This window comes from Centrocercus urophasianus, unplaced genomic scaffold (genome assembly GCF_019232065.1).
Source record: "Centrocercus urophasianus isolate 14NV4802_14NV808 unplaced genomic scaffold, USGS_Curo_1.0 seq_11, whole genome shotgun sequence".
In the NCBI taxonomy this organism is placed as follows: domain Eukaryota; kingdom Metazoa; phylum Chordata; class Aves; order Galliformes; family Phasianidae; genus Centrocercus; species Centrocercus urophasianus.
The window spans coordinates 81,862,970-81,935,058 of record NW_024884253.1 but is presented as its reverse complement, the minus strand read 5'-3'; positions in this window follow the sequence as shown (position 1 = coordinate 81,935,058).

Genomic DNA, 72,089 nt, shown 5'->3' with positions numbered 1-72,089 from the left:
AGACATCTGAGCAGGGTCAGTTAATACTACTACTAAGGGGATACCACTGTTAAACTATTTGGCCTGAATAAAAGCCAAATCATTCCAGAGATAAGCATGGATTAAGACTCTGTACTTTGTATTACACTGAAAGATGCAGTATTGTCCCATCTTTCTCCTCTCTCATGCTGGCACCAGCGCAGGTGGCCTGGATCACAACGGGTCTAGCTGAGAGCTAACCCACTTATAAAAAATGAAAAGGAAAGAGGCCAAATAGTGATCATTTCCTTCTCTGATCAGTTCCCTCCATATGCTTTACTGTGCGGATGTCCAAATTTTTGCGCTGAAAATGTATGGTGTACAACACAGGGAAAAATGAGCAGCTAGAATGTGAGATGTCCATCTCACAGCCCATGGGCTGCATGTGGCCTGGCACAGCTCTCACTGTGGCTGCCTCCTGCCCCACGACATCATAGCAGCAGGTTTGCCTCACCAAGCAGCCCAGCCTGACCCTGGGTGCACATCATTACAACAACCATACACTGAATTGCAGTTGACACTGACTGGGCTGAAACGAGGGCACATGGAGAGTGCAGTGCAGTGCTGACTCAAGTGATGGCAAATAACTGTAGGTGTTGTGATACAGTGGCTGAACACGGTCCTGTGAACTGTGAAAAACATGCAGCCGTGCATTCTGTTTTGATACAGGAAATTGAGGATAGGCTTCAACACTGCAAAAGAAAAAAACAAACAAAAAAAACCCAAAAAACATCAGTTCATGATTGTTACTCCATTTTCAGATGATATAAATACATTATTTGCAAATGCTCAAAAGGAATGTATAGAATTGTAATCAGATATTCAATTCAGAAGTTTGAAGCAGGGTGAAATTGGCACTTTGCTACTGCACCCAACCAATTATTAACCATACTATTCTTTTTTTTTTTTTTTTCATTTCAAGTTCAACTGGAATAACCCTCCTGAAGAACACTATCAAGAAAAATCAAGTGCTATGAACGACACAAACCTAGAAGAAGGTAAAGCATCTTCAGAGAGCAATTTTTACTTGGAGGAGTTAGAGAAATATACCTTTTCTGTGTGGTAAGTAATCTCAGCACTAAATCGCTTCACAATCCAAAGTATCTTTTGTTGTTATTGTTACATAGAGGTATCTAAATTCAGATGAATATTATAAAGCTGCAAATCCAACCTGCAAAGTTTGCCTTTGTGAATGCAAGTTATGACAGACATCATAGGCTATTTCCACCAAACTTGTTTTTCTATACGTATGCTATTTTTTTCAGGTAAATAGTATTTCATTTTCTTCTCTTTGTTCACTATTGCCTATGGCATTATTTACAACATGCACGCCCTGTGTGGAGTACAGAAATACTGATTTTCTTGTACATTCTGTCTCAATGGAACTTTATAAAGAAGAATTAATTTTTATATCTCAAATCATTTTAAAGTAAGGAAGATGTGTTATTTTCCTTTCCCAGATAAGGGCAAGAGGCAAGATATTTCTAGCATTTATAAGCAACAAATGATTTGGTTTTTCTTCTACTCTATACTATTGTATATTGTACATCTCTGGCACCTTTTGTTTTCTGAAAATCATCTCATGGTCTCAAGCAGAGAATCCAGAGAATGAACATCAGAGTAGGATAGACATCTTGAAAATTTGGTTTCAAATGATATCTCTATCAAAACAATATAGGATTATTTAATTAGGGAAGTCAAGAATCCTCCAGCATTGCTGGTCTTGGGAGCAGCCCGTTGTTCTCTACTTTGCCACTTTTTGCATTGGAAGTTTGGCAGGAAGCAAGATAAAGACCCTGCAGAAACCAGGTGCATTTCACTACAGAAACCTGAACCAATTCATAGAGGTGGTCAGCTCTTACTATTATATTCTACTTGTCTCAATGTTCTAATTAGATTAACCATATTATCATCAGTGCTTTCCATCTCAAGATGCTTGATTTCTGTGTTAATGAACTTCAGTATCTCTTCTGTTTCTTGCAGAAGTTATGGTGATCCAAATAATATTTTAAGTCAGCAGCTGGGCAGCACTGATCTTGCTTTCCAAAGCCATTCAGCTTGAAAGTGTTGTTAAAGGCACCCAAATCCACTCTTCCTTAGCAAGGAAGAATTCCTGAAACACACATTGGTTTCTGGTCACTACTCAGGGTGTTGAACTGGTGGCCTTTGCAATGGCACATGGTGCCCCAGAGGGAGCAGCCATGTGCCTCAGTTGGCATGCACCTTGCAGTTTGACGTGGGAATCAAGAGAGAAACATAGTTTTTCCCCTTTTCTGTTGTACCTTTTCCTCTCTTTGACCCTTTTGAGGAGGATATAGACACGAAGCTTGGTGCTGATACAGACAGTGGCTTTTTGATAAATATAGTGGAAATGCCACATCATGGCTTGAACCAGTGATTGAGCACTTGGTGGGAAGTCAGGGCTAGCCCAGGTGCAAGCAATGCACCTGAGTGATCTGAAGGGGTGGAGACAGGATTCCCCTGTTCCCAGACCTCATTTAAGGGTTGGCAGTGGAGATAAGAGTATTTTGCTGGAAATCCCTGCATACCTGAGTCTTTCTTAAAGTAAGTAGTTTCTTTCCTTTATTTGTGTGCCTGCGGTTGTTGCATTTGAGCATGACCTTACTTGCTGCAGCCTAGGACCTCACTACTCTGCTGTTGTTGTGCTTTCCATTGTGTTTCAATAGGACAAGAGGTAACAGCCTTAAGTTGTGCCAGGGAAGGTTCAGGTTGGATGTTACAAAAAGGTTATTGTCTGAAAGAGTGTTGAGGCGCTGGAATGGGCTGCCTAAGGGGGTGGTGGGGACACAGTCTCTGGAAGTGTTCACGAAGTGCGTAGAAGCGGTACTTAGGGACATGGGTTAGTGGGCAACGTTGGTGGTAGGTGGATGGTTGGACTAGATGATCTTAGATGTCTTTAGCAACTATATTCATTCTGTAATTCTGTGGTTTGCTGAGGTTTCTTGAGGGGTCAGATTCCTGTCTGAGTTACTGGGTGCAGGCTGTGTATTTCTGGTACAAAACGAAAGCTGCCAGGTACTTTTCACATGGTCTGTGCTGTCTGGCCTCAGTGGAGACAACTGAGGCTAGTATTTTATTATTACAATATGCTATTCTATTTATTGCCTCTGCCATCCTCTTTGAAATAAACACCAGTGCTTGCTTTATTTACTTATTTATTATGTGAAGGTCCCGTGAGGTTGGAACAAAACAGAATTTAGAGAGAGTGTCTTTGTTTCCTGCTTCACTAGTGGTAAAATGCCATCTTTATTGGAAAGGAAAAGAATGGGAAAATGAATCACTCAATTTTCGATAAAGTAATGTAGATATTATAATTAGCATGCTACTTAATAGACGTGTTTTTAATCATGACTTTTTAAACTGAGGGTTAACTCAGTTTAAATGTATTTTTGTAATCGAAGGACTATCAAATACTGTGTGAGTTGTTAGCTGCATTTGCTAACACATCAGTACGAGGTTCCAGTTGTTGCTTTTGTCTTTATTTTCTCCTTTCTTCTCTCCCGCTTTCTTCATGAAAGAACATCAACTCCTCTCTGTCTGTTTCCAGACCTTCCTCTCCTCTAGGACTGCTACCTTTTAAAAAATGCAATGCAAGATAATTAGCTACTACAAAATTTTTTAAGAGGACTGTAGATCTGGGGGCAGCTTAGATCTCCATAAACTTCAGAGTTTTAGATGTTCCAAGATACAATCTGAGCAATTTCCTTGATCTTTTATTGCAGCTGGTAAATCATTTATTGGAGCAGGTTATTTTACGAAATCCTCTTTAAAAACAAAATCCCATAAAATGTTTTTATCATAAAATACTGCACGACCAACAGTCTTCAAAGCTGTATATACACTGTATTAATTAAAAGCTAGTGTTGTACTGTGGCAAGTTAAAAGTATGCAGTCCATCTCAATCTTTTTTTCCTCTGCCTCTCCTGATTATTTTTTTTTCCTCTCATCTTCTCTTTTCTTGTAGGGCTTTCCAAGGGGGAGATTGGAGAGCATCAGCAAAATTTTCTTTAGCAATCAAAAATATTTTTGTGATAATTGTGATTTCCACCCCCCCCCTACTGTTGCAGCATGCTTGTCCTCTTCTGTTCAGATTAATCTGACAGTGGTGCCTCACATCCGTAGGCCATAGCCAACCCTCCTTATACTGGGCATTATATGCACATGTAACAAAAAGATTATTCTGGCTCCAGAAGCCCATAGCCTTCAACCTTGATCTCGCAGCCTGCCTGAGCAGCTCCTCCCCTGTGCCCAGATGCATCCTTGCTGAAAGCAACAGGCTTTGCTTACAACCACCAAATGGACAGGGATGAGCACAACCTGTATAAAGAGAGAGAGCAGGTTAAGACAACTCATGCATGTGGTCAGGTATTAAAAGGAGGTGGGCACAGCTGGTGTGATCAGCCCCAGGGAAGTTTTGCAGGTGTTGCTACAAAGCTGCCTGCAGGACCTGGCCTCCCACCACAGCTTTTCTGAGCTCCTTTTGCTCAGCAATTGGTCTTTCTATAACCAAGAGCCTACACAGCCCACAGCAGAACGTGAATATTTCTAGTTTTAGTGGCTATTGTCTAAATTAGGTGAAATCTATAAGCTTGAGAGAGAAAACGTTTGGACAAGCTTCAGCCCTTGCAGCCTCAAACCTTCTGTCAGGAGCTTTCCGGCTGCTTATTCTTCAGTTCCCCAAGGAAAAAAGTTCTTCATGGCTATTTGTCACTATAAAGGCAGATTTTCTTGAAGTAATACCTGCAGATGGGAGAAATAATTTTGGCACTTGAGCATTTTAACACTACTTTTGATGTGCAGTTGTATTTGAGTTATAACTGCACAGATTGCAAGAACTTTCATCTGTTTCGATACCCTCAAATAAAGGCATAGTATCTGGGACTCTAGAAATCTTCAACTTGACCTCAAATAATGAATTAGCAGCTTCAGATACAACTGATGTATCATCAAATACAGCTTTTAAGGATTAATTTTGTGCACTAATATAAAATAATGATCATCCTTTGTCTCCGTGCAATTAGCTTTGAACCTATGTGCCTGTAGCTCAGACAGGCTAAATGATGTTTGAAATTCTTTCTCCCCTCTGCTCCAAATGTGTCAAGCTGACTCTGTCCAGCTTCTGGAAAAGCAATTTACTGCAGCCATTCAGGGATGCAGCCATGTTTTGCTCCAGGTAGCTCAGGAGCAGGCTAGATGATGTGTTTCAAAAGGATCAGATAGCATATTGAGCGTTAGTAGAGAATAAATCTACCTAGATTTACATACTCACACCTCTAAAATACCTGGGCTTGGATCAGGCATTGCTTCTGACTTGTAGCCATTCAGGAGCAGCCTTGGTGTGAGATGGGCAGGATGGGGAGAACAGCATGCACTTGGCAGCACACATCAGCCTAGACAAGGCAGATGAAGATGATGAGCCATTTGTAACACTGCACTTGTACCCCTTATGGTATTTTCTGGTCAAACTCATGAGTGCATCGAGGGAAAGGAAGGGTTAACTGTAACCAGCACAATATAGTAAAGTAGGTCTTTAATAAAAACAATAAACTTCCAATTTATAACACTCATGCGATTTGACATTGAAATAAATGCAGATGCTTCTTTGCTTGGTGTATTCCCTGTTGTGCTTTCTAAAGCACCTTCACATATGGTTTGCCTTGTTCCTGTGAAACTGCTTGTTGTTTATGTCACACAAACAGAACAGATTGAATTTACACTGAGTAAAGAGATGATGAATTGAATGTTGGAGGAGAATCCTTGTCTGAGCGTTTAAAATTTGTTCAAAATTAGTGTTGCATGTTTAAATAGTTTCTGTAGAATCTCCCTTGAGCTCCTCTAAAGATTTCATTAAAATAAAAAAAAGAATGGTGTGGCTGCCTATAAATGCAACCTTTTACTCAAATATGTAACATTTACCTAAGAACAAAGGTCAAATTTTACCAGTTTTTTTATAGCTGTTCTAATACAACCTGCTTCATGCACTATATATAAAATACTGTCATTAAGTGTGGGTGTTCAACTTTCTTTTTGGAAAGGAGACTGGCTTTTTATCCCTTGCTTTATGAAGGTCTAGTTTTTTGAAAATTACTTTAAGGAAGTAATTTCAGTGATTTCTGAGATGCCTACATCTATGTTTCTACTTCTGTTTCAAACTGGAAACCAGTTCACATATTCCAAGATGCAAATTTAAGGGTAAGCCCTGTTTAAATGTTTACTATTTTCTTTGAATACTTGCAAATATTTGATATGTCCTTCCTAAAAATGCTGTGCTTTGGCCAAGTGAGCATGGAGTACCACCATGTTCAGTCCTGATTCTGGACTATCCACAGGAGTTTTGTTCTGCAGACGAGTCACAGCAGGTTGCAGGTCATTTTTTTTTCCCCATGTGTTCAGATGTCAGATCATTGTTGGCATTGGTGCATGTCCTTGCAATTTTGCAGATTGAGTTTTTGTGTTAGACTGGTATATATTTCTGTGAGTTTTTAGCTTTATTTTTAGCTGTGTGGGGCCCTGTGTGGGTTAGTTTAGCTTGTTGTGGTGAGTGTTTACTTTCTAGATAACTTTACTCAATAGACAAAGCATTAAATACAGCTACGTTGTCTTTCCTTATCTCACAAGACATCTGCTGCTTCTTTTCACTTGCTGTCATTCATAAATGGGCAATGTCGAATGAAATGCGTACACGTAGAGACTGTGTTCCTTTGCAGTCTGGTGTCAGTGAAGAACAGTACGTCTGTATGGATGTGCTGTGATGCATAAGCTGGTGCAACTTAAGGGTGAACGATGAATAAGGTGTAGATCCTGCTGATACACAGGTGGAAATGGAGAGGGCCAAGCTGCATGAAGACAAATTGGAAGGCACAAGCATGTGCAATCTGCTACCTCTACTGAAACTTAAGTAATAGAACATAGATTGGGATAATCAAATGTAATGAGTTTGTAAATTCCTGAATGTGGATTCACAGAGTAGACAATGAGAAAAATGGTTGCCCTCAAGTCCAGCAGTGCCAGAGGGAGGGCTGGTTGTCTGTCATTATTTGCTATAAATTCCATCTTTGGTTCCTACTATGTAACTTGCTTAAATATTTGTAGCCATAACCTTCACCAGTTTAATATCATTTGAGTTCCCTTCTAGCTACAACGCACTCATTTTCATGTTTTACACAACATTTGGTATTACCAGAAATAAATGCTAAGGAAATACAAATCTATTCAGAGCTATCTTTTATAGAACACTTTTGCAAAGCCCTCCAACGTCTATGCACACAGTGGATTTTGCCCAAATTTGTATCACTGCAGTGACAGGAACATTTAATATTGCAAGTATCTATTTACTTCATCACAGTTATGCTTGAAATTAATTTTATTCATGTGTTCAGGATGGTGAGATGAGTTGGCAGCTGCTGCCCTGCCTCCTGCAGTTTCCTGATCTGTGGAGCTTCTCTAGCTTAGAGGTGGCCTTCTAGCAGTGGGGAGGAGGAACTGGTGAAATAAATCCTTCAGCAGGCACTGAAGGTTGAGTGATCAGTGGGTGACCGCTTTCTGATGGTGTCAGTGAGGTTTTTTTTTCCACTGGGGACTAACATTCTCAGGCAGAAAGGAGCAGTGGGCTCAGTCCTTGAGCAACTCCATTAATAAAATCAAGTTTTCATAGAGATGTTGGCAAGGAACTTGTGTAGTTGCTGTGTGTTTATATATAAATGGAGGAGGAGGAGCAGGCAAATGCTCCCCCGTACTGTAACAGACAAGCCACTGTTTGCCCTTGCCCTCTTTGGGAGAACAGCTGTACAATTCTCTGCTATAATGCTTGTTTCCCTCTCTTCCTCCCACTTAGAGAATTCCTGTTTGGTGAAAGTGAAAGAAGATAGCAGTAGTTGAGGGAAAGCTGTTTATGGTGGTAGAGTATGGCTTTCATGCACGAAATCGTTGATTTCTCTTCTTAAATACTGGGAATGTTGAGTGTCCAGTCTCTGAGCCTGGTCAGAGTCAAGTAGCCTCTCAGAATATTACCTGCTTTTCTCTCTCATAAATATTTCAGACCATTTAGCATTATTTCCTGCTCAGCACAAAAGCACTTTTTTGACATAGCTGAATTGCTTTTCACTTTCTTTCAGCTCAAAAGAAGGCATAAGACTTTGTAAGCTAGCTGTGCTGCATTGGGTAAAGAGAGATGTGGTGGTTGCTTGTCATTTAATACACATTTTGTTTTCATGACATAGAGAAAATGACATTACTGATGACTAGCAGAGAAAAGAAAAGCTGTGAGTGCGCCCTACATGGTCATTTCTAATGAACAGATTGAATAAAAATAATAGGTGCATTACATAGCTAACTGTCACATCTTCAGGGCACTACAGTAAATAAGTGTTACTTATACATGTGCATTAGTAACAAAGTGGGTACCACGCTTTGGATCCTATTGAGTACAGTGTGGAGGGGAAAAAAAAAAAGATAGATTGCTGCTTTTTATCTGTCACTGCTGAGGCACAGAAACATAGACCATATGTATGTAAAACAACTTTGTTATTTCAGTAAATTCTCTAACTCTTTCTCTTGTAGCCTGTAGCAAAATGTATAAGTAGCTGAAGATCCTGGTGGGATAGTTCTGAATCTATCAGAATAAAATACCTCTGCAGAGGCATAATTATTATTAAATACACAGTGATGTGTGACAAAACAACCAGATAACTAGAAGGTTCTCTGCCCTTGCAAACTTACAGTATAAAATGAGACACTTTGCAAGGGGTAAGAATATGAGACTGTGATGGCAATATGAAATGATGAAGAGAAGGAAAGTTTGGGCACATATGGGTCTTCTAATTGGTGACTCCTGGAGGTGATTTTAAAAGTGTGAGTGTTCACTGAAATAATAAGGTGAGAGGCTGAAGTTCAGAAGTGAAGATGCTGGAATGGGGCAGCCCTCATATGTAGTTATATTAATGGCTAAGAGTTCACTTTGTCTTATGACAATCTTCTGGCTTAACTTGTGAGCTTATTAGTACTGAGATCTAATCATACATTTGCATTAGGTCTTTGCTGAGTGATAATGACTAGCATTCCAGGGTTTGTTTTATAGGATTCAAAATGATGAAACTCCAGTTTCAGCCATTCTTTCTTGCAGATCTCTTGAATGCTACGTCTTTATCACAGATATGCAGAAATGCCCTGACTTTTAGTCCTCCAGTCTTAACAGTTGCAGGAGTTGAGAGCTGGGGACAGAACAGAAAAATTCCTATTTGTTGATCAGCCCCATTACTCAGAATTAGGGAGAAGCTATTTCACAGAGCTTTTAACTAACTACTCATGTGACATGTTCTGTATTGTTTGGCCATTAATCCAAAAATCACTGTTCCCTTTGAAGCTTGCTGTATATAGAAGAAGCAGTGCTACCCTTAACCAGTGTATCATTTTATACAGGGTAACTCTGTGTTTGCATTTGCATGGAATTTCAGATAAATGTAGTGTAAGGGCCTTATAACATCTTTAGTTTTTTTTTTTGATAAGTTATGATATTTCAAATTTGGAATAATTTCCATTTCAAAACATTGCATCATGATCTTCAGCTTCCGAAAGACACTCATGTATTTTTGTGCCACAAGTATTCAATTTAGCCTTATATTTGACAGGAGTTTTGAGGAAATAAAAGATTCTTTTGTCTCTATGTATCTGTCTTCCTGTCTCTGACTTTAACATATGTGCGTTAGGTACTGGGTTTGACCTACAAAATGGCAGAGATCAAAGGGTGAAAGAAGCGTATTCAGTCCAGTTCATCATGTGATAAAGCACAGTGCATGTGGAGGAGTGCTTCCCTGTCGGCTCATGGATCATATATTTAAGTATACGATCCATTTGAAAACATCTCCGACAAAACTGGGCACTACCTGTAAGAATGAGAATACTGTCAGTGTGGTAGCCTCACTCATTCCTCAGCTTTCAGGAAAAAATATGACAAATGGAAGCTTTAGCAACGATAACCATGCCTGTATTTTTAGCTCAGGGCTGGAAACAAATAAATACTCATTTTCTGGATTTGAGATGCTGAAGGGAGGTCAATATCTGATACTGGAAACTAAACAATTTTATTGTGACTTTAGGTGGAAATATGCTTCCCTGATATCTTTATTCAGTTCCTGAAACACAAGAAATCCAAATGCTGAGTTCATATCAGGACTGTCCAGATATTGGCCCACAGAATGGCTCCAACCAGCATCTGAGCAGCTTTCAGCAATGCCTTGTCATTGTACATGCCCAGAAGATTAATATCAGCTCTGCTGTGGTCACAGGGATGTGACTGTTGTGCACTGCCACCAATCTGCAGACGTGTGGGAGATTAAAAATTCTACCAAATAAGCTTTTACTTTTGGTTGGTTTCCCAGGTAAATTCATCATGCTATGTTAATAATCCAATTCTGGGAGAGTTACTTCAGGGTTTTACAATCATTATTAATTTTAGACACATTGCCAGGCTTCAAAAGTGGGTCTACATTCCACATGCACTAGGAGTAGCCTTTTCCTACCTCAAGTAATGTTACAGGAACAATAAAAAATTCTTGCTACTAGGAATGTGAAGCTCTGTGGGACTTAGATGGGACCTGACATTTATACAGTTCATCACTACTGTAGATCAAGGAATGCTACTTTTAGCAAAGAATGCATATTCATTCTTTTTTTGTTAACCTTTGCTTCAGTGCTTTCATGACAAGATTGTATGGGTATGTAGCTGTGTTTTAACAGTTTTTTAATTTCAGTTGTTGCTTGAAGCACTATGCTGGAAATTAGACACTTTTAGTAGTTCAATTATTGTTGATTTATTCATCCCTCTTGTAGATACAGTGAATGTAGTTACTATAGTAAGGTTATCTAGTTCTGAATGCCAAATGCCAAGTTTCAGAGCTTACATCTTGGCAACTGCAAGACTTATTGGCTTGGAATTTGTCATGCCAGCAGTGCTGCCTTATAGCATTTATTTCACAGATTTTCATTAAATGGAGGAAGATGAGAGAACAGTGTTACTAGTGACGCTGTGCATCAAACTGTTTACTAATGGCCCAAGAAAATCAGTTCAAAATAAAGTATTCAAGGCTTCGTTCTGCCATTTTCCTAGACTTCAATGAAAGAACGATGGCATTACACAGTGTATAAAGATATAAAAATGCTAATATGGGAAGATGATTTATATAACATCACCCATTTTGAAAAAAAAATGGGAAGCTTAGAACAGCATAATGAACTAAAAACTGTTGCACAGAGCTTAACGTTCATTAACTTTGTTGTAATTCCTCTTTTGGGGCAATTAGTCAGCAGAAACTTGCTTAAATTCCACCAGCTTTAGCATCTGCTTTCAGTATTTTTCTAAAGACAGCAAATGCTTCTGTAACACACGGGCAAGTCCTCAGCTGAAGTGAGTTGTTAAAGCACCATTTCCAGTGGAGTGATGACAATTTACTCTGACTGAAGTGTAAACTTTCATGTTAACCTGCTGTAATGCTTTCCATCACACTCTAGACTGTCTACGTTTGAAATATAATGCACCTACTGGCATTTAAATTAGCTATCGTTGGAGTCATCTGTCACACTATAATCTTTCCTAGTCACTTGTAAGGTCCTCCACCATTTAGCCTCCCTCTACTCTTTGATAGTGTGCCTTGTGCTGATGTTACTGTATGTCTGAAGTTATCAGCTCTTATCTTTGCTTGTCACTATTTTCATGTGCATCTTTGACTCCCTTTCACTTGGGGACAACTCCTCATAGAATCATTAAGGTTAGAAAAAGACCTCTAAGATGATCTAGTCCAACCATCAACTACTCATGACCGCTGTGCCCACTAAACTATGTCCCTAATTTGTGACATTCATGAAGTCACTTCTTTAATCCCACCCTCCTCAAAGAGCTAGAAATCATCATCTAGCTCTGCTTGGAGTGATGAGAACTTGAGAGTGCTAAAACTAGTGTGATGCTGGATGAAAGCACAGCACTACAAGTGCCTTTCTGCTTAAACTTGTTTAATTCAGTGCTTTGTTACAACCTCTTCAAAACGTTAGTTGGCAATGTTACTGGTTCATATAACACTGATAGTTCTAGAACAATAATAAAAAAAAAAGCCAGTTATTTGCATTTACTGTTTAACTACAACAGGACTGCAACTTGTCAGTGCTGCTGCAGTCATCTAAATGGTTGTACACAAGTATGAAACTGATTGTAAATAGTTTGGCCAAAAACTGCATCTGGCATATGAGAATGAGTACATTCAGTGGAGCTATCCATAATTAGCTGATTAGTAACAACCCATGTACTGTAGGTATTTCTTTATTTCAGTGGCTGTCATCAATTAAAAGTGTCATCTTTTAGGATTAAAATGAAAAATCACTCATACTCCTACTTAATTTCTAGCTTGCAGCTTTCATCTAGCGTAAGTAACACAAAAGCTTAAACTGGAACAAGCTTGAGCTCTTGACCATTGTCATTATTACTTCTAAGAGGCTGAGGATTGTATTCTGTGCTGGAATTGAAAACTCTGTGCTGAGGTTTTCTCTAAAAGCTTTTAACTAAAGTTTGAAGACTTTAGCTCTACTAAAACCGTGCCTTTTGTGCTGCGCTGTCACTGCTTTGTTTTCTGAACTGAAACAAAAAGACACTTTTATTTTTTAAAAGGAATTGCTGATCCTAAGCTATATCAAAGCTCAGTATTCTTTTGATCAATATTTCTTTTTCTGATTTTGAGTGCCTGCTTCAGATCCACTGACTTATTAACTATTTACATTACTTGGCTAATTTATAATATTTCTAATTTATTTGTAGTCCCATTTTCCTAATTAGTGTTGCACAGGTTTTTTAGGCAGTTGAAAACACCTGCTATTGCAGGATACTTTCTAACCCATGTTTGCCACTAACTGAATTATACATGGGTGGCATAGCACACATTCAGTCTTTCATCCTTATCTGTTACTTCATCATTACTTTCAATCTGCAGTGAAAAATGTGACTAACATGTTGTGTGGTATAAATAGACACTGCAGGTTGAGATCATTTATGCGTGGTTTGAATTTTGATGAAATTTTATACTGCCCTCTGGGCTAAACACTTAACCTAAGTGATTGTCCCAATAATTTTGTTGAATCAAACCTTTTCAGATGGAAGTTATACCTTTCATTATCTTCTAAATTGTTTACTATAAAGCTTTCCAGTAGTGTTAGGGAGCAAATAAAAAGGACACAGTTGCTGTTTATCAGTGATTCTGTGAATCATTATCTTGTCAATATAAATGACTAGAAATAAGGATACTTAAGAATACTTCAGCTCAAAAGACTGAGCTTTAAGTTATTGCAGTCCATCCTCAGTATTTTATTCTATTACAGCCACAAGTCTGACGGTTCTGCAAAATCTAGAACTATTAATCCAGATCTGCCTACATGCAAGTATTTATGTATAAATATTTTTGCATTCAGTACAGCACTGTATATCAACTTGTGTAATTCTTAATTTTAATTTCATAATTGCTACAACTGTGTGATCTTGCAGTATTTATGATATTTAAATTGCTTCAGCTGTATATCTGTTGTTTTAAAAAATGATGCTTCATGTCTATATTTGGGTTAATTTTTATTTCAATTACAAACATTCTCTCCATGCAGCTTTGTTGTTTTGATGTTGAAAAGTCTACAATTTATTACTATGAGCTGAAAGTAATCGTTGAACGCTGACGTTTTAAGTATAAAAATAATGTAAGTAATTGTCATTCATTCAGTTAAGATATTCCATTTCTTGCAACAGCCAATTAAAAATACTGGGCTTTTAACTGGAAAAGTGTCTCCTTCAATTTTCAGCTGAGCATTCTGTAGAGACTTTCATTGTTCATAACCATAGCAGGTTGCAGATCAAATACCACCCATTACTTTCCCTTAACTATTTTAAGTTAATGGCCCTAATTTGTACACTAAATTTAGGAAAAATATTATCTTTTTCTCCAGAAAACAATGGTGTTTTTAACCAAGTTGTAGCATCCAGATCTAAGGAATTAAGTGGCTCAGTTTGGAAGGGCTGTCACTCAGTTGTGTGCCTGCTGTCACATTGGCAGGCTTTGTGGTACCCTCTGAAGGCCAAGTCTTCTGGTCCTCTTGAGGAAGGGAGGCCATGGGGTGCTCTCCTGCCTGTCCTCCTGACTTTCTCTGATGGAAACCTGCCTCGATAGGGTGAGGATGGAGGAGGTTAAGATCAGTGTGTGCCTCTGAAAGCATGTGGGCAGCAGTTTGGCCACTTCATTGTCTCATCTCCCTGCCTTCGACTGAAGCCAAGGCTTCCCACGGAGGTTCCATACTTGCTCCCACGCAGTGTGGAGCTGGAGCCTTTAAGGGGCACATTGGGACAATTGGCTGTGGAAGGAGTGCCTCACGCAGCCTTTTGGGATGTAGAAACAAGCTGATTAGTTCTTGAGAGCACCAAAATTTGAATATTTTATCAAGAAAAGAATCCCTGGAGAAAGGCAGCTTTTTGGCAACTGCTGCTAGTCAGTAGTCTCAATTTTCCCTTGCACAACAGCCTCAGTGGAAAATTTTATGGCTAGTCCTAGTGCAGACTCTTTCAGAGGTGTTGAGCACCCACTGTGCCCATTAATTTAAATAAGCCCATAATGTGGTTTACATTTAATAAAGTTGCAGCCTCCACATGAAGCAGGTTTACTGAGTGTTGCCTGCTTTCCTGCTGGGTCTGAGTCCGCTGGTCTGGATAGTGTAAGAGACTTGGACTCAGCACACGCCTTTACCCCCTGTGTTTGTTACAACTTCAAGCAAAGACTACTGAGAATGTGTTTATACCCAGTAGAGAAGGGTTTTATTTGAGGATAAGCTTACACACAAGTAAAGTGAATGATGAATAGGTTTGTGTGAGGAAAAGCTGGGTTTTTTGTTTTTTTTTTTTTTTTTTTTGGGTAGGACTGCATCTCGGTAATCACAATTGAACTTTGATAATTCTCATAAATAAAAGCAATATGTTGCTTTTATTTAGTACAAGAAAGATAGCTTAGTGTTTTTTTTAATCTTCAGCTACAGTAATAAAATAAAAGCGCCAAGTGTGTATTAGGAAAATTAGCAAAATGAAAATAGGTCAAAAATTTCATCACTGTGAGTTATCTTGCAAGTCCAGTGAGTTCAACAGGACAGATCTGTCAGCTGAGAGCTGAATCTTAAGTGTGTAATTTCTACAAGAGGAAACGTGTGTTTTTTATACAAGGCAACTATGGAAAGTAGTGTATGTGTGATTGTGTGCTCATTTATTCCTATTTACAGTAAGAGAGCCTCAGTAACTGTAGCTTATAGCAAAAGTTTCTCATGATTGGCCTTCTGAATTAAACAGACTGCTGGTGGCTGCTTTTGTAACACAGCCTAGTCTTGTAGGCTGGCTGCATATGCTTCCAACATTGTGTCATTCAACTCATAATAAATCTAACCAGTTTATTGTTCAAGACTCTGCACCAAGCCCTTGTCTACAATTGAGTCCCAGCTTAGTTGTTATTAAGGAGGAAAAGATTTGTGGGAAAAACATTTTTGTCTAGTGTTGACTACAGTCCAGAATTCTCAGTACCCTAAAATTACCTGGCTAAGCAGATCCAGAGTCACCTTTCAGCTGTCTCATCAGTGGGTTGAAATTTGTGTTTGTATTTTGGTGATATCCCGTAGCGGTTTGGTCAGTGTGTGGGACTCCTGTTCTCTTTCTTCCCCAGGGACTTGCCAGGCCTTCCCTGGTCCTCCCACATAGCTTCTGGCAGCTTCCCTGCCTGAGCTGGAGCACAGCCTCTCAGAGTAAGCACAGTGCCCAAGGTTGCTTGGATAGTACAACCAAAAATGCATTTCCATTTTTACGCTCCTTACTATGAGTGCAATCTCAGTGCTGTGTGTACTGTCTACCACAATGCTTTCCAGACCAGTGCCACAGTGGATTACACAGAGTATTTTACAGTATGTCTATAGCTACCCATTTGAAACAAAGGAAGCATATGACCACATCAGAATCAAGGATATGTGGCGTTACTGTCTTGGTTGAGGTTTTTCTAATTTATTTTGAGAAAGCACTTTTCACTGGAAAAATTAATTTTTTTGAAGATATATAATTGGAGAGAAGATTAACTGTTAACTCTTCTTCTGATTCAGGAAATAATAATTGTAACAATGCTTGGATGTTGTTGAAACATTCAGTCTTGACATTTTTGAAGTGACTTTTGTTTCTCATGCTTTAATACATACAGAATTCTTCATTTTCGTTTGAAAAGATCAAAATAATTTCGAAGAGTCTAAATGATCCAAACAGGTCCTTTCACTAACCAGAATACCAGCTTGCGTATATATTTTTTGTTTTCCACTTTTTTAATCCTGATTTGGGATCAGAATTGTATTTGAAAATCTTCACATGAAGGGAAAGCTATTTTTAGTCTCTCTTTATTCTGCAATCAGAAACTTTTAAGAGACCATCGTACCTTACTTGAAGTGAGATCCTGTGAAGCATGAAATAAATAATACACATTCTCTTTGCCTGCATTGGTAAGTAATTGCCTTGTGAAACTCCTACATCTCAGCAGCAAAATAATTAGATTGAGTATGAAAAAAGAACAAATGGACACTAAGGAAGTTTCCCCACCCACTACTGTCTTATTTTATCTTGGAGAATATCCTTACTGTCTGTACCTGAGAATCCTTTTGTAGTCTTATTATGATGTATGCCATGAAAAATGTTATAGGGAGGGACCTTCACGTTTATTCTTCTTCACACAGATGGATATTGTGTGCCTTCATGCTTGTTCTCAAGCTCTCTCTCTGCCATTTCTCTGCCAGTCTTTTATTTTCCCTGTTCTCTTGTTTCAATTCCTATTGGAATCAATAGAGTTCAGGCCAGTGATAGCTAGTACATTCCCTGAATTTTTAGGACTGATTGGATGGCATGTTCAAAAATTATCACATAATAGAAGAACATTCACAGAGAAATGTTACTGTATTTTATGTTCATTTTTCACCCAGTTCACAGAACCTGTTTTTTCCCAGTTTTTCCCTTTTGTGTCTGAGTGTAATCTGAAGACTTTCAGCATTTATTCAAAATGTCTGGACCCTTGACAGCCCATGTGGCAATTCCAGATGCAACCACTGGACTGTACAGACTTGCTCTACAGCACATGAGAGGGGAACTGCTCTGTGCCTGAGATGTGTTAGATCTATTGTGTGTGGATTAATAGCCTGCAAATGTGCAGGAAATCTGGTGTGCTCTAGACGCCTTGGACTTGCCACATACATGCAGCTCTCTGGACAGTACTTCTGTAGTAAATCCAACATAACCCTGACTTGATAGTATGTACACACTTGATGGAGTGTGTACATGCTCTGCGGTGCATGAGTATGTGCTCCTTATGAGAAAGCTCTGAGGTATGAGTACAGTAAGTAGTGCGGTTGCAGCTCTTGAATATAAAAGTGAAAAACACCGTAATTATTTTATCTTGGCTTATTTTATTATTGTTATTCTTTAACAATTATGCATGCCTTACATACTGATTTTTGTTCAGTGCAATGAGCTGTATTTCACAGTATGACTCTGTGCTAGGAGGTTTATTACTACTCTGATCTATTAGGGGCTCATTTCCAAACTGCACTGATCAATCTACAGATGAAGGGGCGGGAGGGGGAGGAAAGCCCCCAGACAAATCACACTGTAAGTAGAGTTTCTTCAGCTTCTGGAATTGTGACTATCAACTGGTAAAATATCAGGGTGACTTATAAAGATCCATTAAACAAACTTAGATGAGCCTCCATGCACAGTATAACAGTCTTGATCAAAGGACTTGCTTTCATGCAGGGAGTTGACTCGCTTCCAAATGATTGGAAACAGCTTTTTTTTTTTTTTCCGGGTGATGATAATGTGGAAAGAATAGAGGGTGGAAGAGGCATGCTCTTTCACTCACTATGTTGGAGAAAGCATTGAAAGACTATTGCAGAGCAGAGAAGACAGTCTCTTCTTTAAGCCCTTTACTATGAGAGTGGTGAGGTGCTGAAACAGGCTGCCCAGAGAGGTTGTGGATGTCCCATCCCTGGAGGTATTCAAGTTCAGATTAGATGGGGCCCTGGACAGCCTTGTCTAGTATTAAATGGGGAGGTTGGTGGCCCTGCCTGTGGCAGGGGGGTTGGAGATTCATGGCCCTTGAGGTTCCTTCCAACCTAGGCCATACTATGATTGTGTGATTCCAGAATAAAGACTATTTCTGGGAATGCAGAGGTAGGGGAGATTCTGACTTACTGAAGAGAGCTCTGAGCTCAGTCAAAGGACTGTTCAAGAACAGCGAGAATGTGCAGCGATGATGAACAAAGTCTCTGTTTTAACCAACATACGCCCCAGGGAAGATGCATCATTTACACAGGGTAGTCATAAAGCTAAAAGTACTGCAGCCTGTGAAGTTAGACCTCATCTGAAGACAGCTGGGCTAGTGCACTATATTTTTCTGGAGGCTTAACACCTGTCTAACCAGAAGGCTGTGTTGCTATTTGGTGAGACATTGACAGAACGGAGAGTTGGGCTGAGAGGAACTCAGTGAGGATCAACAAAGGTAGAGTCCTACATCTGGGGCAGAATATCTGCACACATCAGTACAGGTTAGGGGATGACCTTCTAGAGATGAGCTCTGTAGTGAAGAACCCAGGGATCCTGGTGAACAACAGGTTGGCTGTGAGCCAGCAGTGCTCTCCTGTGGCTAAGAAGGCCAATGATATCGTGGGGTGCATTAAAAAGAGTAAGGCCGATAGGTTGAGGGAGGTGATCCTCCTTCTCTATTCTACCCTGGTGAGGCCATGTGTGGAATGCTGTGTCGAGTTTCAGCTCCCTGGTTCAAGAAACACGGGGATCTAAAGAGTATACAGTGGATGGATGGCCACAAAGATGACTGAGGACCTGGAGCATTCTCTGTAGGAGAAAAGGCTGAGAGACCTGGGACTGTTCAGCCTGGAGAAGGCTAGGAGAGGATTTCATCAATGCTTACAGCTTATATCTAAAGGGTGGAAGTCAAATGGATGTGACCAGGTACTTTTCAGAACAGGGGGCAGTGGGCACAAACTGAAACATAGGAAGTTCTGCATGAGGAGAATCTTTACTTTGAGGATGACAGCCCTGGAACAGGCTACCCAAAGAGCAGAGTCTAGAGTCTCCTTCTCTGGAGATATTCAAAACCCGCCTGGACACTCTTCTGTGTGACCTACTATAGGAAACATGATTTAGCTGAGGTTGGGCTGGATGATCTCCAGAAGTCCCTTCCGACGCCTATGAATCTGTGATTCTATGATCACTGAAAGAAAGGAAGAATATCAGGATTTGACAATTGACACATTGAAGCTTAGAGGCAATATTAAAATAAATATTAGACATGTCAATTTTCCTTTTCCTCATTAATGAGCATCTGAGCTATGCATCTTCTGTTTGAAGCAGCAAGCAGTCATTTTTCCAGGTTCCTTCATGCTATGACAAGTCACAGCTCTCCTGACACATAGATGAGACAGTATAATATAGTATGATAATTGTTCCTAATTTCATGAATGACTTTTAACTTTCCAGCTGAAGGAGAATTTAATACTTATTCTGAATGTCAAATGATGTCTTTGAAAAACGAAAAGAAATGCAGTTTCTATGCAGTTCAGCATTGTTCCATACTTTTAATTTGGTTGTCTCACAATAAATGAGTTCAACCACTACTTCCAGTCTGAGATTCTGACCAGTCAAAGAACAAAGAGGAGGAACAAAACCACCAATAAGAACAACAAAGGAAACAAGGCCAGAACATGCTCCTTTTTACCATGAAAACTCAGAGGTTGCTGATGACCTTCATTAAATGTCGCAACCAACTTCTGATGTGCTCAGCAGTGAGTCTCATGACCAAAAAAGCAGAAAGACAATCTAGACCATGGACTGGCTGTATTTGTCTTTTGTGTCTAGAAATCAGCTGCTGGAATTTGCTGAGTGTCTCTAACAATATAGCAGAAGGTTCACTGGAAAAAGGCAATGTCTTTGTATATCTTCAAACTTTGAGCGCAGCAAGTAAAAACTTCTTAATAATAATAAAAAAGCAACCAACAAAAAGCACAAACTACTAAAGCATCTTTCACACTTTTTTTTTTTCTCCCAGTAATGATTAAAAGTTTTCACAGTGAAAGAATAACAGCAACTACAACCTGTGAATGAATTTGCCTTCAGGTTAAAAGAGAAGCAAAATTAAAAAAAAACAAAAAACAAAAAACAAAAAAAAACAGTATGTTAACACAATTTTAAGGTTGCACAAGTATTGTATCACTAAACAGAAGCCAGGATATGTGAAAACTGAAGTTTTAACATGGCTGGAAGTTCTGATGTATTGTGGATCAAGTTTTAGATTGATCCCTATAGAAATAAATAACATAGAGGCTATGTTTTAAGCGAGAGTCTGTAAAACGCCATAATGTGAGAGAACATTATTATTTGAAATGACCCAGAAGTTTTCTAAGTAGTCTATGTCCAGTAACCTCAGAGCTCTTTCTCATTGTATTTCACCATCTAAATTTCCTCATCATCTTTGGGAACCTCTCTCTGGCAGCCCTGCCTGGCTTCTTGAGGTTTTATTATCGCTGCTAGCAAACTTATGAGAAGGTGAGCAGGCTCCTTAGCTAAACAAAATTAACACTGTGTAAATGTATCTGTTATGCTAGGCTTTAAAATTAATCAAAAAGCTCTGGGTAAGAAGATAGGACCAACAGCAATTATGCTACACCAGGAGCTGTTGGAGAGAAAAGGGGCAGCAGGCTTGGAAGTGTTTTTAGCCCATCACTGTGAGTCTTGGCAAGGGTCAGCTTGCTCAAGGGATGAGCGTGTGACTCCTCTGTGGGTACTTCTAGTTGAATTAGTATATTTAAGTCAAAGGAGCCTCACCAAAAGTCAGTGAAATCTCATCTGAATGCGGACCATTAGTAGAAGGCTGTATGGGTTTGAGATAATGGGGTTTTGTCTCCAAGAAGTGAGTGCGCATCTTTGTTGTAGATAGAAGATACTGCATAAGTACTAAGGCTAGTAGGAAAACTTAGAATCTTTTTTTTTCCCCCCCCACTGCACTAAAAAACAAGCCTTTTGTCAGACTAAGGGAATGTTAAAGCTAAAATTCAGAATCGCATCTGTGGTGCCTTTTGAATTTTAGTAGTTGTTTCTTACCTCTATTTTATAGGTGAACCAGGCTCTTTGAAAAGTTGCAATTGTGTTTTTCAGGGTTTTGGAGTTCTTTGATGAAAATCTAAAGCTTCTAAGAAAAAGCTGAACTGTATCTTCATAAAAGACAGTGAAAAATATATTTTTTGAGCTTTTACAAAAAAAAACAAACAACCCCCCCTCGCAAAACCAATAAGAAACCCCACCCTTATTATTTACCAATACACTTCAAAACAAATATACATGGGGGAAAAAAAAAAGCAGAGAAGTTACTTCCATTTTAAGTTCAATATGTAGTAGCTATTATTTATCAGAAATAGCAAAAAAAGAAAAAAAGAACAAAACAACAAAAAAATAAGGCTTCTGCTCTGCTCAGTGCATTGTTTTTCTGTCTTAGGATTCATTAGACAAAAGTTTCTGAACCGTAGGGTTTACTTCTTAGCCAGATTTCCTAAGAAAGCAAAGTTTATTCAATCAAACTATAACTCCCTCTAATAACTTCTGAACTTCTGGCCATTTTTAGGCAAACTTGATTAAGAGAAACAGTCTGAGATTTAGTTTCTACAGACTTTGTGAGACTAGAGGGCTAGGGAGAGGGGAAATACCACAGTTCTTTCCTCAGCTGAGAGAAACACTGAGGTGTGACCTAACACAGAATCAATTCCACCTCTCCTGAGAATCCTTGTTATATGGGTGAAATCTCACAGCCCAGTCTCTTTTGAACAGTCGCTTCTCTGTATCTGATTAGAAAGAGCAAGTTTATTGACATTTTTGAAAGATATGTACCCCTTCTTTACTTTTGAGTGAGACTTTCTTTGGTGCTAACTTCAAAATATTCTACTTCCATCGTTCTGATTAAATTTCAAGTACATAGGAGAAATAACAAAAGTCTTGGAAACTGCGAAAACTCGCATGGATGCTGGTTAGCTACGAATTTAGAAAAGTCAATTTTCATTTTAAAGGACTTTGCCTTTTCTAAATCCTCACTTTCCACTCTCTAAATATAAAGATAAAGCTTTCTGTGAGGATGATAATGTCTTAGACTAGCATACTGCAGAGATGGGAGAGATGGCACACGGAATGTACTTAGGGCTGCTCTGAAATTAATGCCTCCTGTTTTATTGTGTTGGCCTATGACATCAGATGCAGATGTTGGTGGGCAGTAGGGGTTGAATCTTCCAACCGGTATTCCATTATGTTTTCTTGCTGTGAGAGAGATAGCAGCAGAGGGGCAGTCTGACAGAATGAAGTCTGACATGGGAGCATGTTGGAAACAAAGGGGTGTCATTGGATCCCTCTATACGGAATAAATGACACTCACAGGCATTTCTTGATGCTTGCTGAACACTTCTGGAGACCACTCAGTGGATGTGAGCACAGTGAGACAGTGGGTGTTGATTTTCATCAGGAGAGATAGCAGTGTGAAAGACACACCATGTTCTGAATGGCTATGCAGATTTATAAACAAGTATGGTGAAAATGCATAGCTCGTGTTGGTACCTATGTTGAAAAAATAGAGTTTTGTAGCACAGAATTTTCTCTATCAAGTAGTGCTATTGAGCTTAGCTTTTGTATCTGTTGTAGTCCCCATGAAAATCAAAAGGAGGCATTGCTTTTGGGGTGGCTTATATAGGCGCATAAACGTTTTTTGCAGAGTATTTATTGTAGGCACAGTCATCTTTTCGTACCCCAACATAGTCTACCTTCCTTTCTGCTTCTTATTATTGCCATACAATTGTATTTTTTTCAGTCATGCTTGTTTGTTTTTTGGCTCGTATTGGAGGTCAGTTAGTCATACCTGGCATAGCAGTTTGGGATGTGTCTGAGAAGAAATACTCAGATGCAGAGCACAGTTTTATACAGAGTACTCAAAAACCACATAGTGTGCTCATAATATTACACTTTCAATATTGCAAAGCAATTCTTTCTACCAAGAAAATCATGACCCTTGTATCGTTTGAGCATGTATTACATGTTTGAGCTATGTATTACAATGGTGCTGTGAAGTAATTAGCAATAAGTTTCAAGATTTCTTAGCACCAGACAGAAAGGTTTGCTTCTCATAGTAAATGTCCCCTTTGGGAAGGAAATTTCAGATGAAGAGCATTGCACTGGATCAATAGATGACACCAACAGGAAAGAAAGCTTACATTTGTCTTGCTGTGTCTTACATGCAGCTATAGGCAATAGAGGAAAGTATGTTATCTAGAGATTGTTTCTGATAAGGGAATATCCCTCAAACTCCCTGTGCAGCTGGCAATCACACTTTGATTTTAGGAAAACACACTGCAGCAATTTTTAAATTTCTGTTTTATACTTTGGAAGTAGGGAACTAAATGTCTTCATATTGGAAGAAAATTTGTGAAATTTCTTTCCAAAGGCAGCCTGCTGTATAGCACTACTTGAACACCTTGAACACAGCTAGTATCCATTATGTCATCTGTGATAACAAGCAGGAAGGAGAGCACTGCACAAGGAATTACACAGTTTTCTTTCTTTCTCTATTTTTTTTTTTTTTTTTTTTAAGGCGGGAGACCTGATTTCTATAAACAACCCCCTAGAGGTACTCCCCTACCAATAGCAGTCCACTGTGGAATAGATGAGGTTCTCATTATGTATCCCCCATGTCTTGATCATAATTTCGATCACGGTTGACATTCTGGTCCAGTTATATCAGGTACGTTCTGTGTTAAGTCCTTTAGAAGACTGGGATAAAACCCTACTGAATGCAGGATCGTTTTGCCTTGGGGAGAGAGTTAGTCAAAGTGCACATAGTTCAAGGTGGATTTCTAGTCAGATTCTGCAGCACTGGGGCATTCAAAAAGAAATATTTTTGAATTGAACATAGCTCAGAAGGAATTAAATTAGTCCTTTAATGCTTGTTTTCTTTCTCCAGAGCTATCAACACAAATTACATTCTAAACTAGGCAACTAAATATAATAATGCAGCATTAAATTGAAACTAAAAAGTTAATACTGTTATTATGTGGTGCATTTTGTTTGTCTAAATTGTATAGATATTTTCCACCATAATTTCAGTGGTGTTTATAAAGGTCTTTTAAAAAGATTTCAGTTTAACATTTCCTATAGCAGTGCCTTTTCAAAATGTAATTGAATTTAAGATATCTTTACAGTATCTGTTTTTCTCCTCTTGACAACTGCTTTATAATGTTTAAAATAGTATATTGGAGTATTCTGCAGATGCACACAACTTTTCCCTTTTTCTTCCATTCGTTTCTCTTTCTCTGACTTTCCCACTTCTTCCTTTTTCTTTTTTTTTTGGGGGGGGGCTTTTAAAGACATAAGTAATCCATCCTAAAATAGATTTGTTTTTTTTTTCAGAAATCAGTTTGTATTAGAACAGGCATTTTTTTAAAATGAAATGTTATAACATCAGTCATCTGCTCAAACCTGAGATTGCTCTCGTTTATCAAAACCTCGAGGAACAGTTTGGATAAAATATTTCGGACAGTTTTCTAATGGTGAGATATTTATTTTTTGCTATATTGCGTTTTCACTGTCTTTCCATGAACTGCCTTATCTGGTCACATTTAAACGTGGAAAGATTTATTTTTAACTGCTTTCTGACAGACTTTACCTGACTCATACTGTATCTGATTTTCTTCATGGGTTGGTATTCCTTTGTCAAACTCTTCTGTGTGTGGACATATTGACAAAATAATATTAACTAAGGAGAGACAATTGATATCAGAAAACAATTTCTACTGTTAAAATTGCTCTAAATATGTATCCCATCCCTCCCCCACTCCCAGTATGTTTTGCCTACTTAGTTTTGTGTTAGAAAACTACAGGAAGAACGTGTCATTTATGACACGTTGGTATGGAAGTTGATAGAGGTCTGACAGAAACAGTAATAGTCACTAACAGACTTCTAGGTCGCTAATAGTCTTTTAGAAACATGTATACACAAGCTATAGCCTTAGATTGACCATTTTCTCTCTCATATTTGTGCTCACCTATTGTGCGCAATATAAATCTGCACATCAAGTGAACTGTGTGTTAACAATTGGCATCCTAACTTCTTAGCACCTTCACGTATATACAGTTTTACCCATTGCAAGAGAGACAATGAGAGCATGCAGAAATTTAGTGTCTGTTTCAGCCTGTTGCAGTAAAAAGTAGGTACAACTGAAGACGTAAAGGTTCTTTGATTCATGGTTTGTCTGTGTTCACATGAAGTAGTTTCATGCTGTGCAGCCATCGAGCTAAAGATCTTTCTGAAATGCAGGACCACCACGTGCAGTGCATCTCCTGCCCTACTCTGTCCACAGCAGGACTCAAGTCTTTCAGTGCACACTGAAGGAACATCGCCATTTGACTCCAGCTGTGGAGACCAATGCTCCTAGTATGATGCTGCTGCTAATTAACTCCAGGATTGAAAGATTGAAAGTGTGCCTTTTGTTTCTTTCTTTCTCTCTGTTTGTCTGTTTTTTAATACTGCAGGGTTGCCTCTTGTTTTGAAGCTTCATCACGCTCAGCTACAATTTTCACCATAAACCTTCACCTGTTTGCTCGGTGGAGTTTCAACCAGTACTGGATTGCCATTATAACTTGGCAAACTCAGAGCCTTGTTTCCCAATGGCCTGCCAGCTAAATTGGTGTGTTACAGATGAATGCACAACTCACAGATGGCGCTTGAGTGTTTAGTGGCTCTCACAAGTAGATACGTATTTGGTCAGGAGGAAGATTACATTTTTCCTCCAGATAGAGCAAATGTCCTTGGGGATGTTTTCTATGTCAAGGTGGAAACGGTTCCACACATCAGGTATGGAGTACTCTCTTACCTTAACCAAGAGTATTATATACATGTATGTGTATTTCTTTTTCTTCTGGTTAGCTATTACACTGCAGCTGCAGCTATTAATGTGAATGAAAAGTTTTATCTTGATTCTCTCTAAATTCTATAGATGCCTACCATATGTGTTTTTTTTTTTTTCTTTTTTCGTTTTAACTGTGATGAGTTTGAAGGTGTATTTTTTTTCTCCTGTTACCACGTAAAGTTCTCCGTGGCCTAAACTCCTTGATTGCAACCTCATGTATAAGGTTGAGCATTCACACTACTTGCTGTTAGACAGTTTTGTGAATAGTACCGTCTTTGTGAGGTCTATACCTTCACTGACCTCTCTCATCCTCTCATAACTGGGTCATGTCTTTTTCTCATTCATTCACTGTTTTCTTATTTACTTAAAACAGTCAGAGGGCAAGAAGGAGTGGAGTAATTACATGCTTTTACTTCTTGACTGGCCTTGTCATGTCATGAGGATGAATAGCAGAGACTCTGCTGCCTTTTGTTTCTTTCTAAAATGAAATATAAAACAGAGTTTCTTAAAAGTTCTGCGAGCTGCAGAAATTTCCTTGTTTCATGTTCCCATCTAGAGCTGGGACCACATAGACTAGGATGTTTTAAGTTGTAAGACTTTCAGACTGGTTTGCCAAGCAAACAGGCTCATGGAAATGCAACCGAAACTGCAGCCATGACAATAATCATTTGTTGTTGGCACTTTTGCTTTGTCGTTCTCAGATGCAGCTAAAAGCTGAAATGTGCAAAGCATTGCCAGCTCTCTGCAAGGAACCATGTTGTCCTCCAGCACCATTTCTATTCTGCTTGAACTTGTGATCCCTCCTTCCTCTTATGATTCTTTCCCCAGCTTATTAAGAAATCTCCTCTCAAAAACTTCTCAGTTACTCCATCAGGAAATTCTTAGCTTACTCATCAGGAAATCCAGAGACAGAGGATGGACATCATAGAATCATTAAGGTTGGAAAAGACCACTAAGACCATCTAGTACAACTGCCAACCCATTCTCACCATGCCCACTGACCATGTGGTGTCTACATGTTTGTTGAACTCTTCCAGGATGGTGACTCCACCACCTCCCTGGGCAGCCTGTCAGTGTTTCACCACTGTTTCAGAGAATAATTTTTTCTTACTGTCCAACCTGAACCTCCGTTGAGGGGAGGCTGCTGAGGACAAGAATCTACTGGTATTTGCTAATCTTCTGTCATCATAAGCTCTTTTATAGAGAGAGTTGAATATGTTGTGGCTAACATGGATATATGGAGATGAATGTGAAGCTCTCAGCATTTCCTTCCCTTCCCCTTCAATGAACACATCTTGTCCCAGTGATGCAGTGTCCATTGCTCAGTATAGACCTGTGTAGTTTTCTTCAAATGAGGCAGCCAGTGTGCCAGAATACATTGCTCTGAGCTTCTTGGCATGAGTGCATTACACAAAATGTTCATCTGGTATGCTTGTTCTGGCTCCTGCCTATCTATGTTATGCAAACACACCTGGGCTATTGCTGGTGCAGGGCTTGCTGCCTCCTGGGCCTATCTTCATGGGTTGGCACTGCCTGGACACTACAAAGGACCTGGCTGCTCTAACCGTCCTGTCCAGCCTGATGGGGTAGGGTAGGTGCTCTCCAGTGCACTGATGTGCCTGCATCACACATTTTGCAACCAACCAAAGCAATTAATAGCTGGCTATTTTTCCTGCTTTGCAAGGACATTTAATTCCTAAGGCCTTCCTTCAGTGTTTTTGGATGTTGGAAGCTGTCTTCTGACAGCTTCTTTTTCACCACATGTGCACCTGGTATAAACCTATCATGATTTTCCGCATTTCTTCTGCACTGTGATTTTGGATTTTTCAGCAAGCTGTAGAACAAATTCTTCTATTGGCATTTGGAATAACCTAATAGTAGGAATAACCTAGTATTCCTTCGTATTTCTTTCCACCTCTCTTATAGCAGATAGCCCCTACATAATACCCATAATTGCTGGTGGTTCTCACTTCCTTGGTGCAAGTAAGCTTACAAATTGGAACTGTAGTATATCCTGGGAAGAGAAGGGCAAAAGCAGTGTCTTCATCCTTAGCGAATGTTATCCCTGGTTATATTCACTTTGCATACAAATAAAAAAAATATGTAATATTTTATTAGGAATCCATTGGATAGAATAATGAGCTGTAACTCAGAACTCTGCCACTGGCTTATTGGGCTAAGTCATTGCATCGTCATGGAATAGCCTGGAATAAACATTAATTCATTGTAATGCAATGTGAACTTTATAAAGGAAAAAATATTATGCAGGGGGATACACCCTTTCTAATATGCTCCTTACAGTGGTATTTTATATATATGCATGTATGGATATATAGTATATATATGTTTATGTTACACATAGTTAAGATGCCATTCTGTCTCATGCTTCATCAAAAGTACTGTAAACTGTTTTCCATTTCAAGGACTCGTGTTAGTGTATTATCTTTAGATGTACATTCAGATTCAGCATGTTTTTCCACTGGAATTGATAGTAACCATGGGCATCATTTGTTACAACTTCATTATTGCTGACAAAAACTAAAGAATGTGGACTCATTTATGGAAATCACACTAAATTTAAATGCCTACCACTTATGGTGATGATAAAGAGTAGTCGTTTTATTTGTAAACCAGGTAAATGTGTCACACTGATTTTTGAGCTTTGAGGACTGGGATTTCCTAAAAGTAATTTGTGCAAATTCTTTTGTGTTTGCATTTGCTTTTTAAATATCATTTTTTGGGTGTATTGGCAACACATAATGTTTATTTTGCCTTTTATGAAAAGTAATAATAGATACTTTCAGGACTGGATCCTGAATACCTCAGCTGTTATATACTGCTGTAGTTCTGGAACAAGCAGGATTACCTGAGCTGAGAATCTACCCCCCAATATCAGCTGTAAGTGCCACTCTTTCAGTACTTTATACAAATGTTCACTGTAGTTTGTCAGCAGCAAAGCTGTCATCCAAGAGTACAAACTGCCTTCTATCAGCCATTATGTTTCTGTTATCATCATCAAGTGTAGCTTAAGAGAATCTGTGCATTGTTTCTTTCCTTCTGAACAAGTTCCATCAGAATAATTGACCTGCTTTTATGGTCAATTATTTTTAGTCTCTGCGATTTGTTGCTCCAGTGTTTTGCAAAGAAAAATGCAAAACTAATGCCCTAGAACAGAAACATTCAGCCAAATTACTTACCAGTAATCCAAGGAATCATGGATAAATCCATTCCTCAAGTGGCTTCTCATTCAGAGCTTTATATCATTTTCACCCAAGGGTTGAGGTTTTTTTGTTTGTTTTTGTGGGTGGGGGAGTTTGTTTTGTTTTTGAAAAGTAATACTCACGCTCTCTGCCCTAGAGCAACTTTATATAAATCTCTTCTGAAGAGTGTATCTGCCAGTGCTGCCATTCCACCCACCAGCATTCACTATAGCAGCACCAGCTAAAAATATTTAAAGGGGCTGTTTCCACTTGTTTGGTGCATTTCATGTTTCTTCCTTTTCTTTTATTCATCCTGCAAAAAAGTCTATTTTTTGGTATAATTTAAACCCGCTGTTTTGAAGTGACAACCAGTAAACCGCCTTGTATCGTGATTAATGAGCATTCAGAAATAGTTTGCTGTAGTTTTCATGTATGTTGGGGCTCATTGAATTTGTTTTGAAGTAAATGGAGAGATTCAAGTCACGGGTTGGGGACTTCATTGAGTCACTGGCTAGGCTGTATCTCCCAGCAGTTTCTACTGCTGCTACTGATGTTTGTGTGATGGTGTTATATAATCCTAGGGAAGTACAAGAAATGGCACTTGTGGAGTATGGAATGTCTGACCAGTAAAACAGTAAGGAGGACTTCAGTTTCCAGCTAAAATCTAGAAACTGTGGTCAAGATGTGTGATAAAAATCATGAAATCTTTCAAAGAAAAAATACTGTTTCAAAAATCAAAATAAAGTTATTTTGTTTGACCTAATGAGTATGTTTTTCTTCTGTGAAACTGTGAAACTATGCTGATTGCTTAGAGAAGTCCGGTCTCCTTCACCTTCCCAACTTGGCGTTTTGATCACTAATATTTCTTTCTGGCTCTTCAGGAACACAATTTTATTTTCAGCACTCTTCTTTGAGCTGAATGCCTTCCTTCATAATCTCTATTAGGTAGCAGGAGTGATTTGTGTCTTCAAAGGTTTTACAAATGTTATATTGAACCTTTCACTCCAGTGTTGTTGTTCAAAGGTAGCTTAATTTAGAAAAGTGAACCCAAATTATCTGCTATCAAGTGACTTCTACCTGAAATGATTACCAATCCAGGATTTTGTGGAAAATGCATGATTAGTTCTTCTCTCAGCACAGAGATGATGACTAGCAGTGATCCCTGTAAGATGTGGATTTCTTACATGGGTGAGGACAGGTGGGACATCTGTGTGATACTGCTTGTTTGGTTAGGGATAAGAAGGGTATCATGAATGTAGATGGTACTATTTCTTCCGTTCTTTTTCTGATGTATTCTTTTTTTGCACAAGCAGCAAACAGTTCAGTTTAACTACGAAATGGTGTGGCTAATTCTACCCTATCAACTCTCCTAAAGTGGTGAATACCATATGTATATATATTTGGAAACTTAGATGGAAATTATTAGAAAAAAAAAATTTAAAAATAAATGTAATAATATTTTATCTTCAGAGTTCAGAAGATCCAGAATGCCATGACCATTTTAATTATAATTGTTATTTTACATTTTTCTTTTTTTTTTTTCTTCACAAAAACCTAGACTATGATTTCACGTTAATGAAAATTGTGTTGTGATGCTTCTGCAGGCGACTATGTGTAAATAATTACAGTCTGAGGAAAGTGATTCATAACGTGGCTCTAAGCCTGTGCAGTTCTACTTTGTGACTAATTAGGGTGTAAGTAAAGTGGACTGCAATGTCTCAAAAAGTTCTTGAAAACTTCTGACATATCAGTTTTTAGCCACTGAAAGCATCACCAATATCTGCCCTACAGATGATTCTATGGGAAATTCTAGTGATTGGTACTTGAGGCATTCTTAATGACAGATATACTAATTTTTGTGATGTGTCCCTCCTGACTGCTCCTTCTATTCTTCCAACAGATAAGCAACTAAATCTTGAGCTTTCTCACAAGAAGAAGTGTTGAGCTGAAGCCATGCCTCCTCTTCCGGTGTAGGCATTCTGCTCAACACCAAGTGTCAGGAGTAATGTGATGCCGAGGCCAGTCCAAAATCCAGGACGATGGCTGACAAGATCTTGTTTATTTGTTTCGTTCTTTTTAATTTTTAAATTTGTCTCACTTGTTCAAACCCAGACCTAGAATATTTACGAATTTCTCCATGGCTATTTGTAATAGCAAAGAGAGTTCTGAGGGATGTGGGATTTCTGACTGCTAGAGAAGGAAACATGCAGAGTTACTCAAGGAATGTGCAAATGTAGACAGGAAAATACTTAAAGAGTATAAAGTACAATGAGAATATTGCTGTCACTTCTTTAGTCACATGCTACAATCAAAAAAGCCTGCATGTTTGCAGCTACAAAAAGATCTTTATATTTATGAACTTTCAAAAGGCCTAATCAATATAAATAACGGCTTGAACACAATGACATCATATTTATTCCTAGAGTTGTGCATCTCAGCTGCTTAGTCATTTAAATCAGTGGAAATAAGCATAGCAGTTAGTTCCAAAAGGTCAGAGAAACTACTGTCTTTTCAGCTTTGGATCAGCTGAGGGACTCGAGTTTCTTGGAAATATAATGCCAAGGCGGCATCTGTGCATCTCATTTCTTTTTTTTTTTTTCTTTTTTTTTTTTTCCCCCTTGGAAGCAGTATTGTAATTAGCTGAAAGGGCAGATACCACAGTCAGTAGAATACCGTACGGTGCAAGTTCCTTTCCATTTCCTCTTCCACTTGAAACTAGTTTAAAGGGGAGTTTTAGTCTACATTGTATACTGAACTATTTGAAGTTCTCTTAGGCGAATGCCAGAAAGCTGTTGACGTTTTTTTTTAATGAAATGAATACGTTGTCAGTACAAGTATGGCAGTTCTTTCACCCTTTCCTCAGAAAGAAAATAAGTAAAAAAGCGTTCCTTGGAGAGCCATTTACATGAAAATTAAAATCAAAATGAAAGCAAAAGACATTTTAAAACTTGTGATATGTTGTGTTTGTCAAAGCAGCATGGTTCCTGGGAGGAAGCTACTAATCATCTAGACTACGGTGTAATCAAATTTCTTTTTTGTGTGTGTGTCAAATATGTTGGTCAATCAAATGTTATGATCAGAACACATTTGTTCTATATAACAGTGCTTTACTGTCTTTCAGGGACTGCTATTCCTTGCATGTTTTTCCGATGGACTCTTCATCATTTTATTTCAATATGTTTGCAGCCGCTGCTCTGCCGTCAAGATGAAGCTGTTCCGCAGGGTTGCTGAGCATTTCCATTTTGGGGTATACGCGACTTTCTCAGAACTGGGAGCTGCACACCTGCATTCCTGGGACTTCTGGCTGCTTGTACTGCTGGTCTTGTTGCTTTGGTTCTTGAGACTCTACCTGCATTACTATAGCCAGTGGCTCTTCCTTCAGAGCATCTCAGTTCCTGTTACAAAGTGAGTTCTGCTGTCTTCTTTCTCTCTTGGAATATTTCTACTAATTGCCTAATTCAGAGAATGTTATGAAGAGAATCGGTGACCACATCCAGGTTCCAGATATGTACGTGTGACCATAACTGAAAGGTGAATGTCTTAGTTGTATGTGTTTTAAATTCAGAACAGGATTTATCCATTTATGCATCTTGTGCCATCCTTACCTCTTACTCCTCTGCTATATCCAGCAGATAATGTATCTTTTTCCACAAGAATCATTTATCATTTTGGATGAGGTATTTCAAAATGCCTAAGAAGTGCACAAAACTGAAGAAGCATTTAAATCATATTCGATGTTACCAACGTGATCTATGAGTAAAATACTTCAGAAGAATTTAGATTTGATATATCAGTTTTCCTGTGAGGACTACAATGGGTTGGCATATTTTAACTATATGATACATTAACTTTGGATCAGGAATGAGAGCTCTCTAGAGAGCTTCAGGAAAACCATTACATGTCATTACTTGACATGAAAAATAAAAAGATGAAGAATAACTCCACAAGGTGATGGATACCTAGTTCCCCATATGTGTCTGTGGGGAAGAGAATAGGCATATAAAGCAAAAAAGAACTGCTGTAGTTAGAGTAGGAAAGGTTTTTCCAAGGCAAACAGATACATATTGTTTTCACTTTAAAGTATTAAAAAAAAAAATCATTTATAGTTAAAAAAAAAAAAAAAAAAAATCATTTGGTAGGAGCCAGTAACTTGCAACTCTGTGCCCTGTCTCTGCTTTGTGCTAAATTGGGTGATTGGGATTATCAGTTACAATCTGAGCAGGATGTCTGAGCAGAATCTGGACAGTGCTGGGTATAGTTAGGGCTGCCTGCTAGATCTTTATGCAAGACCAGCCATGTCTCACTTCTGGCCTTGCAGAGACCAGGCAGGCTCAGCCATCTGGCCTTAAAACTTCAGGGAGGCCAAGCATCAAATCTGTGAAAGCAAAAGAAATGGAACAGAAGAAAGCAAGGTGTGACAGAGAGATGGTCATGTTCAAAGCCACTAATCACAGCTGTCCCAGGCAGTCAACTGCATTAATAAGCCCTCACATCAAGATGCCCTGGGTCAGCATCCAAATCTGGAGCTACGTACCCTCAGAACAAGAGTCTGAATTGAATACCTTCCAGTCCCACATAATATTGTGGTAGTACTCAGATCAGAATCAAAATGCAAATGAAACCAGTTTACCTGTAGCTGGGAATGAAGTCTAAGCCAATTCAATCTTAAATTTCAATATCTGTAGCTCATAATATCAGATGCAGTTCCTGCCTCCTGAAGCACCAGCATGTTTACTTCTTAGGCAAGCTTTTTAAATCCCTCTTCCATGGTAGCAACAGGGATGTTTTCATCACTTGATCCTACAGATTGTGTCTTCACTTCAGTGACACGTTTGCCACTTAGTGCAGAGCCCAAACACGCTGAAGTTTGCAGAGGGGTCAGCTCTTAGGACCTGTGCTCATACTGCTGTTGGTGGGAGCTAGCATCCTCCTGTAACATAGCCTGATCAGTCCCAGGGGCTTGTGCATTTGCTGAAATGAGAGTCAGAGAGGACAGAAGGATGAGCAGACAGGATGAAGCTTTGTGGTTTTGTGTAGCTTCATACTGTTTAGGTCGATGTTTTATGGCCAACATAAGCACACAACTTCACAATGTAATGTGCTGTATGCATTGTTCTACATTTTTAATGGTTTATCCAGGAGCACAAACAAACTTTCTCCCTGTACTTATTAACAGATTCAAGTTTTTCCCTCACACTGTTGAACTGTGCTACCAGAACTCCTTGCTGCAGACCAGTGAAGAGTTGGTTGTGGTCGTGGTGGGACCCCTAACCTTGAATGCTGGGTTGCTGCTTATGGTCCTGATCAGATGGGTCTGTCAGCAGCGATTTGACTCATTCCCTTCCTTCTTGTCAAAGTTTATCATAGCTCTGGGACTCTGGACAGTGCTGGACCCGTTGGCAGTGTTTATAGTGGATTCATTCCTGGGGGTAAGTCACTTAAAATAACTTGGACATGAGTCCTTGACGTAGAAGTTTGTTTTATTCAGTGAATCAGCGGAAGATATGAAATTCCACCCGTGGCAATGGAACATGAAAGTTAAAAAGAAATTAAGTAATAATGTTATACATTACCTTTTTATTAACAAAATTCCCATCTAATGGAGTCGCCGTGTTTCTGCATAAAGCAAAGATCACTGCACGAGCCATATATGGAGATGAGAAAGTGAATCCACCGCTGGAATAATTGCATCTGCTTTGAAAAGGATTATTTCAATTTTGGATATTAATGGAGATAGATAGGCTAATGATTATTAGCATTTCAGATTTTTTTCTGAGCATTGAAAAAATACTGAAAAAAACTAGCAAAACAAAATGGACATGTTGTTATGCGCTTCTCCAACATGGGAGATAGTCAGTACTCTTTTCTGGCATATCTAGAAGACCTGTAAGGTCACAGAATCATAGAATGGCTTAGGTTGGAAGGGACCTTAAAGATCATCTAGTTCCAATTCCTCTGCCATGGGCAGGGCTGCCCCCAACCAGCTTAGGTTGCTCAGGGCTCCCTCCAGCCTGGCCTTGAAGATCTCCAGGCACGGAGTATTATCCACAGCTTCTCTGAACAGCCTGTGCTAGTGCTTATCACTAAATTCCAACCTAAATTTCCTTTCTTTTAGTCTAAAGCCATTCCCTCTATTTATTTCCTATTACTATCAAACTGTGTTAAAGCGTCAGTACCCCTCCTATTTATAAGCTCCCTTCAAGTTCTGGAAGGCTGCAGTGAGGTCTCCTCGGAGCCTTCCCTTCTCCATACTGTGCAACCCCAGCTCCCTCAGCCTGTCTTTGTAGGAGAGGTGCTGCAGCATTCTAATAATCTTTATGACTCTCCTCCAAACTCTCCCAACAGTTCCACATCTTTCTTGTGCTGAGGACCCCAGGCCTGCACACAGTACTCCAGATGGGTGTCCATGAGGACAGGCATGAAGACAAAGATACAAAGAAATACCCTCATTGTACAAAGTCTTGAAAGCAAAGATCCCAGCTCCACCTGTGCCTGCATATGGGCTGCATAGACCATCTATACATTGGTGGCAAGGAGACCTCTGCCATGTCAGTGTCCAATCACCCAGAATATGACTTTCAGATCCGGGTCTCACAGTGGGCCCTATCAGTGGGCACAGGGAGCTGCAAGCCTTTGTAAGCTTCTGTGCTATTGCTGTTCCTCTGCCTGCCTTCAGCGACATCTGTTTCTGCTCCGAATCAAGCAGTAATCCACCATCTTTGTCACTGATCTGGTATTTGCACGTCTCATGCTTCCTTGTCTACTGATCTGTGCTGTGCTCTTAAGAAGTCCTTTTAAAATGTGATTCTCTGTTGTTTATGTGCTGTTTCTGATTGCTGTGCTTTTCAAAATTAAAATTCAGCTGCCCAAGAAGTTTAATTGGAGCTTGCTTGTGAGGTAACTTCCTAATTTGCCTAATGCCTAAACTGCCTAATGTGGCAACACACTGTAGCTTTCACTTGGACAGCCTGTTGTTTTTTTTTTTTTTTTTTTTTTAATGTTTGTTTGTTTTTAATGGTGCAAGCCATGCACAGATTTGAGTTTCAGTTGTGATTATTATCATGAATAATTTTTTTTCCTAAGGAGAAATATGTTTCTTTTTCACCAATATATTGGCTAGAAATATCTCAGTGTTTAAAAAGATTTTCTTCCCCTCTGCCCAATATTGATGTAGTCATAAAATCTGAAGGAAATGCTGAGTTAGGTCTACCTTGTCATTACCATACTTGCATTGAGAAAATCATTGCCTTTGACTTCTGTTGAACTGTGCTTGGTTCTAGTCAGGCTGGCTTTGTTACCAATTTCAAATACAGCTTCTTTTCTTGGTCAGAGGGAAATGTGAGATATGAATAAAGTTACTGAGTTTTTTGTTATAGGGTTTAAAAAGGCACAACTCTCTCTGTACTTCATACTGAAAATTTGGCAATTTTACCAGCAGAGATTATCGTTGGGAGAAACTCATTTGTTCAAATATTACACAATATAATGTGTGTATCCCTTCCAAAATGAAACTGTGTCTCTTACATGTGTTTTTGGTCATGCATTTGTATGTTTTTTTTAATCTTGGCATTCTTTCAGCAGCTATTTCAGACTTACTTGCCAATCTATTTTAGAGCAAGTTTTGAAAAAATGTTGTGCTGTGGTAATATGAGTAATTTTAGTGCTGGAGTGTATTTTACTATTCTAAATTGATTTAATACTTATGAAAGATGACGGAGAGCCCTGGGGACAAAAGTTTCTCCATTTACTACTTTTTTTATTTTTAAGGAGAGACCAGATAAGAATTGAATGTTTGGGGATTTCAGCTCATATTTCAAGATATCATGTCAAATGTGTGATCCCAGGTTTGCTTTGCAGGCAGATCATTCTAGACATAAGAAACTTGTCCCCGATTGTGATGAAATCAGCTCAAGGTCCAGTTCTGACAGATTTTTTCCTAGGATCAGTCACTTTGCACAGCTTGTAAAATTCAGAATAACTCCTCTTCACACCCATACAGATGAGTGTCATACTAAAAAACATTACAGACTGTGAAGTGCTCACACAACCATCACTGTGTGTTGTGACAAGTACCTAAGACAGATGTTGATGAATGCTATCAATGAATGCTACTTAAACTATTTAAAATGAAGGCGCCTTTCTTGGATTGTACCTTTGAAGACCACAAAAAATTATTAGAAAAATTATTAGAATTATTATAATCATTATTAGAAAAATATGGATAAAGAGATGCACTTCTCCAGACTGTTTTTGCCTTTTCAGAAAGGACAGTTTGGATAGGAAAGAAATTTATTTGCCGCTCAGACTTTGCCTCTCTGGAGGCATATCAGAACGTGACTGCTCTGCAGAGGGTTTTCCTTGGTAGACAGTCGATTTTGTAAGAGGATGGAGGCTTTTTTTTTTTTTTTTTTTTTTTTTTTCCCCCTCCAAGAACAGAGGACAGAACAGGGAGATAAAGAAGAACTAAGAGACAATTTTTATTTATTTATTTATTTATTTATTTAAGAATACTGACAGATCTAAATTAGTGACTACTTTTTATATGCTATTACTGGTCTCCTGCGACCTGTAATTTCCATTACAGAAACCTGGCAGTGTTGCAAAGGGTGGAGAGAGAACAAAAGTACAGTCAAGAATCACATTCCATGTATAGCTCATCACAGGACTTGTAAATGTTGCTCTTTTACTATGCATGTCACCACAAAGGTGGCCAACAATAGGGAGAAAGTTCTGACTCCCTAAGGATTTGTCCAGGCAGGTTGCTCCAGAATATGCTGGTTCCTTAATCCTAAAGGTCACCAACTCCCTCTCTGAAAGATAAATACTGGAAGTTTTTGGTGCTGCAGTTTCATATGTCCTTGCAAAATGTATTAACATTATTTAGAATGAATCGTATCACTTTTCAAAAAGAAAAAAAAGAAACGTGAATGGAAGAATTTATTTTAGCTCTGAGTAGTAGAAGACCTGTGATATGTAGTTGAATTCTTCTAAATTGATCCAGCAGAGGGCAATAATATGTCAATACAGTAGTTAGTACTCAAGAATTAGATATGGGGGAGGGGGATAGGGAGGGGGGAATAGATTTTTTTAAAACCTTCTCCTGTATATTACTGGAAATAGAGTGAAGCATAAAGCGCTGTGAAATTTTCAGCATTCTTTGTGAATCATTGTAAAAAAAAAAAAAATAAATACGCAAACTGCATTATCCCCAATTAAATTAATATTTTAATTCTGTGAGTATTAACTCCTTATATACAAATAGTACGCTAAGTTTTAAGATGCATGTCCCACAAATTACAGTTAAACTTTTAGAAATAAATTCGTGTTCTTCTGTGTCTGCATGTACAGAGCCTAATTAAGTTTGGCATTTTCTTATGTTCATCTTTTTTCTCCCACGGCAGCGACTTGCATACAGTGTAGAGAAACCCATTGCTGATGCTGCAAAGCTCTACTGGGTGTTTCTAAGATCGGAGGAATCAGGGGTTTCTGGTGCACTAATCACTGTGATGCTTTACACAGTCCTGTTCATCATCTCATCGACAGTGTTGTACCTTTACTTTCTAAGGTATGTCTTTTTATCTCATTATTCCCATAGGAGCTTAGGCTCAGGGCTCCTTCTCCTGTAAGATGAAATAAGGTGACATCAGAAAAGATGTTTCAGTGTCACATATACTGAGCCTGAAATTGCAGACAGTCAAGGTGGGGTTAGTTTCTGTAGGGACAGTGAGTGAAAGATGGAGCCATATCTCAAAGGGAATGTTATTGATATCATGAGTTTTCACAGTGTTTACGAGACTCTGTTCCACTGGTATCTAACAGTGGTGTCTGTTTTCAAAGTGTAAGCTCTGAAGTGTGTGTCCTTAACATGTAGGTACTTCGGAAAAACTTTTCATTAGATTTCCTAGGAGGGTTTTTGCAAGAAACAGAAAAACTTTAGAAAGTTACGTATGGTATGAAGTACAAAATCTCTCCCTGAGTACACAGCAGCCCCCAGACTTGTTAAGTCCATGGGATGATGCAGGATATTTGACCTGATGAGGCTTAAACCTGATACATGACATGACTTAATTTGAACAATCTTTCCTTGAGTTTTTGCCTGTTAGCAATATTAATAGACTTCTGTTCATCATGAAATTTGACCAGTTGCCTTTCCTGCCACCCATCTGGCACATACCATTAACTGTACAGGCAGTAGGGAAAGGTCTGGGACAGTGGAAGCAAATGAGAAAGATTGTCTAATATATTACCTAATAAAGAACTGAATGTTGCATTGCATTCACTGCAGCGATTATCAAGCAAGCACCAATAAAAATCTGTACAAGGAGGCAAATCCAAGCAGGTGTGAGAATAGCAAAGCTCAGTATGCTCCTTCCATTTGACAGAACCATCCCTCGGTCTCTTTCACACAAACTCCACTGCAGCAGGCAGAAAAAGATAAATGGCAATCTACATTTCTGCAAAGTATTTCAAAGCTTCTGCTTTCCTGGAAGCTGTACACAACTCCAACGAACTGGTAGTCTAGTTAATTAGTTTTTGAGATGTTAATGCCTTCTTAATCATCGACTTAATAGTTTTGAATAGCTTCATAAGTTTTAGCTGCTGTCGTTTATTACTCAGGAAAATTAATTTAAATTAAAACATTTGTAAGGCAGGTTTTTATGAGAATATTACCAACATCTTCATTGTCTGGGGAACAGGTGCAAGATCATCAAAGGTTCCTTTCCTTCTGGATCAATTTTCCCATAATGTTTTCCAATAAAGGGGTGGGGAGAGAATGTTACTGGGGGAAAAATGTTGTCTTAGTACGCTGCATTTTTAAAATGATTCATAGCAAAATACGAAAGCTAAGGGAAGATAACAAAATCTGTTATAGTGCATAAGGTCTTTGAAGTTTTTTGCTTGATTATAAAAAGAAACATTTTGAATACTGGAGAGCATGCAGAGTAAATTTATACTGTGAGCTTCTGAAATTGGATCAACTTTTTATCTTTTTCTTCCTTGTCTGTCCACAGCCTAGCACAGTAAGAAACTTAGACATGGCTAGGGCTCTTCAGCAACATGTTATCCACTAATGATAACGTTAAAACAATTTCAAATATCTTTGAGGAAAACATCAATTCATAACCTTAACTGTGTTCCCTAGATATTGATATTTGCTTTTGTTTGCAAGAGGAAAATAGTATGACAAACAAGGCCGTAATTGCCCTTGGTGGGGGTATACAGCATCCCCAGATGCTGTATCCCAATGATATTCAAACATTAGAATGTTGCTGGACTCAGAAAACATGTTTTTTGCCATTACAACCACCACACCCTTCCCTTGTAAGGTGAACCAGTACAAATCTTGAGGGATGTCTTCTGTGTCTGAAGAAACCTACCACAGGAAAGAGCTGGGTGGCAGTTAACTCCACTGATTAGAATTACTCAGCCATTTGCCATTTAGCAGAGCTGTTCAGAAGAGTACAAAAAAGGGGATAAGAACCATGAACTCACCAGAATGCCAAAGCAAGTAGGGGAAATGCCTGTTTCTGCCACAGCTAGAGAGCTTCCTGGCAGCACCGATGAACAACTGGGAAGCTACAAGAATCAAGATAATAGGCTATGAAAGTCAAGATAATAGGCAACTTCTTGTGTCTTCATAAAACAGCAAACCTCAGCATAACTGGCTCTTCTTGGATAACTTGAGAGTCTGTAGTACATCTGCGAAGGAGGGATATTCTAATTTCTTTATTAAAAAATGGAGTAGCATTTCTTGCAGTTCCTTCATTTGAATTCCACTAGGCATTAAAAACAGTCAGTAATTTGTTGGTGAAATGTTTTCTGCACTGTGAGAAAATGCAGACCTATTTCAAACTGAAAGTGTCTGCTGGAAAGTGTTTATGTCTAAATTTCCTGGTATTTAATATTCTTGTTCTTTACTTTTTTTTTTTTTTTTCTTTCCAAAATTCTACTTTTTTCAATGTTAACAACAAAATGATTTTAATTTTTTTACAGTTTTTTTTTTTTTTTTTTTTCCAAAAAAGCGTGTGAAAGGAAGAAATAAGGGCGCAATAAATTGTTGTAAGCATTCTTCTCTTCAGTTTTTTCTTTGTGAATTTTTCAGAAATCCATTTTTCTTTTAATCTTACTGTGGATAGTAAGCCACTTCAGTCTTATTTTGTGATTCTTTCTGACAAATTAAGGAACTTGTAAGATTTACTGGGTCTCTCATATCTTTAGTAAGTAGAATCTGAATTTTGCTTTGCTCTATTACATTGGCAATATAAATTATTACTATTGTATCTGTAAAAGCCATGTGCACATACAACAAGTGTTTTATTAATGATAATGCTAAAAAAAAAAAGAGGAAAATCAGGTATCAGGAGCAGGCTGAGTACATTTGGGCAAAAGGAACAAAGCTGGAAGACAGGCTTCACGATTCCTAATTAATTCAAAGTTAATTATATTGTTTATTACCATGCACTTAAAATCTTCATATAGAAAATGTTTATGGCAGCAAATAGACAGTAATTTAACTGCATTAAATTTTGCTTTGTTTAAAATAAGAATGTTACATTAAGTGAGTTTAAATAAATGGTGAGGTCTTGTTCTTGTTTAGCAAGATAAGTGGCAAGCCATTGAAATTGCTGACCTGGAATTTCAAAGACTAACAGCACAGAAAATCATTTTTCAAGATGAGCAGAAGGCCAGAGAGACCACCAGCTTGATTACTAGGTTTTCAACTAAGCACAGGATAGTACAAAATTATGGGTCAGCATTTGCAAAAATGTAGTAAAACAAACATCTAACGTAATCCGGATAATAAGAGACAAATGTTTCTTTAAAAAAGCTGTAGAACATGTAGAACTACACCTTGAATAGTATTGATAATGTTTTTTTGAAAAAAAACTATTCCATAATGTGTTTTAAGATGCCTTAGATATCCTTCTCTACCTTGCATTGATTTATATTCCATGCTTTGGAATTTTTTTTATTTTTTCTTCATAACGAATTTCCTTATATTGCCAGGGTTACCAACATCTCAGTTAGGTTGTCTTCCATCCAATCTCCTCTTCTGGTAAGGGAATCCCACACTGACATCTTGGAATCTTAAACAAATTTCCGGCTGCAACTATAAAAAACTGTTTCAAATAGAAAAAGTGCAAGAGCTAAAGCTCCTTCTGAGATAGAGTTGAAAATTGGCCTTTTGGTGCCATTCCTTATTTCTATTCCATGCCGAATCTCAATTTTGGGAGGAATTGTATAAACAGCTTGTTGAGTGAGCTTCTCTACAATTACTGTGTTCACTGTAAGGCACGATGTAAAGCTACTGCAAATGCCAACTTCATTCTGATCTTGTTGACAAGAATTCAGAGGGTTAAAGAAGCTGTGCTTGTGCTCACTCCCAATTGCCGAGAAATGAAAGACCTGTACAGCACCACAGAAATCTGGGTATTTTGTTGGTTGCAAAGCCACACAGCAATCCCCACACTTCTCATGACTACCCAGCTGGTCTCTGGAAAGGATGGAAAAGTTAAGGCTGGCACCAAGCAATAGCTGAATTGTAACAAAGTATGAGCGTGGAAGGGAGTACAAAAAGAAAGACCTCAGTTCAATATCCAAGATTGAGATTCCACATTTTCTGATCTTTTTTTGGTTTTAGAATAAAAGTTGAATGAGAAAGAAGCTCCATTTGAATTAAACAACAGTGTTTTGAAGTTTTAGAGTTCATCTAAGGCTAAAAATGTGACACTAGGCTTTTCCAAAAGCCTCACAATATTTTTTGGTTTCACCTACATTAAGAAATACCACACAGCACGCCTTTCTTGTGGTAGAGAATTTTACTGTGTGGTGCTTATTCAATTCCCTACCACAGCACAGAAATGTCACAGAAAAACAAAGCCAACAAACAAAATGAACTTTTCTTACATCAAGAGAAGTTTAGATTGTGCAGGCTTCAGGTTTGGGGTTTTCAAAAATGATGAGTAGTTCTTTTTCTATATGATGTGGTTTGCCAATTATTTCACTCTGGCACAACAGGACTTCCAGTCATGCCTAACTGAAGGTTCTCCATTTTACCACTGGGAACAGCCCAAAGCTAAAAACCAACACTGGACATTTCTGAAGATCAGGACCTTCTTTGGAAGTGAATATCTTGTGACAATTAAAAGAAATTGCTGCTTGCAGTTATGTGATTCGACTCAAGTGTTGTAAAGGACTTAGAAGGTTGGGAGGGAGGGAGTTATATGTTGGAGAACCTATGGGTTCTTTTCTTACTCATAACCAGAAGAGTTAGAAGTCTACAAAAGGGTAAGATGCACTTATTTGCATGAAGAGTCCTTTCCAGAAAGAAACAAACATGTCATTTCTATCCATAGGCTACACAGTGAGGGGTGGCTGTTGGATATATTTCAGCGCATTCATGGTGAAGAAGGTACATTCTTCGTTCCATTGGACTTAGAGATTTCCATTCAGGAACTGAGCTACATTGTGAAAAGAGCTGAGCAGTGGAGAGGAATCAATGGTGAAAGACGGATGGTGAGTGGCTAAGAGTGATAAGAAGAGTCAATGAATCACTAGTCCAAATTCTTTTATTTCCTGGATGAGGACAGAAATATATAAGGAAATTATTCGTGGGGGTTTTTTTTTTTTGCTTTTTTTTTTTTTTTTTTTGCTTTTTTTTTTTTTTTTTTAAGAAGGTAATTTCAAGAGAAGGGTGTATGTCCATTCCCTGAATATCCTGAGGGATTTCAGTCTGCTTAGCATCTCTTTAGAGAGATGACAGCATCACTGATGGCAAAAATTATCTATGCCATCTGAAGATTTCTGATTGGGTTACAGAGACTTGCTACGTGTTCAAATGTGAGTAGCATCCTAGAAAAGCTCTCAGCAAACTGTGAAATCCTATAGACAATTTGAATCTGCTCTCTGGAAGGGCATGGATGGGACTGATCAGAGGAGGGGGACATGAGGATAGTGGGTTAGGAGTTGTGACAGTCAGTCTTTCCCAGCCCTTCTAGAACTATCCAGAAGTGTGGACTGAATTGGAACTGTGCACTGAGAGTTAGGAAAGGTCTGAAGTTGGTCTGAGCTACTGTGGTTATCAAACAATTCTGCTTTCTTTTCTATTAGGACGCTAGCCTCTAAGCCCATATCCAGATTTAAAGCTGTGATGTGCAGGAAATATAATTATACCTGTGTTTGCAAAGTGTCTGGTTTTGGGGTTCCCATCCACAAATGAAGCTTCTGATCATAATGGCTTGCAAAGAATTGAAAACACCTGAAGCTGCATGGTCAGTAATCTGCAAGATATACATTCTTCCTTGTTTTCCAGACACCTTTGCATCATCATTATTAATTACCATAGAACTATCTCAAAAACAGCTCTTGAACAATAATTAACGTGCTCATCAACTGGATTAATACATCTATGACTGCCTCAGAACACAATGCTTTGCTCAGCAACTCTTCTGCTTCAATGTAAAAATGAGCAGATTCTAGTTAGGAAGGAAATTTTCCCTCTTAAGCATGTCTGAGTTTGTTTTCTTTTCTTTTCTAGCCCACTGGAACAAGTGATTTCACATTAGGGTCTGCAGGTTTTTCGAGTCTCTAAAGCTACCTCTGAAAGATCAGCAGTTTATATAAATATATAGCCTCAGTTGTCACTGCTATAAACATCTGGTACAGTTGTAACTATTTTCCACTTTTTTTCTTGATGACAGTTTGGACCCTGCAAGGAAAAATAAAAAGGTGAATGTGCCAATTGAATGAAAAAGCAGATACTCAGTAAGCTTTGTTTTTCCTGAATTGCAGAGCACCAAGCTGCATTTCAGCATGGGGGAGGGAAAGCACTTCCACAGCCTTTTGCCTCAGACATTCCCAGTTTTTATACAGATAGTACTTATTTGCTTTATAACAGCAAGAAAATCAGCTTTTTGTGTCTTTTTTTTTTCCCCCACTTAGAAACTTTTTGCAGAAAGTCAAAACAAATCTATTAATGACTGGTTACTACTACCTTTGTTAGATGTTAAGTAAGGTCAAACAAAAAATATATGGTGGATCTCATTTTACATGCCAGGACAACCAGTACCATATGGAAAAGGTGGTGGATAAGGCAACTGCAAACAACTGCTTTTCTGTTTTAAGTATTGAGTACGTTTCTAATGATATTACCAGCAGATTGTTTTTTGTAGTAGTGCTTAAAGATCTAAGTGACAAAAAAGAAAAAAAAAAAAAAGATAAAAGAAATGACAAGTAGGAAAGGATGGGGGTAAAAAACAAATGGAAGAGAACGGAAATAAAAATTGCTTTTCTTGCTTATACACAAATAGTCCACCATGACTGACAGTGGAGCGTCCACTGCTAAAATACAGCATGGTATCATATTTAACATGACAGTATATTATGAAACATGACCAATGGCTATGATGGCTATGGACATAAAGTAAGCATCTAGTTTTGCCTCATCGAAGGGGACCTGACCTTGCTCTGAGATCCTTTAAAATGTGGACCCAGCCCCAGTCAGATCCGGTAGCCAGAAAGGTGCAATCAGAGCAGAAAGAGGACACTTCTGTGTGGCATAGAGAACAGTGCTATCTCATTTCAGCAAAGTAGGATGATGCCTGCTTTAATCTCTGTCTTAAGATCCCAAATTTTTGACTCTTATTCTGCCTGCATCTGCATCATTGTCATGCCTTTCCTTTATATCAGCCCTAGCTAAAAGCAAAGCTGTGATAGTGTCAGACATTCCTGTTCTCTGTGGGATGTGCTATTGCAATCAATATGAGCAGTAGGATTCTCCTATTTCCCCCACTGGGCTCAGTATCTGCCTCACAATAGGTAAAACTTGTGAGTGGAGAATTCTGCCCCGCACTCCTGAGCTATCTGCATGAATGTTGTGGAAAAAAAACAATGTTCTCCAGAAATGAGCGATGTCCCCCTTCCATTCCAAGCTTTTACTTATATTTTGGTGGAAAAGAGGACCACTGGACCAATTTCATTTCTTCTTTGACAAGTCTAGGTTTCTAGTAAAAACATGTTCCGCTCCTGAAATAAGTTCTCCCCATGCAGCAAGACCAAGAGCTGTGTTTTCAGTTCTTTCATATTCCTTGGCATTGCAGATACTCACAGATCCTTTTTTTCTGCCATGAATTTGCATAAGGTATTTGTCTTGTCTCTTTCTTTATGTATGTCTAGTTGTACAAGGTAATCAGTATGGAAGACACATCACTAGGCCTTATTACGTGCATTATTAATGTGTTAATTTTTAAATAAGATACCAAATTAACTGTGAGCAATTTTTAAAAAGAGAAGCGTGAGCATATCTTATATTGCTCCATATAAAAAATATGCTTTAAATGGAGGTCGTTCAAGTAAATAGTCGGTCAAACCTTCTGGAAAAAAAATAGGCCTGTGTCTTTGCAGTATTTTCTTGCTATTAACCATGTGCTTCTCATTTTTATTCCCTGGATTAAAAATTGCCCCATAAATGGGTATTTTATAATATGCTTAATTTCCTTTTATTAAATTGATAAATGCAGGAGCAGAGGACACATTTACAGTATGATGAGAATTTAAGGTTATTGCATTTTATAATTTTTATATTGTTCAGAGAAGCGATTTGTCATTTGGGGAATGACATCCATGCCATCATTTCAAAGTATTTTTAGTCATTCTTTTGATAGGAAAAAGGTCACTTTCTGTAGACCAGGAAGACATCACTCTATTAAACTAATTTGCCTACATGCAAATTTTGTCATTTTTACCTCATTAAGTATTTATCATAGAGTAAAAAAAATATATATATTCATGAAGGGGCAGCTAGCAGCCTGATGGAGCTGGAACTAATATTTTGCAACTCTAATGATTTTTTGCATCCTTAATTAGATAGCATAAGGTTGATATGATTAGGTCAGGATGTAGTGTTTTTCATTAAAATACATTTTAGAAGCTGTATTCATAATCTGCCCTTGCAATTAAATAATGAGCCTATGAGTTTAATATTATCGACCCAATTATTATCCCATGGAAAAGTATACCTTAATAAATTTGTGCCGTAGGACCTTCATTAGCAACAAAACGAATTATATTTCCAGGTACACAGATTACATGGCCACAATCACATTTACGCAGCAGTCTGGAATGCACTGTGGGGAGAGAGCCACCAGAGCCCGGCACAGCACAGAAACACACTTGATTATTTTGGAAGAAGTCATCTACAATGTATTTAATGAGGCAGGCTGCAAAGAAGTAAAAATGGCACCTACAAATTCAGGCAGAAGCATTTGCAGAAACTGTGTCCTGTGAACCTTCTAGAAGGGGGAAGCATGAGCTCCCACCTTCCATCCTGTTACAGATAGAGAGATGGATGTGACCATTTATGGAGCTTTATGGAGGTAGGCATATGTTAACTTTGTTATCCCATATTGGGGATACCAGAACCAAGAATAAATAGCAATCCATTGAGCCACCATTGATCAGGATTTCAGTATAGCTTTTTTCTTGTTGGTAGATGTTCCTAAAGTGACAATATCTCGCTGTTCTCGTCAAGCAATCACTTTCCTACAGTAAACTAAATGAAGGTATAAAGTGGGGAGTTTCCTTAACCCAGTCAGGTAAAAGGAAGATAAGGAAAGAATGAGAAAAAGAAAAAAAAGTGAAACAGGTTCTGACCAAGGATGGTTCTGTCATGACTGAATTAGTTGTTAGACGTACGATGCACAGTGCACCATTTTGTTCATATTTAAAGCCTCTGAACTAGCAGGGGAATGAAGGGAAAAATTTGACTGATATCAATTTTTATGGGATTTAGACCGCAGGGTACCACCTCTTCTTGCAGTAGGACTTTTAGCATAGTACTACAGACAAGGAAAGTTAGACAAGCACTAAGCTGAAACAACACCTTTAGTGTACCAAGCATATACTCAAAAACCTTGCTCATAGAGTAGCTTTCTGAAAAAATGCAAGCTGTATAGGCAAAAAGATAATGTGAAACTTACACTTCAAGTAAAGCTTGATGCACTGCAAAATAATTTTAATGAGACTAGAGCTCATTTTCTAATTCTAAAATGATATTATAGAAAACCATAAAAAATTACCCGGCAGTAGTTTTTTGAAAGGAAAATATATTTGTAATTATCTTGAACACGCAAGATTACTTCAGGGCCTATTATCGACACAATTTTGGTACCACTTTACAGTAATTTGCATTTATTACTCTCAGGCCAACTATTAATATGTTAATAAATAAGTCATTAATACTTGTTATTTAATTGCTATCTATTTATTCCTGTTCAATAATGCATTAATTACTTGTGAATAGTTGAGGGCAAAATCCTGCCCTTGCTAGTGCAATCAGCAGTGGCAGAGAGGAAACCAGTATTGGACATGATAGCATTGCAAGAACTGCTGATCTGACAGAGCGCAAGTGCTTTAACCCATTTGGTGCAAGGAGAACATTTCATTCTGTTGGATGAAGCCTAATGAGTCTCCACATAGCTAGTGAATATGCTGGGAGGACAATTGGTGTGTTTTCTGTTTGAAGGCTGAGTGCTATTCTTAGTGGATTGCATTCCTGGTTTTTGAGCAAACTGGTATGTAGGAATGGATAGTGAGACTAGGCCAAATGTAGGGCAAGGATGTCTGACTGTGAATCAAACAAATCTGATTATCTGAAATTTGATATCTCTGTAGTTGCATGATAAATCTTACCTATGGACACAAGTAGAAGTGTTTCCATAGCCTTTCAGGAAACATGATGTCCAAAAGACAGGTGAAAAGTAGCAAAGATATTTGTAATTTGGGGCAGTAATAATAGTTAGGTAGAAGAAAGATAAGAAGAGTTGGAAAGAATAATAGCATAGTTCAGAATTGTGAGATTCTGAAGGAAAAGTCAGCAAAGCACAAGGTGATAAAAGGAGAAAAGAAAGGAAAGTTGTCTCAGAATTTGTGAAGAAGACAGAATGATACTAAAGAAATGGAATTAGAACAGAGATGCCAGGTAAAAAAAGGTGATATGAAAAGCGTTACACAATCGTGTTACTTCTGGTTACACTAAGAGAAAGTTCCTCTTAACAAATTAAAGATAATATCACCAAGTTAGAGATCACTGTGCTGCAAATGGACAAATGAAAACATGTTGAGAGAGCAAAAGAATAGAAAGTGTTAATTTTCTTTGTATTTTTCTTCTTTTCACAAAAATCTTTCCAATGGTGAGTTGTACCTTATATGTTTAAGTTCTATCACCCCGTGTATATGAGATTTAATGTCTTTAAAAACAACAGATGGCTGTGGTGAAAGATAAGACCTTATAATTGTGGCTTGTGGTTTCTTTTCCCCAAATTAGTTCCGGTGATCTTTGGGAATCCTAGCAATTTGTGAGTTCATGATCGAGCTTTTTCCTAAGCATAACCCATGCTATATAACTTTCTGAAACCACTCACTGGAGATTTCCACACAATGTTTCCAGCAATTTGGATTTTACCCAGAATCTAAAAGGTTTTTTTTTGAGCTCTGAGAGTACAATAGGAGATCAGTAAGAAGCAGTAAAGCCAGTTTTGAGCATATGCAGAAATATTAGCAGTAATATGGGATTTGATCTTTTAGCCAGTATGAATAAACCATTAGATTTATCTGGGCTAACGCACAGTTGTTTTAACTAGTACCACTAAACTCTGCTACTCTGAGACAATTCTGCTCAGCAGATAGAGATGACAATCTATGTAATAAAAAATAATACTCTTTCTGCTACAGAAATGGTTGGAAGGAAAACTTTACTAGTTTGTGGTCCAACATTGACTTCATTAGGGCCAGCGTTTCTGTCTATCTGTCTAAGCAAAGGAGAAGGGAGGAAATAGGGCCACGTCTCACTGAACTTCTTTGTGATCTGTGTATTTAATGTCAGATTCTCATCTGGGGTAAATTATTGAAGACAGAGACTATATTTTTTTTGAATATTGAATGGTGATTGAAAGTCATGAGATGAGCAGAGGGAAAGCTCAGCCCACTGATAGAATGTTAGAAAAATAAAGCAAAACGTAAGGTCCGAAAAAGAGTGTAGCATTCCATGGTCTCTTAACTTTAAAATATACTAATTCTCTATGAAACTTTGAGGCCTTTCTTGAAATGTGTAGGATCAAATTGACCAAATCGCTCTGAAGCACTTCACTTGCTGTTCTTTTAGAGTATTTAGTTCACAGGGAAGTGAAAAGGAAAAAAGAGGGATGCATTTGGAATGGTCAATTCTTCTGGCTGTATCCAGGTATGTCATTAAAATCTCACAACAGTTGATTATTAATTTGTCACAAATTGTGTATGTTTCATCTGCTGCAATAAAGAAGGTGATGCATAGTAGGTAAAATGATAGATTCTTTTGCCTGGGTGGTTATGTCTGACAAGTGGAACTACAATGAGCCAGTAGAGTAAAATTGTATAGGCCTTTCTTGAGGCCATGTTGTATCCTTCTTAAGGAAACAACAATTACCAATTGATGAAAGAACAAATAGGTGTGTGAGCTGCTCTGAATCTGAAGTTCACATGGCAACAAATTAATAGAATTTCAAAAAGATGAATTCTGCAGAGGCAAGGTTATGTACAGCGCTTCTTTTTTTGATTTTCATTTGATATATGATAAGGCTATACATTGAAAATGAAATGATGTAGTCAAAGTCCATGGAATTTGTTTAGGGAGGATTGTAGACACAATCTTGTTTTTAGAAAGCGTATTTTGTTTCCATCTTCAAGAACTAATTTGTTCAGGGCTCCTTCGCTATCCCTATTATATTCACAATATAGGATTTCCAGACTGAATGGTAACAGATCATTTTAATCCTATAATCAATACATGAATTATATAAAGGTGTTAGTGCAGATGGAAAAAATTAATTGTCTGCTGACATCCTTCTGATTACTATACTGGCAGAAAGGTGTTAATTTCTGTAATACTTCAACAGATATCCAAACTGTTTTGTCAGATAGGTTGGACAGTGATGGAGGAGGAGTACACTTAACTGTAATTTTTGTAGTAATTCATGGGAAGCTTTATTGACATGTGCTAATGGCACTTGATTGCCCTCAAGAGGTTTTCACAACAGAACTCTGCAAGTGCCACATCAAGGTTTGCTCAGTCAAGTAGTTTTTTTTTCTCCTTGCATCTAGATAATTTGTGACCACAGGCAAACTTTTGAAAATCCAAGGTGGTTTGGAACAATCCATTGGGGTGAATCTGTCATCAGCTGGCTGGTACAGATTGGTGCACTAATGAAGAGCAAGCTCTTTGTGTTTTTTGTCATTTCTGTGCAAGCAATCCATTTCATTTCTCCTCAGTGGCAGGGCATGTTATACATCTCATCCCATATAATCTCACATTATAATTTGATTCATACACATCCTTTCCACAGAGATTAATTAGCAGCAGATTTTAAGTTTGCAAGTGAAAATATGATAATTAGTTTTCTTGGAATGTTAACATTTCAACACTTCGGGTTCTCTCCATCTTTGTCTTCAATGAAGCTGCAGTAAACGAGCACTATTTCTCTTCTAAATCAGACTCTTGTGAGGTTTGAAATACAGACATTTTCATCAAGCTGGATAATTTCCATACAAAATTTACTAGCTTATGAAATATTGCAAGAGTAATTCATACAGCAACTCCCTCCTCCTCCTGGAGGATGAAGTATGTATGATGTGAGCAGTTCTGAAAACCCCCAGGATAGTCACTTATTTAACAACAGTGATTTCTATTCTTTGTAACGAAAATCAGCTGACTCTTCATTTTTGCACAAAATAGAATCAGCCAATAGGTCTCTTGTACAGTAGTTGTGTAGTGTTATAAACATGGTTGCATTAATATCTTTGACTCTGCTCTCATTTATTCTCTTGGAGCGTATAATTCAAGCATTGGTGCATACAGTATCTCTATGTCTAGTCACTTAGCATGATTCTGACTAGAATTTGCCACTTACCTGAATAATGAGAACACTCAAACAGTTAAAACAGCGACTAGAAATGTTGCATGAAAGATCAACCCTGATGATTTTAAGACAGCGTAATTGCTAACAGATGGGGCTTAAGAAGAAAATTGTATTATGGGAAAGTTATTGTATTTTTGTCAGTTACAGGTAGGTGTAAGTGATTAAAAGATAATATTGTTTAATTATTTATGATTTCTCCTCCTTAATATATTGATTTTTTCTTTTTTTTTTCTTTTTTTGGCAATGATACGATCTTTAAAATCCTCAATCTTCTGTAATTACTGAGTCCATCTCAGCTTCTTACATCTTTAGCATTACTTATTCGCTGAGCTTGGGCAGGGTAGTGTAGATGCCCATTAATCTTGGCAGGAAAGTGGGGTAATTCAAATGTTTCTGCTAATGTTCTCATTATATGTGGATCACCACGTGATTATAAGCTTGCGTTTGTGATTGTATGAGGTGCATGTGCCAACTACGTATATAATTGCCAGCATGTTTTCACAGATTGGGTTTTAAGTTTTTTCCTTAAGAGGAAATAGGTCTACTAGTGTATTGTTGACTGTCACACAAAAGTTTGTTACCAGAGAGTGATGTGCATTAAGTGCATTAAGTGCATTAGAGACTACTTGAGTAATGTTATAAAACTGGCACTTCAATTATTTTGCTTTCTAGTAATGACTTTCAAATGTTCTGGGGACCAAATGGTATTTTTTTTTCCTTTAAATACAAAAATCCTGCAGCAACAGCAGGGACTATTGAAGACACAATAGTAAAGTGAAATTTCCATCCCAATGAATGGGACAGGAGGGATATAGCAGGAACTGAACAAATCTTGGCTGTACATAAGAGTAGCTGCAGGAAAGCCAATGCAAAGGCTAAAGTCTTGCCTCTGTATCTGTCCACGCAGTGAGTTTATCAAAGATACACGCTCGTATTTATGCCCATATGTGCCTGCCCTCTTCATGTCTTAACCTGAACCAAAATGATCTTTGTGCCCAATTTTACAGGTAAATTTTTGTCTGAAAATAAGTCTTAAACAGAATTCAGTATGCTTATATACACTCATCTATCCTGGTTTAAGATATGCCAGTCCGCGACCACAGAATGGGCTACAAAACAGAGCTCTGGCTCGAGATTTGAAATAGTCACCTTTTCAAGCTGGACAGAATTGGATGCTGAGTTAGATTTCCTCTGCTGACACTTGACAGCTTCCACCAGAGCTTATTTGTCCAGATCTTATTTGCTAGAGCTCTCTGAAGGGATCGTAAATTTCTCATCCACTACAGTTTTTCTATCTTAGTGATTATCAAGGCTTCTAAAATAATAACTGTTTCCTGGGTCTGTTTGAAATCTGGCACAAGTGTCTCTGAGGCCAGCCAGCGAGACTTTGTTGTTGCATGCAGCCTTGTTTTCTCCTGAGCCACAAAGTGGGAGAGGAAGCTATGCCCCAGGGAGGTAAGGTTGTAAGGAATTCCTGCCAACAACAAAAAAGAGAAGGAGGCAAATTGACTGTTTTATTAGGAACATGATCTGTAGCGTTTTTCATCTGGAGAGGGGATTGTTGCATGTTGATGAATATGGGTATCGTATCACAAGAGTGCTAAAATGCCCCTGAGCGAGTGTGTTCCTTCTGCTCCCCTTCAGCAGCTCCTACTATCCCAACTACTGACCTGTGAAATGTGGTCACATCCTCTGGATTTTTCATGTATTTTGAAAGCTGTGCAAAATATTACCCTAAACAGTTAAATGGGAGTTATATGTACAAGGATATGAGCATTAATATTAATGGAAAATCTGTCAGGTCAGGTGGTCAGAATGGGATAATTATGCCATTCAGGTAACCTATAAATACAAAAGGCTTCATGGGCATACTGTTTCAAAACTTTCTCAGTTCTGTCCAAAATAGAACTAATTTTAATAATCAACATTTCTGAAATAAAATCTTGAACTTTTCATGGGGGTATAGCGAGACAACCAAGACAAAAGGAGACCAGCTTCTATCTTTGGCACGCTCTGAATGAAGATGAGGCCAAAGTTTGAGCCTGACCACATCTTGGTGCTAATGAGAACAATTCAGACAATATGCTGCCCGCAATAATCCTAGAGCCTCCTGCTGCCTTTGGATACCTCTCTCTGTGCCTAATAGCTCTGGGATCTTCTGATGTGTTTATCTTTCCCCACTGGCTAAATGCTGGGTTTTATTTACACATCAGGCTCCTTGAGTATGGCCCCAAATGTGCATCATTCATGCAGTGACACAAATATCAGCATGTTAAAAAAAAAAAAACAAAAAACTGTGCTATACTAAGGTATGAGGACAAAATGTCCCCAGAATGAGAGGGGAAAATGGAAAGGGCACCTTGAGGAGCTGATCTTCCCCAAGCCACAGCAGCCCATTTGGCATTCTGGGCTATTTGCCTGGGCAGTCATCAGGAAGGGTTATTTAAAAATAGGAAATAGCAGCTGGTCAGTTAAAACATCTCAGAAAGTTCTGTGGCTCCTGTCAGATGAATGGCCATTGAAATTGGCACTTTGGCCATGACAGGAGAAATTCTTTGACAAATCAGTCTTTCTGCACAGAAAATTATCCCATCAGAAGCACTCCAAGTAGTGGTAGCCTGCAGGCCTGGAGCTTGAACTCCATCATGGCATAAAAACCTTTTCAACTTTGTTTTCTTTTGCAGCTGAGATTACCCACTTAGGACTTGTAGTTTAGACTTTTTCCCAGATAACCCCCTTTTGTACTAACGGGTCTTGCCTGAGAGAGCAAGGCTGCCAACTGGATCCTTTCTTCACTAGTTCACAAAGAAAGATGTTGTTTTAGCTTTATTGAGCACATTTGGGTTTTGCATTTCTATTTAACAAGTAGGAAATAAAACAGTATAGGTAGAAAGCTGTTTTCTGTCTCTTTCAAAGTCAAAATAGATAGAGAAAAAAACATACTTGATAATGTCTCGTTAAGCTTTTTTTTTTTTTTCTTCAGGATTACTCTACTCTTTCTCTTGATTATTTCCTCTTTGCTGAAGTCTGATGGGCTTCAAATAAACTAAAGGCTTGTGAACTTGGGAGCTTTAGACCTCCTGCTGTTAAGGAAAGGTTTATAGAGTAGTTCCTTTCATTACTCTTTTATAAATGGCATTGTTGGAAGCAATGTGTACTGCAGCTTGAACAACATCTTGGAAAATGTTAGCTGATTTGCTGTTTGAGAGCTAGTGTCTTTCAAAGTGGCTTTTGAGGTGGTTCATATAACTATTAGTGTTTGAAACAGATGGGAATCTTTCCTCAATAAAAAATGTTATCCCACCTCACATTCAAGTCACACTGTGTTTATGTGGACTCTCATAACATTGAGTGCCTTTGACTTTGTAGGAAGATACGACTCTAATGTAATCTATGGAGAGCCCTGCAAAATTCATCAAGTGTTTCTATAGGCTGAGAACTGCAGAACCTCTCTCAGATACCCCAGCTGCAGCCTGGAGCATGCAGCAGACCTTGCTGGTTCTTTCTTCTGTTCAAACAGCAGCACTACATTTAAAGCAGCATCGTTACATACAGCCTTAAGGCCTTCCTCTATAGGGTGGTCTTATGTAGCTGCTGCTGGCATTGTCCTCTGTTTGAAAATGTCTGTCTAGTGTCCTCAAAACCTCACTGCTTGTCCCAGTGCAGAGAAAAAGATCTTTTGAGATGGGAAAAGGTCCAGAGACATACCAATGGCTGATGCACCTTCTATGGCGCAGGTATGGGGTAGTGCTCATGAAAAAGAAGCACTGTGAGTACTCATGAGTCATCTTCACTGGTTACATCTGAGTATTGAAGAGGGAAGAACAGAAATTCCCCCCCAAAATGGGAGCTGCCTCCGCTCAGGCAGCTGGAACAAGCACTTGAAAAAAAATCCTCTCTGCAGGTCTGGGAACTGCTGCTAGGAAGAGGCTGAAAACTGGCCACTAACTGAGAGTGAGACAGTGCATTAAGCAGTGTGGGGAGAGCAGAACTGCTGAAAGTACTAAAAAGCTTGACAGCAGGTTGAAATGGCCAATTCCTGCTATGGAGTCCCTTAGTTGTGTCAAGGCAGAAGCCAAGGTGGCAGGAATCTGCACAGGCCATACTTTGTGGCCTCCTTGCCATGGAGGCTCTTGCAAAACCTCTCAAGGCATGCAGTTGGATGTTACACTGTGTGACTAAAAGCAAAGGAGGCCCAGGAATAGTAAAATATTCAAAATATTTTCTTGTTGGGTTTTTACAAGTAGAAGTATAAACACATGTGTGTGAGTGAGAATGAAATCATAGTGCATTATGACTGTTTTGGATCCTTTACCCTCAATTTCCTCTTACCACATTTACACTCAAAAACACGGGCATGTGTAGCAGGATTCTTGTCACTCATGTATGCATCCAGCCTGAGGATCTATAATCAGCCTTTAAATAATACGGGGGCGATTTTTTACATCTATTGCAGTGTCTCATTGGTGTTAATCTCTCTGTATGCAGTGTTAAATCAACCCATCGGATAGCTCTGATAAATATTTGTGATGAAAACTAGCACAAGCGGAATGAGATTTTGAGGGGTCAGAGAAGGGAGGGAAAGGATCAACAGCAATGATAAACAGCAAACAAAAAGCTTCAAAACCAAATGACAATAGCAGTATCTTTGTGTAAATATAGCATTCTGCAGTGCCCACTGCAGTGCCACACTGAGGCACTGGAGAGGGTATGCAATTAGATGCAAGTCATAACTTAGTTTATTTTTATTTAATAGAAATGCCTGTATGTTTCATTGTCCAAAATGAATGCAAAACACCACAAAAATAAAGGAGATGAATTTACCAAAGAAATCCACCTCAAACCTCTTTGCTTTTGTGCTGGTGATGGGGCAAGTAACTGTGTCTGTTTTATACGTCTGGGGTCTGACTCTCATTTATGTTATTCTGGCATCTTGACAACATTTTGCCATGGGTATAATGATGTGCCAGATTGGTGTGTAAATGCCTGAGTGCACAAAGAGAGGAATTTGTGATTTTCAAACCTGATGGTACCCTAAGCATGAGGATACACTGCTTGTTCGGCAGTGTATTGCTTCATTTCTGTCCACTAAGGGTTACTATTGTCATTTGTTGAATGAGTAATAGGATTTAAAGATGGATTAAGCTAAATGTTTTGGCTTTAAAAGTTTGTTTTGTTTTGTTTTGTTTTTCTTTATTTTCAGAAAAGAAAGCCTCTTTCTTTTCTGCGTGCTGTACAAAGAAGGTTGTACAGTTTAAACAAAACCTAATGGAAATTCTTGAATGAGGCAAAGATGCTGCAGTTCAAATACATTCATTCTGTTTTTGTGGTGATGTGGCATCATCATGACTGGAGTTTGTTGTTCCATTTTTTGGTTGATGTGTAGCCAGGCAAAGACTCTGACTTAAAAGCTTAGGATTCAGATTTCCAGCCCAAGCTTTTTTGAGAATCATTATCGCTGCAATTGGGCAAGAAGACGTTTTATAAAACAAACAAACCAATACAAATAAACAGAGCTCACAGTATTTTTTCACATTTTCAACCTCATGATAATTTTGTTTTTCATAACTGCGTTAAGCAAATGAGGATGAAAGTTACCATAGGTCATAGGCTTTTCCTTATTTCCTGAGAGGCTCTAATACTTTCTTTTCTTTTTATAAGTGAGCAAAATTTGTTTCAGATACTCAGTGCATAACTAACCATTTTTGTAAACTCCCTAAATTCAGAGTAATAACAATTCAGCCAACTAATATATGCCTTAAGTGGATTACTAAAGCATGTTTATGTTCAAGCTAATCCTATTGTAATGTAGTTCTTTCAACTGGAAGTTTTCTTCTCCAATCTGTGCTGAATTTTGCTCACTTCAGAACTTCACTGTGGCTGGAGAGAGAGAGAGAGAGAGGAGAGAGGAAGGGAGGGAAGGGACACTGATTGTTCCTAAGGATGCACACATAACTTGTCTATGCCAGGAAGCTCATTGCGCCAAGAATTCCTGCTGCCTTACCATCACCCACTTATCTTTTCTGATCCTCTCAGTGCAAAGTTATCAGGAGAGGCATGAAGCAGATATTTTTGTGGCTGGAATGGCACAGTACTGTCACTTGTCCCTGCCACACAGTTGGCCAGATCAGACATGATTCCCATGTCTGCACTGCTACCTCTGGAAGGCATTTTCATCTCACATGCAGTCCAGGGAGTTGTTGCTTTTCAGCTGGAACGATCATAGAAAATCCAAACCAGAACCATATCACTGCACTACATTATTCAAATGAGAGGTCAAATTACCCCCACTGAGGTAAGCAGGGTTGCCAAGGTCTAAATGAAGACACAACTTGGCCAAAGGTCTGTTTCTAATGTGAGGTTTGAGGGCTGGTAGGTCTTGCATCTAATATCAAACAGCTGCAGGACAGTACCAGCTCCTTCGGAAAGTACGCACACGTGTCTAAAAAAGTCCTCCTCAGACAAAAGCATAAAACCTAGCAACACCAAATTTTAATGTATTATTTAAACCTCACCAGCAGAAAGCTGAAAGTATAATTGCTCATTGTTGCCTGCCTTTTTGGTTTGATTTCTCTGTATGAGATTATTTAGACACATTAAAGAATGCTAAGATATTTCAGCTTAATGGTCATGCTGCTTATCCCCCTGCTGCTCCCACTCACACACTCAGACCCCTCAAGGGCCTTGACAAAACTGAAATCTCAATTCTTGTATCGTTTGCACCCCTGTAGATCTGTGGCAGTTTCTATTCATTTGCATTTGCTAACAGAAAGCAAGCTCAAGATGTACATTTGGTGTGATATTAGCACAAGTAAAAAGATTACTCATTTGTTTAGTCCTTACAGTTTCATTTTGCAGTGCAGCTTTTGGTGTCCTAGGTTTACACGAGAATACACTTTTGTAACTATAATCACTCAAGAACTCAACTGCAGACATAAACATGAATACATCACTCCAAAATTGTTAATGGCCAGTAAAGTATCCTTTTTCTGAATTACTGCCAAGTTTCAAAACTGCACGCGTCATCTTATCACGTACTATACGTTAAGTGTTGGTCATGTAAGTCGGATCTGCCCTATGGGTATTTTAAATTGCAAACATAACTTTTTGGAAACACTGTTGTAATGTTGTTTATTTGCCTTGGTTTCTAAATCAGAGTGGTTGATTTAGGCATACCAGAATGTACCAGTTTAATGAGTTTTTCCTTATTCTTTGCTACTTTTCACACCCTTACCTGAACAAGAAAGAAAGATCAAGCAGTTTGATAGTTGAGCATCATATGCTGTCTAAACTCTCCATTATATTTGTAGTATATATACAGCACGCCTTCTTTCTTCCTTTCTTCCTTTCTTCCTTTCTTCCTTTCTTCCTTTCTTCCTTTCTTCCTTTCTTCCTTTCTTCCTTTCTTCCTTTCTTTCCTTTCTTTCCTTTCTTTCCTTCTTTCTCTCTCTCTCTCTCTTTCTAAAAATAAGCCATAATGAGCTTAAATGTTTAAGATAGCAATCTCAAAAACTTCAAGTTTATGTATCTTCCAACCTTGATGATTCCATAATTTTATGATTCTGTGATCTTCCTTCCACTGTACAGTTGTAGTTTCATTGTTCAGCTAACATTCTCCTTATATATAATGTTGCTCTTGGATTGGGAGCAGTCCCTTATTTGTCATCTTTGATGTGTCAACCCATTGCAAGCCTTTCTTTCTGCTTGAGACCAAATGTCTCTGCTGTGCTGTAATGATGCTCAGTGCCTCTTTCATTTTTTCTTCCAAAATAATGAGAGTTTCTACCAGCAGCCACACTCCAAATTCCCAAATCACCAATGGGAATGTGAAGACATTAAGCAGCTTGGTGCACCAGAACTTACCATGTTGCTTCCCCCTAGGACACTGTCTGCCTGCCTGGGGACTTTTGCAAACATTTTTCTTATGTTGTGTGTCTGAGTATTAGAAACAGAAGATTTTGGTGTGCAGGTGAAAGCTTTAAACAGAAATAGATAGCACTGTCCCTGAAAGTCATAGGTAGATAAGTGGATCAGTATAGAATTATATATTACACAGACTGTATCTGTGGGGTCCAAACAAGATGTAAAGAAAGTATAAGCGTAACAAGGTTGACTTTCTAGAAAATAGAGTTGTAACATTTTGAAGCACAGAAGATTAAAGTAGTATTTCCAGACATTTTATTTCAATGAATTATTGTTCATATAAAGCCAGTTGTGCTGGAACTTGAAGAGACCATTTATTTCACAAATACTAATGCTATCCCTTGAAATGAAAATGGGATTGTAGAAATGATTACATTACACTGTAGGTTTCAAGGTAGCATCAGTTCACAGGGACCAAATGGGACACAGTAGTAACTGGGTTGCTTTCAACCACATCTTGTGTAAAAGTCTCTATCATCAGTCCATGTCCATGTGTGTTGAAGTTGGGATATCTTTGCAGCAGAGGTAAAATGCCATAGGAATAGGCTCTGGCATGGGTAGTTTCTGCTTCTGGGTTAAGCACCTCTGCTCTTGTTGTCTGCAGCAGCAGCTGTCAGCCTGGCTTGTTGAGCTTCACTGCAGACGAAATAGGGAAGAAAAACATTTCTCGACCTAACTGGCACCCACCTGCTTACCTTGCACCTAGAATTGTTCCTGCTTTAAGAGGACAAATAGTCTGGGCAGACAGAATGACACTCCTAATTAGTGATTCCTTACTATCATAGCCTGATCTTTAATTCTTAACGTTAACTAGAAATACATGGTACAATCATCTGGAAACAGATTGAATAAGAGGAGGAGCTGAGAAAGATCACTGATCCTCCTGTAACCATGAAAAGGGTATCCTTAATGTGAATGGTCAAGGATTCATAAGTGTCACTTCCTCACATTACTACCCAAGAGAGATCTCAAAATATTTTTTTTCTCAATTATTTACCTCACAATATATTTTAACACTGCAAAAACACTGAAGCGTTCCCATTCTCTCTGTGTTATGGCTTTTGAAGCCATAGTCAACAAAAGCCAACAGTCTTTTGGCACTATTTCCATAAATGGGCTAATGCATCTTTAAAACCAAACAATCAGAAAGTGCTAGAAATTGCAATGTGTGTTGAGTGTTTTTGGATTTTATTTGCATGGGTCTGACCATCCCCATAAGACATGTAATGAGAAAAGGAACCAGCAGAGTGCTGAGAAATGGTACAGAATGTTCCTTCTGGTTGGGAGCTCATACTTTCACATATATCAAAAAACTAGGGCTGTCAGCTGGATCGAGTTTAGGCAATCAGCATACAGAAATCAGCTTTTTTCTTTGTTTCTTGCAGTCTACAAAAAGTATTAGCTAAGTTTTTGGTGACTTAAGAAGGCATTAAAGTGTTCTTGGGTACACGTGTACCTTTTCTTCTTGAACACTAAAATGATTGGTTGGTCTTTTCTGTGCTTAGCATTCTTCTGATTGTTGTTTGCTAACATGGGGAAATGTTCTAGTTACAGGTAAATAACACTGAATATGTGGGCATGATTCACTTCTGTGCTGCTTTCACTTACTCTAATTTTATATCAGTGCCGTTCCATCAGAGAAGCTACACAAGCATCAAAACATCAAACAGACCCACACAGCAAAAAACGGAGTAGTTTTTAATGAATTATGGAATTGATTTGGTGCACTATCTAAATTAATATAGAGTGTACATTTTAGCAGAGTTTATATAATGATATAACTCCCAATGCAAGAGGATTAATATTTACTTAGAGCTGAAAAGAAATTTTGCCTGTATTTTAGAGCTGTGTTGTTGATAGTTTGCCCCTTTGAATAGAAACATCTCCATTACAGGTGCTATCATTTAAAATTATTCTTCCATTTAGCATAATCTGGATGAACATAAATTCGCTCAAGTCAAAATATTTTTCACTTTTTTTAATGTTTTCACCACATAATAAAAATGCAGTAGAAAATAACAGTACCTCTCATTAGTTCTGGGTAGAGAAGGAACCCGTCACCTATTAAGCTATTGAATCAAAAATCATTAGGGAGTAAATAGTCATCTTGCTTTTCAGTATCTGCTGTCTTATGTAATGAGGATGGTGTGCTGACACGCTGCTCACATTCCTTACATGGCTTGTGGAAGGAGTCAAGATCCAAAGGAGCAAATAGACACTGGTATAAAACTTTGTTAAAATTTAGACTTCCAGTTTTGTTCATGTTGCCAACCCAACATCCTGTCATGGTGTCTGCTATTGTAGTCTTCTGCATAGACTGAGTTGCTGCTTAATAGATTAATTAAGGACTAGGCAAAGGAATTTCTTTGGGTTTCTTTCTCATGCTTTACTGTTCATAGCTCCTGACGGACTTCTCTTGGCGACGTATGGATGATCGGTAAGGTGCTTTCACATAATGAAGTGAGACTATCCCTCCATAGTCTATGGGCTGTTTGTGAATCACTCAAGAGATGCCAGTTGATGGCCAGTTGATGTCCTTCCTACGGCTCCCTTCTCTTGGTCCAGGGAATTTCTTCTGGTCTGCAGCCTGGCTCCTGAATGACTCCCACAAGACAGGGCTATCACAGATGATTTGCCCCTATGGTAGCAACCTTAATCAGCTGCTGTGTTTCGAACTGCAGTTCTGGTTAGTTGAAAGGTTTTCCTACAAGCTGATGTTGTAGTGAGTATCTGTGGGAGTGGAATGCTTACATGTTGCAGATATCTTATCACTTGTTCACATGTGCAGAGGACAGGTGTGTGCAACAGGCAAACCCTCTGCTACCTTGAATCAGAAGTCCTTCTTTACATTGGGTCTGAGGTTCAACTACATGTCCTGGTACAGAAGGAAAATATGGAGGAGGGAGGAAAAATTATATTGTGGTTACCAAATTTACTTTAGGTCAGATGAGTCAATGGACCTCTTATCCAACGTAGGACTAGAAATAACTGCATTAAATACAGCTGATGTGTGAAAGGGTGTGAGTTAAGTATGCATTTCATCACCTTGTTCATGGCAAATCTGTGTAAATAGAGACATTAAATATGGAAGCAGCATGCCGTTTTCCTGCCTTGTGGCTAACCCACCACCAAGTCTTTGTGCAAATTAGAGAGTGTTTAATTGAAATACATTTGGAATAATTGAAAACTTTAAAAAGTTGTGCTGGATTTTTTTTTTCAGTTTTAAAAATAAAGCATGCTGCTAGCTGCTAGTATCAACAGAATAATAATTAAGATTTTCTTTTTTATAAATATTAACAAGAATTTAGGCATATGTTTGTGTAGATATGTATGTTACATCTACACAGGAAAAGAAACACTCTAATGTGACAGTGAATTTGGTAACTTTGACCAAAAATGAAGTTTTTGAAGACAAATCTGTCACTGATATGCCTGGCTCTTGAGGGGTCTGGCAGGATCGGGCCTTGTTTGTGTGGCGGTTGTGGTACCACAATGTCATTTGTTTTGCACTGAGGGCACCAGGCTCTCAGGGCACCAAGTACAAACCTGGTCTCAGCCCACAGCTGTAACATGGAAACACTGCTGTAGTGCAGACAGAAAACACTGCATTAAGTGCAAGATGCCCGTGACTTTGGCCCGTGCAGTACCTAATATAGAGTGTACATTTTAGTTGTTGTAGGAAGCTTCAGGCTACGAGAGGGAAGTAAAGCAGACCGTACAGATGTCTCGACTGAAAGGAACTTCTAGCAAGGGCCCATGCCATGACTGGTTGCTATCTCATTCCTCTCCAAAATAAAGCAACAAGCTTCTTTTTTTTCCAGTCTTATTGACGTTTGAGGGTGAATTAGAGGTCTATGTGATCCTGCCTTGGATTCATTGATTGCATCAGACATCAATGCCTGTATGTTTATGCAGCTATGCCAATGCACCTCTGTTGTGAGGAGGTCTGTGTGGTGGGCACCTGCTGAGCCAAAGAGTTGAGATGAATAGCACCCACATTGATTTGCCTATAATGGAGTGGAAAAGAAAAATGTTCAGGTTTTGTTGCAGGTATTTTCATGGGGTATTAAATTGGTGGATTAGTTGCAAACAGCAGTACTGATAAAGTCTCCTGTCCATCTTGATGGTTGGGCCTTTCTATTAAAATGACACATAAATAACCTATTATGTCCCCCACCCATGGAAATTCAAATGCACCTGTCAACTTGATAAAGCACTTGCCTGGAGGGAAGCATTGTTTACATTTTCACTCCATTCTTCAGAAAAAGTGAGATTCTAATTATTTTTCCCACTGTAAATTAATGCTGACTATGATGGTTAGCATATCTCTGTATTGTTATATCTATGCAAAAGTTAAATAATAGAACTGATCCATCATGTATTATGCAATGTGCATTTTTATGACAGGCTTCCCTCTGATCTTATTATGGCTTGCTTCATAAATACTTACTTTTTCCCCCAGCAGCTGGGGGAATCTTTGTTGACTGCTGGTTCAGAAGTTGAAATCTGTCCTGTGTAAAAAGGAAAATGCAACATACGTGTTTATTGGATGCTGAACTCTGCTATCTTCCAAGGACAGAAAAATAAGGATATAAAAATGCTCTCCTTTAATAATAAGATTCATTATAACAGACAATTGGTCACAGTGCACTAAACCATTTTTCTCCAAACCAAGCACATCAAATTTAATACCATAACACAATTGTTTCTGGATATGTTACACGGTTACTTTTGATTCAGGATGGGCGAACCAGTTGAAGTGAAATCAAATGTGAACTAAATCTTTCTTCCAAACATAAAATCACACCACACATTTGCCCAAGACTTGAACCATAGATCATTTGTTAGAGTTCCAAGCAGTCTGTTTAGGTTTTTTTTTAGTTACGACTTTTTTGTACGTACTTTGTGAGTCCTGCTTAAATGAAGGCAGAACTGCTGAGATACCACAAAGGAGGCTGTTTTTTTAAATACTTGTGACTGTGCTACACGTGGGAAATATTACTGTCAGAAGAATTTTTGCTATCTAGTTTCTTAACTTGAGCAGGGAAGAAGACATTGCTTAGAGGCTCTTGGTATGCTCAGAGAGCCCCAGGAGACAACCTGATCTTTCAAGTTTTCTGACAAGTTTTGCAGACCCAACTGGTTTGCATACCCCGTTGAAGGCTTATGCAAACTGCCCTGAACCTTTGACCCTTTATCTGCTTGTTACAGTGGGTTTCTGCATTTCCAGAAAAGCAATTACAGTGTTTGCGATATCTAAAATATAAAACCCTAGTGCAAAAGAGAGGCAAGGGATTGCCAGTTTTGACTGCAAAGGAAGACCAAGCTCCTTCCTTTAACTGAACTTTCTCTCTTTTTCATGATCTTTTCCCCCTTCTTTTCTACAGTGAAACCAGCATTTATTTTACTGCCGTGACCCATCAAATTCTTACATAAATACTCCAGGCCGTTACACTGTACTGTCCTTGCTGTCTGGAACATGGTTGCAAAATTGTTTTCCTCCAGTTTTCTCTCCATGAGTTACCTCTGTAGTGATGCCTGCAAGAAAACAGTTAATTACTGGTGATTATGTTGAAAAACAGATAAGATTAGTTTGGGACAGTTAAGAAAATAGCCATACAAGTGCACTAGTACAACTGCTGCTTTGATCTTACCGTAGTTGTTATCTCCTTGTTCCTGGGGCAGCCCATTTCTACCTGTTTGTACAGCAGCTAGAGCAGTGGGGTCACAGAGGGAGCAAGAGTCTCTGGATGTCTTTGAATTTGTCTCTGTTTGCTAATAAGGAATATCCTCATTCCAGTCCTTGTTCCTGTAGTCAGTATACTCATCAGAATTACTTAAAGATCAGAAATAAAAGACTGAATTTCTAATCGGGAGTCAATCACCTCTCATGGATTAGCATTTATGTTTTACCAAATGTGTTGAAGTTTGCTTCCTGCTTTCACCTTCTTTTTAGTCTGCTTCCATCTTCTTAAAGAGAGAGCTGGGTCTGAGAAGGCAAATTAGGAAAATTGTTTTGATTCTTAGAAAAAGCTTAGAAAATTAGAAAAATTCCTAACAATTTTGCTACTGTTAGGAAAGTATTTTTTTAAAAAAAAGTTTAAAATCTGGATTTGATTAGGAATCCAACAAAATTCACCCTGCAAAAGAACATGCTTCACACTGTGCTCTGCCTGACAAGGATGTCCAATCCTGCTGCCTTCACAGGAGGACATTTCCTGAAGCTGGAGAAGATGCAACTAGAAGCAAGCTGTATTATGTTTTTACATCATACATTCTCAGCTGATTTGCTGCCCACGTTTTTCAGCTGTCAGGACCAGATCAGGCCATCTGAAATAAGTCACAGGTTTGTTAAAGAATTCTCATACCCAGACCCACATTGTCTTATGTTGGACATGGTGAGTGAAATCTGTGAATGCAGGCTTTTTTCTTTTAACTACCTTACTCTGAGTTTAATCTGTCCCAAACAATAAAGGTTGAACATAAAATGTTCATTGCAAATATGTTAATTGACAAACTCAGCTCCTTTGTTTTTTGTTTACAGATTCTTTGTGAGCCACATTGTATTTCTACAGATCTGTCAGGGTGAGGTCTTTGTTTCACAAATTTTTTACAGAATGTCTTCTCTGGGGAAATTTTATCCTGTAAGATGAACTGTAATGTCAGTCTATCTGCTATTTGTTGTTTCTGGTGTATGTTTGGTCACCAAAGTCATATAGTATTTTTTTTCTGCTTTCTGACTGCATTACATTTGTAAACAGATGAGTAATGAATAACAAATGTTGATGAGCAGATAATGAATAACAGGCACTCTTATTTACACAGATATGCCCTTGTATGCATTAAAATCTTGACTTCCATCAGGAAAATAGCTTTTCCTAAACACTCATATATATAAAATCCTGTCTGTCTGAAGTTACTGAAGATGCTTTCTTAAGTAACTGATTCCAGCATCCCTTATAAATTTGGGAAATGAGGCGTGGAGAGAGATTTCTCTTATCCATCTGAACCAAACCCATTCTGAGCTTGGAATACAGCAGGATTCTATAGAATAGTAAGGGAATGTATTTTATCCCCTTTCCTTAGGGCAAATCAATGGACAAAGGCACTGCTATATGCGAGGAAATGCAAGAAAGCTGTGGCCTTTAATTTTTGCTCATCCTTTGCTCAGACAAAGCTTTTGCTGAATTGAGTATCAGTTTTCCTTGACTTAATACTTGAGATTACATTTTCTAAATTTATTGCCGTTTGAATGAGTCTGTTTATGCATTTGTGTATTTTTTGTAGATGGCTCAAATGTGGAGACTTTAAACAATATGAGATTTAGATCTGAAACAATGGGATGGTGAGCAGCAGCAATGGGTGCACTGTGGCTAAAAAATATGTGAATGTTCTTTGTGATATCTCAACACAGGAGATCAGAGCTGTCCCCTGGAAAAGATCTGCATTGCTGTTCATTTGGACATATCCAGAAATGTGACACTATCACAGTTCAAAAACAACAGAAAAATTCCTCTGCTCTTTTCTAGTGTTATAATGCTAAGCAGCTTGCCGTAAATCTATTCCACGATTTCTCCTCAGTCACTTACGAAGAGGTTATTCTCTGTATATGGTTATTTTCATCATTCAGTCTGCCCATGTCAGTTTATTAAATAAATCAGGGAAGAGTGTTAACGGCAATGCTTCAGGCCTTCATAATTTGACTGAAATAAACAATTCCCAGATACTATTGGTCCATTATGTCGGTCCATTATGTTCATAAATAGAAAGGTTTAGAAACAAGTTATCTATCTGCAGAGTTACTACAGACAGTCGTAGGTGGGGATGTCGCACCACACTTGCTTCGAAGGTTCTGTAGGCGGAAGGGTAAAGGACAGGCTGGTAGCAATGCACACATGCCTGGCATCAGTCCTTTGCCAGTAGGAGTCTAAAGACCTTCATTAACCCCACACATTTGCACACTTCACTGTAGTCCCAGGCGTGAGAGCGCACGCTATTGCCACACTAAAAGACGCTGTGTACCTATTAGCGTACACACATTCGATTATCTGTACATATAAGGATTAAATCTAGAGGGAACTTGTGGAACTGGTCGTGACTTCTTCATGATGATATACTTTTTTGGCAGTTGTAATAACTCCATTTGTTCATTCCTTTCTACTTGTGCTTTATCCATTTTGGGAATTTATTTGAACAGCGTTCATGTTCACTTTGTTCAGTCCCCCATCCTTCCTGGGATGGCTTGCAATTTTTTTTTTTCCACTGGTACAACCAATTCAGTGTAAAGTTCAGAGGCACTGAGGGTGTTTTTAGGCATTAAACGGGTATATAAAATAGTTGTTCTTTTCCTAGAGTTGTGAGGCTTTTAGAAAAAGTCAGCCATGGAGTTTGCAATGCTTAAGGTTGCTGAGCTTCCCTCGAAGGCTGATGGTAGCCAGCTTTTGTTTTTCAGTTGTAGATCTATGCTGGTCTAACAAAGATTGCCTCCAGTTTATGAAAGTTATTTAATGTGAATACAGCATCCTCGACTTTTGATGGTTGTTTTTTTTTTTTCCTATAATTTCATCACTTTTGCTCTTTTTCTTAATGTTAGCAGCTTTTAACTTTTGCTAATTGTCACGCCGAGCTTGCAGTTCTGCCCATTCTCAGCTGGTTGGTTTGGTCTGTATTGTTCATTTTATGCCTTTTCTTTGAATGCTGCTTTCAAGCATTTTTCGCACATTTTGCAAAGCACGAATTGATTCACATTATATTGTTAATAATAATACTGGAAGCAGTTTAGAATCGGTACCAATTGTAGTAGTGTTTCAACACACAGAGATACATGTATCTCTCAAATTCTGAAGAATTTTTTTAATGATAAAGCCTTTTTTAAGACACTGAAAGTCAGCGTTCCTCACATTCTTACTGTAGGTCAGTAAATCTGAGGAATTCTTTTTTCTTTTTTCAATAGCTGTCGGACAATAGAAAACCTCTTTGTAACTTTATCACTCTTGCATGACATTTTCTGCACTGTGACCTTGGCTATATTAATATGAATTTGTTGTCTGTCACATGTGATGTATTACATGTAATGCAAACATGCATTTATTAATGGATTGCTAATTAATATGTTAGTGTGTTCTACTTCGGCAATGTTATTTCTGTACACTTGGTACAGCACGATACAACAGAATGCATTGGTATTTATATCTACAAATACATTTTGGCTATGCATTATAAATCCCAAAAGGTGATATAATTAACCTTTGTGTGAGGTGCGTGTTCCATTCCTTTAAAAGTCTTCGTATTTTTACGTCATACTGTACGTTAAAGTAGTGATTGAAATCATTGTTGTCAAGGAAAAATGTATTAAAATTATTAATAAGACTTCAACCCACATGAGACTTACTAAATCATCTGATCTGACCTAAATTTATGACCCTTCTTCCCAATTCTTTCTTTTGCATGATTGCACAAAGACAGGAGGAAGGAAAGAAACCAATACAATAGACCAGTGAAAACTTTATGTTTGCATTAAGGCTATGTAACTTTTTGAGATAAATATTATAAGCAAATAAACTATGAGAGCATTGACATCAAACCTCATTTCAAGCTGAACTATTATAAAGCGATTAACAGCCTCACGCTCCTGCTTTAATTAAGTTATGTTGTGAAATATTCAGTATTTGAACCTGTTCCGGCCTGCCTCTTTTATCATTGAATTAACATCTTTAATGTGTTGGGTTTTTTTTTGCTGAAAGACAAATTTCATTTAAGGATTACTGTACACTGCTCTGGCATTTTGTGGTTTCTTGTCAGCCCTTGTGAATCTAGATCATAGCGAACTTCAGTTCCTCTGACATGTCCTATATGCACAGTCTCTTGACTAGCCTGTCTCTGTGGATTTATTAACTCTCATTGTATTCCTGTAGAAATGAATGGACATTTTTGATTAACTTAATGATAGAGATTTCAGATGACAGCAGAGTTTACTTTTGGAGCTTACTGCAGGTTATGTGGGCCACCGCAGCTCTCTAGAGACCTATCACTTCACAGAAACACATTGTGAAAGTTTCAAGGCAGCAGACATCTGCCTGCCAAATATTTTAGGACGATGCTAGCAAGAGGGAATTTAAACAGTCCTTCAGACACAGGGTGTCTAAATCCACTCAGTGTCACAGTGTATGCTCTTTCCTTTCCTGGGGTTGGTTTTTGGTCATTATATGCAGCTTCATATTGTAGAACTTGTCAGTTTTGGTGATGCTTTTTCATTCTAAGATGTCTGATGATCAGGCTGTGCTTTTAGGGAGCAGAGGGCTGTGCAAGTCAGTAGTGTTAAGTTCTCTTAGCTAATCACATGAACATCCTTTGAGAGAACTCCTGAAGGAGATCTTTGTCCTGGCAAAGCAAAGATTTACTCAGGAATAAAGGTTTGAGAAACTTGGAGTTGTCTTGCATGGTGAAGTCTTTTTTTTCCCATTGCACAAGCTGTGGAGTGACTGTACTTGAAGCTGCTTGTCTCTGCTCTGGCCAGCACTTTCTGGGAGCTCACCCCAGCAGAAGCTGCCTTGCTGTTTTCAATAGAGCACTGGCCACTTTGACTCTTACAGAGCATGTGTGTCTTCTCGCTTTCATGACTCACCTAAAACCAGTTCTCTTCTAAGGCAGTTGCTCAGAGTAGCCGCCCGCATGTCAGGATTGTGGCACTGATACACAGTATTAGTGATGGGATTCCTGATAACCACAGAATCATAGGGGTTGGAAGGAACCTCTGGTGTTCATCTAGTCCAATGTCTTAGCTAAAGCAGGTTCCCTACAGTGGGTACAGGAAAGCATCCCAGTGGGTTTTTAATATCTCTCAAGAAGGAGAATCCACAGTCTCTTTAGGCCACCCGTTCCACTCCTCTGTAACTCCCTAACTTCATGTTCAGACAGAAGTTCCTGTGTTGCAGTTTGTGTCCTTTACACCTTGTTCTGCCACTGGGCACTGTTGAAAAGAACCTGGTGCCATCTCTTTGACTCCTGACCTTTATGTATTTAGAAGCGTAGATAAGATACCCCCTCAATTTTCTCGTCTCCAGGATTAAGAGTTTCTCTAAGAACAGATGAGGAAGTGTGAACTGGAGCACAAGCAAACTGAGCTAAACTCTAGTTTTCCTTAGTGGGAGACTAGAAATTGCATCTTGAGATTTTGGGATCTCTTGCAAGAATCTGAGCTTATTCTTTCAACAAAAAGGAAAAAAAAAAAAGAAAAAAAGAAAGAAACAAGAAAACTAAGAAGCATAAGGTTTTCATGCAGCTCTCTTAAGCTATAATATTCTTATAGCTGGCTTCATAGGTGAGTTGTTGTTATCTCAACCAGCAAAAGACTTATTTCCTCTGCATTAAGTAGGAGTGATTAGGAAAAGCATGCTAGTGTACTGTGAGGATATAACTACATCTCACCAATCCCTTCCTACCCTAAACAGGAATGGCATCTCATGGGAAAAATGAGTTATGCAAAGGTCTTGCAAAAGTGAAGGGTTAAAACACTTGCACCCGAGTGGGAGTATAAAAAGTAATGCTTGTCATCATCAGCTCTAGTTAAGGATAAGAGGTGCTTAAATTGTGTGCTGAGCTGCAGCTGGAGTCTCAAGTTCTGCCCAGTCTGTGTGAAGAATTAACATGAAAATGCTTAAATAGAAGCTCTGGCTGACACAAGACAGTACAAAAGCTACCAAGCAAGTGCTTTTAGAGTGAAACAGGAAACTAGGTAACTGTGTCAATAAACTGCTTTCTGCAACACACTGAAATGCACCGTATTTACTCTGCCTCATCTACAGTTCAGTGAGCAGCACAAGGTTATTTTAATACTACGCAGAGATCAGAGACTAAAAAGTGCTTGTGGGTGAAGGCATAAAGGTTTCTCAAAGAGAGAGAAATACAAATACTTGTTCACAAAACTCTCAGTAAGCATTTTTATTTTTTT